Source organism: Dama dama, chromosome 19 (genome assembly GCF_033118175.1).
Source record: "Dama dama isolate Ldn47 chromosome 19, ASM3311817v1, whole genome shotgun sequence".
NCBI classification, from domain to species: domain Eukaryota; kingdom Metazoa; phylum Chordata; class Mammalia; order Artiodactyla; family Cervidae; genus Dama; species Dama dama.
Window position 1 is genome coordinate 4,382,701 of NC_083699.1, and position 60,948 is coordinate 4,443,648.

General features: G+C 37.8%; 1 protein-coding gene and 1 non-coding gene across 6 annotated transcripts; one reads left to right on the plus strand and one right to left on the minus strand.

The window, feature by feature from the left end:
• The first annotated feature begins 2,697 nt into the window (after positions 1–2,697).
• TSC22D2 (TSC22 domain family member 2) lies at positions 2,698–54,983 on the plus strand. 5 transcript variants are annotated; one of them, XR_009697089.1, is made up of 5 exons: positions 2,698–5,685; positions 16,890–16,961; positions 28,851–29,009; positions 46,598–46,649; positions 47,585–47,668. XR_009697089.1 is itself a non-coding variant. In XM_061168098.1 (4 exons), exons 1-4 carry the CDS (start codon positions 3,761–3,763, stop codon positions 47,843–47,845), a joined length of 2,310 nt encoding a protein of 769 aa, XP_061024081.1. In that variant the 5' UTR covers positions 2,699–3,760; the 3' UTR covers positions 47,846–54,983. The 5 variants fall into 5 exon arrangements, 3 of the variants coding, with proteins under 3 accessions (XP_061024083.1, XP_061024081.1, XP_061024082.1); XR_009697090.1 differs by lacking the exon at positions 16,890–16,961; XM_061168098.1 differs by lacking the exon at positions 28,851–29,009 and having other exon boundaries at positions 2,699–5,685; positions 47,585–54,983.
• A 794-nt stretch (positions 54,984–55,777) lies between these two features.
• Positions 55,778–55,882, minus strand: LOC133074268 (U6 spliceosomal RNA). The gene has a single exon (XR_009697121.1). It is a non-coding gene; the product is annotated as a U6 spliceosomal RNA (small nuclear RNA).
• Between the last annotated feature and the right edge of the window lie 5,066 nt (positions 55,883–60,948).

The following is a 60,948-nucleotide window of genomic DNA, read 5'->3' on the forward strand; positions in this document are numbered from 1 at the left end:
TGTCACCCTGCTTATTTAACTTATATGCAGTATGAAGTGAAGTAAAAAGTCGCTCAGTCGTGTCTGACTCTTTGCGACCCCATGGACTGTAGCCCACCAGGCTCCTCCATCCATGGAATTTTCTAGGCAAGAGTACTGGAGTGGGTTGCCATTTCCTTCTCCAGGGGATCTTCCTGACCTGGGGATCGAACCCAGGTCTCCTGCATTGTGGGCAGATGCTTTACCGTCTTGTACATCATGAGAAATGCTGGGCTGGATAAAGCACAAGCTGGAATCAAGACTGCTGGGGAGAAATATCAATAACCTCAGATATGCAGATGACACCACCCTTATGGCAGAAAGTGAAGAAGAACTAAAGAGCCTCTTGATGAAAGTCAAAGAGGAGCATGAAAAAGTTGGCTTAAAGCTCAACATTCAGAAAATTAAGATCATGGCATCCAGTCCCATCACTTCATGGCAAATAGATGGGGAAACAGTGGAAACAGTGGCTGACTTCATTTTTCTGGGCTCCAAAATCACTGCAGATGGTGATTGCAGCCATGAAATTAAAAGACACTTACTCCTTGTAAGGAAAGTTATGACCAACCTAGACAGCATATTAAAAAGCAGAGACATTACATTGCCAAGAAAGGTCTGTCTAGTCAAGGCTATGGTTTTTACAGTAGTCATGTATGGATGACGGGCGAGTTGGCCTTTAAAGAAAGCTGAGCGCTGAAGAATTGATGCTTTTGAACTGTGGTGTTGGAGAAGACTCTTGAGAGTCCCTTGGACTGTAAGGAGATCCAACCAGTCCATCCTAAAGGAGATCAGTACAGAGTGTTCATTGGAAGGACTGATGCTGAAACTGAAACTCTAATACTTTGGCCACCTGATGCAAAGAACTGACTCATTTGAAAAGACCCTGATGCTGGGAAAGATTGAAGGCGAGAGGAGAAGGGGACGACAGAGGATGAGATGGTGGGATGGCATCACCAACTCAATGGCCATGAGTCTGAGTAAGCTCCAGAAGTTGGTGATGGACGGGGAGGCCTGGCATGCTGCAGTCCATGGGGCTGCAAAGAGTTGGACACGACTGAGTGACTGAACTGAACTGATACACACACATATATATATGAAGTTGATAATATAACATAATAGGACAAGCAGGCATACAATATTTACTTTTCCAAAAGCTGCACATGCAATATCACCCATTGATCATTACTTTTAACAATCTAGTAAATCAATCCAAAATGAAGATAAGTTTTTATAAACTCACATTTGATGCAACCAGTTGATCTAACTTATTGATGGGAAACTCTAACAACTACTGAAATTACAGATTTAGTAATGAAACATTCCATTAGCTATTTTCGCCACAATAGCAGCAGCATGTTACCCTTGGTTCCTTTACTCTCTCCCACCCCCTTAAGAAGCAGGGATTTTATTACGTGGTCTTATTTCACATCCTGACCTCAGTCACTTGTATTCGCAATACATAATTTCTCCTAAAGTTTAATGATGTAGATGTATCCTTGTATATTATTTTCAACTAATGACCTAAAAAGTTCTCTGAAATTTTAAATTATCAAAAGATCCTTTGGGATAAAAATATTTCTATTCTTCAAAGATTAGAGAACTGAATACAATGATTACCTTGATTTATGTCAGTCATGATATGAGTGCTAAAGCTGTAATAGATATTAAACTTTGAATTCCATCAAGACACTTTAGATTTTACCTAAACGATGCGTCAAAGAGCCACCTTCCTCTTTTTTTTTTTTAACTATTTAAAAGAATGACATTACCATTTTCTTTTGCCAGAGAGTAACTAAATGTTGGTAAGTTCTCCAGTACTTGCATAGCTGCTTTCTGGACATGAAAGAGTGCTAACTTGCTCTGATTGTTCATGGCCCAATCCAAACCATCTAACACTCTGGCTCTAACTAAGAGTTTCAGAATAAACAAAAGAAAGAACTACAACTATTTAACGCAGTAGGTTCTACATTTATGGAGCCCATAAGCTGATTTCATGCTGAAAGTAAAAACAGTCTCAAGATGTTTAAACGAACTCTTCAATTCTGGAATCAAAACAAACTCAGGAAAATTAGGAATATGTTGGTAACCTCTAATCTTTTTTTAAACTGACCTCATCCTGGGCAAGTAACCATCTCCTGATGCCATTGTTGGAGACAAAATTTCTGGCTGACTCAATCTGGCTTGCTATTCTTGGTTAATCGTCCCCATTTCTCTCAACATTTCACTCTTCTGACTATAGTGGATATCATTCATTTTCAGGAAAGGCTTTTTATAAGTGATTCGGTTCCTCCAGACGTCTCCCTCTTTATCCTAGATAAATCCCCCAACCTCCATTCCTATCGCCTCCTTTCACTAAGATTTTGCTAAACATTAGACATAGCAAGCACATGACCTCCAGTCTTCCAATGTCTCGGAATAAAACGATAAAAAAAACCTTCAATTGACGCGGCTGTAAGTTTTCCTAGAGTTGGAATTTAAGAGTCTTTAGTTCTTCAACTCTTAAAGACCTACAGGGCAAAATTTAAATTAAAAAAAAATTTTAAATTGAAAAAAAAAACCGCTCCCCGTTTTTAACCTTTAGCCCCGCCCACTACCCCCCCCCCCGCCTCCACGCGAAACGCTGCAGGAAACCGGAGGGGGCGGGGCGGTGACGTCACGACGCCGGTGCGTCACGGAACGGCGGCGGCTGCGGCGCTGGCGGTGGCTGCGGCAGCGGCGGCATTTTAGTCGGCAGCGGCGGCGGCAGCGGGGCTGCTGCTCCTCCCAGCATCCCTGGCGCGGCCATTTCAGCCCCATCTTGGCCGAGGGGAGGGAGCTGCAGCCGCCGCTTCAGCAGTTTGAATTTCAGTTTCTCCAGGGCCTGCGAACCGGGCGCACCGAGGAAGAATCAAAGAAGCCACCGCAGCTACCTCACACAGCCGGCGCGCCGCCGCTAGCCGGCCTGCCGGCCGCCGCCCCTCACTCTGAGGAGCCGCGAGGGGAAGGCCGAGACCGCCGCCACCGCCCGCCCGCGGGGGTGGCTCCCCCTGTGTAGGGGAGGACCGAGCCGGCTTTCCCCTCCCCCGGAGCAGGTTTCCGCCTGAGGCAGTCGACATGTCCCTGGGGCTGAGCTCCGGCTAGAGCCGGGGAGGGAGGGCCGCCCGCCCGTGCCGAAGCTCGCCACCCGCCCGCGGCTCCTGGCTGAATCAGGAATCCCTGGCTCCGGACTCGCCACTCCTGCTCCTGCTGTCCTCGGCGTCCGAGAGCCCGGAGCTGACGCCGGCACTGGTTCCAAGAGTCGGAGCGGGGCAGCACCGCCCCTCACGCCGCCGCCGCCTCCCCTTCGCCCTCCCACTCCCACCCCCAGCCTAGGCCTGCTGACCGCGCCGAGCTGGATTGACCACGGCGGCCCGAAGACGCGAGGAGGAAGCAGCTGACCCGCCCCTGGGATCGTGCTCTCGCCGCCACTGGGGGGATTGAACTGAGGCGCCGCGACTGCGGGAGGCGAGAAGGAAGGAGGAGCCGCCGCACGAGTGAGACGGGGCCAGAGCCGAAGAGACCGACTCCGATAAGGAAACGGGAGGAGGATGTCTCACGGAGCGGCCGGCGCCCGGATCAGCCCGTGACTCTTAACAGCGACGGGCCTCAGACCCCTGCACGGACGCGGACTTTTGTCTTTGGGGGCCAGTGTTCTGCCCTTCCTGGTTTCCGGTAAGATCGCGGAGGAGCCGGCGTGCCTCTCTGCCCTCCAGCCTTCCTCACCATGTCCAAGATGCCGGCCAAGAAGAAGAGCTGCTTCCAGATCACCAGTGTCACCACGGCCCAGGTGGCTACTAGCATCACCGAGGACACCGAAAGCCTGGACGACCCGGATGAGTCACGCACAGAGGACGTTTCTTCCGAGATATTCGACGTTTCTCGGGCCACGGATTACGGCCCCGAGGAGGTCTGCGAGCGCAGCTCCTCCGAAGAGACGCTCAACAATGTTGGGGATGCGGAGACTCCCGGGACCGTCTCCCCCAACCTCCTCCTGGACGGACAGCTGGCGGCCGCGACAGCCGCTCCGGCCAACGGAGGAGGAGCCGTTTCGGCCCGGAGCGTGGCCGGGGTGCTGCCCAGCACCGTGTCGCCGGCCGCCACCTCAGTCCCCTCCTCAGGGGCCCCCGGCGCTCCCCCGGTCACGGGCCCGTCCGCCACGCCAGGAACTGCCGCCTCATCACAGCCCCCCACCACTTGTAGTTCGCGTTTTCGCGTGATCAAGCTGGACCACGGCAGCGGGGAGCCTTACAGACGCGGCCGATGGACGTGCATGGAATACTATGAGCGGGATTCCGATAGCAGCGTCCTGACCCGGTCCGGGGATTGCATTAGGCACAGCAATACTTTTGACCAGACTGCGGAGCGGGACAGTGGCCTGGGCGCCACCGGAGGGTCGGTGGTGGTGGTGGTGGCCTCCATGCCGGGCGCGCACGGGCCCGACTCGGGAACTGACAGCTCCTTGACTGCTGTGTCACAGCTACCCCCGTCGGAGAAAATGAGCCAACCCGCCCCGGCCCCGCCGCAGAGTTTTGGCGTTGGGCAGCCGCAGCCGCCGCCTCCGCCCGTAGGTGGGGCTGTGGCTCCAAGCTCGGCTTCGTTGCCGCTGTTCCCGGGAGCCGCGGCCGCGCCGCCGCAGAGGTTGGCAGCCCCGCCGCCCAGCCAGGCCCAGGGCGCCGGGCCCCCGGGGCCCAACGGACAGGGCCTGCCGCTGACGAATGTAACCCTGGCGCAGCCCGGCCTGGCCGTGGGCGCTGCCACCGCGCCCCCGCCCCAGCAGTTCGCGTATCCTCAGCCTCCAATGCCGCCGGGCCATCTGCTGCCCGTCCCGCCCGCCGGCCAGAGTGAGTACCTGCAGCCGCACGTGGCCGGCCTGCAGCCGCCCAGCCCTGCGCAGCCCTCTTCCGCGGGCGCAGCAGCGGGTCTCCCCGCGGGCACCGGCCAGAACGCCGCCTCCGCTGGCGCGCAGATGATGGGTGCGCCCTCCTTGCCCGGAGAAGCGGTGGCCCCTGGGCCGGGCCCCGCGCCCGGAGGACCGGCCGCGCCCGGTCAGCCGGCCGGAGTGCCCCCGGCTGCAGTGGGAGGCACGGCGCCGTCGGGCCTGGTTCCCGCTGGGGTCGGGCAGCCGCAGGCCGCGCCTCCGCCGCAGATGGGTGGCAGCGGCGCGCCGTCGGTCGTGCCCGGCGGCCCTCTCGCCGTGGTGCCCGGAGTTGCCAACGTGCCTGCAGCCGCGCCCGCTCCCAGCGTGCCTAGTGTGCCGACCACTTCTGTTACTATGCCAAATGTCCCCGCGCCCCTGGGCCAGGCGCCGCCGCTTTGCAGCCAGCCTCCGGTCAGCAGGAGCGGCAGCAGCATCCAGCACGTGGGGCTGCCCTTGGCGCCCGGCACAGCCAGTGCCCCGACGAGTCTACCGCAGTCTGACCTGAGCCAGTTTCAGACTCAGACCCAGCCTTTAGTCGGGCAAGTTGACGATACTAGAAGAAAATCAGAACCCCTACCTCAACCACCACTTTCTCTCATTGCTGAAAATAAGCCTGTTGTGAAGCCTCCTGTTGCAGATACCCTGGCAAACCCCCTTCAGTTAACACCTATGAACAGTCTCGCCACCTCTGTATTCAGCATAGCTATTCCTGTTGATGGTGATGAAGACAGGTATGGAAATCTTATTTGAAATATTTGATGGGAATGCTTGACCAAACGTTTTAGTTTGGGATGCAACTGTGGGAGAGTTTTTTGGGGTTTTTTTTTTTTTTCCACTTTGAGGACCTTAACATTTCTAAATATAAACGATAGTCTGTATTTAATAAAATTGATTTATCGGTTCTTGAAAAGACATTCGTTTTAGATTACTGATGTAAAAATGATAGAATTGATGTCACAGTTGTTTAAAAGCACCAAAGTGGGTAGGAATGCAACATTGTTGATTCGAAAGGGTGGATATTAGTTTAATCTTCTCGATTTGTAAGTGGTAGCTAGTAGGTTATACCCGTAGGATTGTCCCTTTATTAGATGTCGATCACACTTGAACACCTAATGGCATTGTGTTTTGTCAGTGTGAGTTTTGAGGCTGAGACGTAAAATCAGTTAAGACTTTCCCATTCTGGAAAACAAGGAGGCCCTGTAATAGAGAAAGAACCATGTAAGGTATCTCCAGTGTATCTGGAAAGGGCGGAGAGAGAAAGATGAAATGTCAGATGCGGCTTTGAAGATCCTGTCTTCAGCCCTTTAATAAAAGAGGACAGGTCAGGAGGCTTCCTAGTGACTTCTTTTAAGTTTTGTTTTTGTTTTTTTTTAAGGCAGAAAGTGTACTGGAAAGATATTCCTGTTTTCCATCAATCTTTTTACTGTAGAAATGGGAGGTGTGAGACTGTGACAGAAGGGAAAGCTGTAGTTCTTAAAAATTAGAGTGATTTTTTAGTAAAAATATGAATGTTAACAGCTGGTTCCTTCTGTTTAGGGGGGCTGCTTTTTAAACAGTTCAAGGGCAGATTGGTACATTGCCATACCAAGTCCAGTACAGTTGATGTTTGGTTATGGTTTAATAAGGATTTTAAGTGGTTTTGAGGAAATGTCACATGATAATTTGATGTAGTATGTATAATACAAATTTTAAAAAACTGGCTTATTACCAAAAATTACATTTAAAAATCACAGAGAAAGTTTCAGGTAGTTCACAGTTAGAAATTTATTTTCTGGGGTTTTTGTTTTGAGAAAGGTTTAATTTTATACATGGTAAACGATCAGAAGTACCTTTATAGGTTTCTGAAGTAATTGGTATCTAGAATACAATGAGACCTGTTAAAACTTTTTCTTCTTACTTTCTTCCGAGTTTCTTCACATTCTTTTTATTTTGAATTACCCTTGTATTTTTGTTACATACTTCTGTGGGTTTGAAATGTTCACTGAAATTCATCCTCTCTGCTTTTTGTAATTCAAAGTTCATCTTTTTTTTATAGATTTGCTTGTGGGGTGTCTTTCTTTTGAGAACCCTTAGAGAATACCACATGTCCATGAGTGAGCGCAAGCTATTTAGATTGATTTTATGTGGATGGGGCTACCAAGTAAAGACTGATTCCACAAGTCATGCAGAAAAACCCTTCTCTACATTTTCTGCCACATTTCACTTTTCACACATAGGTGCACACCTGAAACGCCACTTGAGTTTATTTGTTCACCTTTGGTAATAGTCAGCAGGCATCTTCCCTTTTCTAGCTGCCAGAAGCCAATTTTTTTGATGGGTTGGTAAATAACCGTTTGCTTACCTCTCTGTTCCTGTTGTACATCCCCCCACCTCATATCTCTTCAAGAAATAATGACTGGTTTCTCAGCCCCTCAGCATCCCAAAAAACACATGCACACCTGTGAATTGAATGTATTTTTCTCTCCTTCACACCTCTCAGTTTTTTTGCAGTTACATTCGCCAGAACTTTAATGTGATGATACGGTATGAAGCAGAGAGAGGTGTTGATAAATGGGAACTCTGGGTTGTATTCTTTAGGATATGACCTCAAAGATGCATTTATTTCTTCTCTTTATTAAAAGAGTTGGTAATTTCAAGAATCTTATTTCCAAGTATATGACTATCTGAATTACGGATACTACTGTATCAGTGTTCTTATCAATTTTAACAGTTAACCAGTGCTGGGGTTTTCCTGTGTGTATCCTCCTATTTTAAATGTGGACTTCCCTCCCCTACCCAGTCTTTTAAAATCTTCATTGCTTATCAAATGTGTATTTCTAATTTTTGCTAGTCTTTCATTGGTTTCTAATATAACATGCCAGTTTCCAAGATGTAATCTTACACATTTGACTGTTTTGTCACTGGACCAACATACCTGGTGAAGGAATAAATCCATTAAGTAGAAATAGTTTTGGGGCCTTTTTAAATTTGTCTTTTAATGGAAAGCCTTTGTAAAAGAGAGCACATTTTAAAGCTGTATGCTTGAAGTTAAATAACAGTTCTTCCAGTGGTATGTTAAATTACTGAGATGAATGCTGTTGAGATAGTACTAAAAAAATCACATTAAATACGTTTAATGTGATTTTAAGTTGCCTTTAATTGAAATCTTCTTACAGTTTTATTTGCGGTCATTCAGATGTAAACAAAATATTGGAGTGAGTGAGTATTAATAGGTTGACAAATTTCAGATCCTTAGAAAGTATTTTTTTAAAAGATGTTTGCCTTTTATAAAATCATTAAGACGTTAGTAAACAGTCTGTTTCTTTGAGAAAAGGAAGGAAAATGGAAGATAAAAAGATTCAGGTGGTTTAAGTTGATGTATTAAACACTCTTATCTTGTGATATTGGTTCTGTTACTTAATACAAGGATCTGTTTTGGCTCATTTTGAGACCATTTATTTTAAAGAATCAGACCTTATGTACTATCATATGTTTAAAGGGGCTGATGGTTTTGTATGCCAAGTAAGAAAAGTCTTGAAGTTCTCAGTTAACATTGCCTGTTGACCTTATATTGTTAATTAGCATAACATTTTATATCATTCTAGCTTAATGGTCAGTTGTTGAGATTATTTAAGTTGATTTTGTGTAAACTGGAGGATATAATAGTGGTTGAAAACATGATTCATAAAAAATGCATAGACATTTCTACAGTAAAAGTTACAAAAATTTTTTAAACTACCTATAGGCTTAACAGACTCCTATTTGGTAAAAGGGGGGAGGTGCAAAATATCACTGGCCCTTTTGGAAAAGGAACGCAGCACAGATCGCTTTCCATAGATAACTGCCCAATGTGAGCTCTGTAGGCCACATTCCAGGAACTCATGAATGGCTGCGATTGTGAACTGTCAACTGCAACCAGAAGACCGCTGAAAACCTGATTGTAAGGATCCTCTAGTGGCAGATATCTTTATGTCTTGTTAATAGTTTTATTTGTGGAGTTTGCTAATGACTGCTGATAAAAGAGTATAAATTGTGAGTGTTAAGTGGTGTGTCCTGGTATGTGCTATAAACACAGATTTTGTTTGTATAGTTGTATATATAGATACGTGTATGAGATATACATATACTTTTTTTAATGAAGTTTTTTTTTTACTTGACATTTAAGAGAGAGAATTACGTAAATGTGTATCGGGAGGCAAAACTGTCACTCTTACCTTTGTTTTAAAAACCTGTAAGTAACTTCCCAGAGCTCTGAAAAAACTTAACTGCATTTAGTCTTTAAAAGTGAAAGCTCCTTACTTGAATCTGTATTTCTTTGGGAGCTTATGGTTCCTTATCAATATTGAATTGTGGAGATAATTTTGCCTTGTGGCTTTATAGTCGATGTTTAAATCACATGCTAGATACCATCTTATGCCTAAGTACTCTTACTAAGGATTTTGTAATCAAAGTTTGATTGACATCATATGAGTGACATTGTTATTTAGTGTAAAAACTGATATTGATGCATTCATCAGAGTGCCTCACTGGTATGCTTTAGTCATAAAACCTGGCTCTAAGTCAAGGGAATTATCATAGATTTCCAGAAAGGCCAATGATCAAAAAGTGCCTGAAGTCCTTAAAACCAGGAATTGTATCAGCAGGAATATGACGTTTTTTATTCACGGTGACACAGTTGTTTAAAATTTTTTGTGAACTAAGTTGTATGGACTGAACATTGGTTAACTTTTTTAGAAAATATAAGGGCTTTTATGTGTGTGGATAAGATAACATTGCCAAGTAACTAATTTATTAACAATCTTTTTCTTGGAAGGGATGGAGGGTATCTTGAATTATAGTGAAAAGTTTTTTTTTCGGTACTGATAGTGGGGTATTTATTCTCCCTTATGAGAATAAATGTAAGACCAGTCTGTTCTTTGGGAATTTTGATAGCACTAATTTGAAAATAATAAAACATGATGCTAGATTTATGACCTGGTACTTGGTAATTCAGTTGGTAAAGAATTTGCCTGCAGTGCAGGAGACCCGGGTTCGATCCCTGGGTTGGGAAGATCCCCTGGAGAAGGAAATGGCAACCCATTCAAGTATCCTTGCCTGGAAAATCTCATGGACAGAGGAGCCTGGTGGGCTGTAGTCCACGGGGTCGCAGAGAGTCCGGCACGACTGAGCGACTAACACATTTAGTCTTTCTCAGCACCAGAAGAAGTTGGAGGGCGCTCTAGAGTCCTCTAGTAACAAAGAGCTGTCCCACCAATCAGATGGTAAAGAAAGCAAAATGAATCTCTTCCCTGAGGAATGGTTTGATAGGGGAGTATAAAAGAATCTTGACTTTTTTTTTCTAAAATGGTAGAAGCTGAGGGGTTTAGGGAGTAGGAAGTAATAGCAGATAACAAAGACAGAAGTAAATATAGTGAAATAATATAAAATATGGTCTCAAAAGGAATAGGAACCATACCGTGTTACTAGCATGGAACAGGGGTCTAATTTCTTCTTTTAATAAATATTTTAGACCAGTATGTATTTCCTTTTCCAGAAAGATGCTGTTTATTTCTTAATTGAATTACTCTTTAAATAGAAGAGAGGCTTTGCAAAAACAGGTATATCTGGTTAAATGTAGCCTGAAAAATAATGTTCTAAGGATCTTTTTGTTAGTGGGAAGAGCAGATTTTTAATAAGAAATCTTAATTGTTGACAGTGTTGAAGGGATATGTGTAACAAAATTTCTGAACTGGAATAAATCCCTTAAGTTTTTTTCTTTATACTATATCAGTAGTCTTGTGATTTGAAGCTGTTCTTTTAAATCCTGTAATACAAATTACTGCATCCACAAAGAATATGCATTCCTGAGTTATTTGTATAATTAATTAGGTCTTTACCAGAATAATTCTTGAACATACCAGATTATTCAGTATTTGTTATAGTCTTAATCTGGCTTTGCTTAGAGTAAAAATTGGGTCTCCTTCATAAAGATTTAGGAACAGCAATTTGTATCATTCTTATACATCATTACATGATTTTTCATAATATATTTTAATGTATACTCTTCAGATTTGACTGGTAACATTAAGGTATATTGATTATCTGCTCTACCTCTGAAAAGTATATGATTGGTTCTACTTTTAAATCAGGTGAATTAAATTTCATCTATGCTACTTTGGACTGCTTACCACTCAAATTTAAAGCCTCAAGTCAGATTAAAGTTTTTAGTTTTAGTTTTATGTCTTTGTACTCAAGCTACCTTTTGTTAAAAAAAAAAGAATGAACTCATATTCTTTAACTTTTACATTTACATATGGTGGTTATGTGAAAATTCTGTAGATCATTGAGTTAATAATGTTCATCATGGACATAGACGATTAGTAAACGTCCTGATGATTTATACTCATCAGAGTAGGCAAGACAAATAAGTGAAGTCTAAATGTTAAATTCCTTAAAGCCTCTTTTCCCATAAGCTTTTACTAAAATCTGATTAAAGAATATAGATATCTAGAAGAGAAACTATGATTAATTTGTCAATTATTGTAAATAATGCTAGTGTGTTTTAAATGTTATTTGTAAAAATTTAGGCTATCCATCTTCATTGTTAGACAAGTAAATTGTTTAATCTGTGTATGAAGGATACTCAAAGTTTAAGGCTGACTGGTTTCTAAAATAGAATTAGAATTCAGTTTTAATAACTGGTTTTATAAGTAAACCAAAACAAATCCACGGTATATGTTCTACCTAGCTTTTGGAAACAAAGGAGAGGGGGCTCTTGATCAAATAATCTATAGTGTGTTTAGTTGTGTACTATATGGCATATCACATGAGTGACTGGTACAGATGATGGAATCAAGAGTCTTCAGTTTTGATCCAAAAATATAATTGCATAGCATGGATATAATCAGAGAAAAGGAGACATTGGTTCAGGCCAGAAAAAGTCATGATATAATACGTGGTTCAGAAACTTGTGTTCTAATCGTGGCTTTTCCACCATTTAGCTGATTTATTTGGTCAAGTCATTTAATTTTCTTGGTTTTCCTCATTGGTAAAATTAAAATTTGAGCCTTTGGTCAGACTTGAAGATTCCCTAAGTATAAGTCTATACATGAGAGAGCTGCTGACTTAAACCTTTCTCTCGGTAAAACCCTTTTCCTGCCCTTAGACTAATGTGTGACAAAAAAAATGAAGTTTACAAATACTCTGTAAGCAGGTTGAATGCCCAGGAAAACATTTGAAGTGGCAATATGTCAATCATTCAACTTTCTCTGCGTTCTTTGAGTAGTACGTACTGGGATACAGAAATAAGACTTACCTTCTCCTTTAAGATCTCAGAATTTATGGAAACAATTACCAATTGTATACTTCATTGTAGGCTGTGATGGAACAGTTAAGTTATTAATGTGAACAATTTAGGACATCAAGTCAGATTTGTGTAGGGCGGGAATAGTTAGACTGATTTCTGTTTAAATTATTCTCTGCATAGGTAATATGTTTACATAGTTCAAAATTCAAAATATGCAAGTATAAATTGAAAGCCTTTCTGCCACCTCTGTCATTCTACCAAATTTCTGTCCTCAGAAGCAACCCATTATTACTTTTGCATTCTATGGAAGCTAACTCTTGAACTGAATCTTAAGAGTCATTCAGATTGGGTCACTGATGAAAGAAGCGGATGATTTTCCAAGTAGGAGGGCAGTTTTGTGTAACAATGTGGAAGAGTGAGACTGTCAGATGTGGAACATGATGTGATTAATTTGACAGTAACCACAGTGAAGGGCTTAAATGTCACAGAAAGAAATTGAGACTTTAACATTTAAGTTTGTGATTGCTGTTAAAGATGTTTCTTGAAGCTTTTATTGTTTAAGTAGTATGTATCTTGGGACCATTTCAATACCCTTTTATAGTGATTATTGTATTTTTAATTAAAATCTTGTGATAAAGTTGTGTATAAGGAAATCTGGGGAAGATGTGAATCTCAGAGGTAGAATTCTCCAATGGAATGGACTAAATAACTTGGTATATACCTGGTTCCAGGTTTATGTATTCTGCTTGCCTTAAGTATTTTGTTTGCCCCAATAGTACCTTAATAATGGTAAAGTATTTGGTATATGTTAATATACTCTACCAAAAGTTGATTTTTATATAACATATTTAGAAATCATAACCCTGTGTTAAACACAGACCAGGCTTAATTGTTTTAGAGCCTATGTATACATAATCTCATTTCATCTTTTCAGCAATTGTAGTGACTGTTTTTCTCCCCTTTTTAATGGATTAAGGAAACTGAGGCTCCGAGGATTTGAGTCACATAGCTATTAAGTGAAACAAGGCATAGGGTCAGATTCAGGCTTTCTGACTCCAAAACCAGCTCTTGGATATTTCCAGGGCTAGTTTTATTACTTTCCAGGCTATGAGATAGGATAAAGGAAAAGCATCTGTAGACACTGATCTGTTGTGGCGTAACCTTTTACCTAAAGGTTGTATTTTAAATCATTTGAAGTTTGTAGATGATAATGTTGGAGAGAGGGCGCTTGTTCCTTTGCTTACTGTGTTTCCCTGGTTTCTATTTAGAGATTTCTGAAGTTGATGTACATATGTTTTTTTCTTGCTATTATAGTTGGTAACCCTGCAGAGATAGTATCTTAGTTTAGCAGGTAGACATATGTCACATTTAACTTACTTTCTCAGGTATCATATTCCTGTACTTGGTAATTGTCATGACAGACTATTCAGTATATAAATTCAGAGAGAATGTTTATTGTCTGCTGGTTTTGAAATTTTTTTACAAATAGGAAAACAGTGTTTTCCTTTAGCAGGCTGAAATAAATTCAGAGTAAGCCACACCTCACTCTTTGAAGAAATGCTTATTTGGCTTTATATTTAAATTAGTATCTTATATTTATATATAAATACTTTATATTTAGTTTACACTGACATCAAGTATGTTATTAGAAAAGTGGTTTCAAATTTTATTTCTTGAGCAGAAGAGCATTTGTGACCAAATCTCCATAAAATTCAGTACTTCTAACAAATTTTTAATATCAGTCGCTGCTTGATGCCTTCAAATATCATAGACTATGAACTTGAAATGCTCCCCATTAACAGTGTTTTCCTTGGACTCTTGATTTCCTCAATTTTATGCCATTCCAAAACAAAAGTCTTTGATCTGGCCCTTCAGTATTTACAAATGGCCCTTTTGAAATTCGTGATCAACTAGGTTTCATAGACTTGACTGCTTTAATCTGTGCCTGCTAATCAGTATTTTGAGATTAATTGTTGCTATTTGCTAAAAATCTCTCAGTGTATGGATAACATCCCAGCTTAAGTATTCCAGAAACCAAAAATTTCATATTTTTAAGACTATCTTAAATGTTTATCCCTGGAATCTCAGCTATTTAAAAATTTTTATACTGCATAGATTGTATAACTCCATATGGCTTATTTATGTTGAATATATATGTAAAAAGCAATTGTTAACTGCCAGCTCTTGCAACCTAAATGTATTTGTTGACATGTTCTAAAGACTTCTACGTGCACTTATAGTATTGTATTTCACAGATTTTTTTCTTTCCTGCCCCCAGGATACACATATAACTGTGGATACATTCTTTTACACTTCTACCTTTGACTTATGAGAAACATTTCATTGTTAGTATCTATGCTAAAATGCTGGAATTTCATAACTAAAGTCTTGTGACTTTATTTAAAACCAATTTATTTGCATTTGGATTTAATTCAAATTAAATATGTATGTTTATATGTTTCCAAATTCAGGATCTAAAGATCTTTTAAAGTATATCACCCTTAAAAATATACTGTAAAAAAAAAAAAAAAAAAAAAATATATATATATATATATATATATACTGTAAATGTTCTTTAATGAATTTTTAATTCCAGACTTGCAAAGTAACTTCCAAGTTTACTCTTTGTTATTTTCTTGTATTCACTACCTTCCTCTTTATGTCACTTTGTTAATTTTAAACCCAAGGTCTCCAAACAGACCTGTGTGAATAGCAAACTTGTTCTCATATGATCTTGGATGAGACTGCTAAAGAAAGCCAAATTGAGTTTTCAGTTGGTTTAGTTGGCTTTCATTTAATTCGGCAGACAGATTTTCTAAGTACAGTGAGAAAAAAGAGCCATGGTAAATACATCTACAGAGGGTACAAGTTGTTAAACAAACAATAGCAACCTCTTAATTCTCTCTTGATATTAGTCGGTCTAGTCAGAGTCAGTGCCTTCCATTGCCTTGGACTTAGTCACGAGAAAAGTGCAGAAATAGAAAAAAGAACAGAAAGGAGTTGAAGTAGGGAAAGCGAAAAGAACACATACTGAAGACTCCTAATTAATCAAACAGTTGCATTGGTGACATGCTGGCATCTAGTGTCTATCTGCCTTTCTTAGTTTGGGATCATCTACCTTCCTGGTTAAAACTTAAAATGCCCCCCCCCCCTTTTTTAATTCAGTAGATAATATGCCTTAACTTGAGTTTTATAATCATGGAATTCTCTTGAGTGTTTTATTTGATGATCATTGATACTTGCTGATACTTGGTTGTTATTCCAGTGGAACTCGGAGATAGTTTTCTTACTGTACTAATAACACTGCAGACTCTCCTGAGGCACTAGTTAGGATCTCAGAATTTCCATGTTGTATCTGAAGTTCATTTTGATGATAAAGATAATAACTGTCACTTACTGAGCATTGACAGAATGCCAGGAACTTTATATATAGTCTCAGTTCTTGAACCACCCTGCAAGTCTAACTGGTAATATCGCCATTTAACTGATTAAGAGACAGACCTAGAAAGGTTAAAATTTAACTCTGTTGTATGCTTAGCATAGTGGTTTAAGAGTATAAATGTTGGGACCAGATTGCCACTTTAGCTTTGTGACATTCGGCAAGTTCTTCTCTCTGATCCAGTTTCTGTGTCCATGAGATGGGAATAATAATAGCACCTACCTCTTAAGACTGTTGTAGTATTGAGTTAATAAATGTAAAGCACTTAGAACAGAGTCTGGTATGTGATAAGCACGTAGCTTGCTTATTCTTAGCTTGCTGCTATTATTCTGTTACAGCATGCATCAGGAATTATAGACGTGAAATGGCAAGTGTACAGGTTGGGAGTTGGGGAGACTGTGGAAATATGCTGAGGTGGCAGAGAGACTGTTAGAAAGCAGGTTTGTTGAAAGGTAGTCACCTGAGAAACAACTTCTGAGATGCAAAGTGAAACAAGCGTGTTGGAAGCTTGCCCCATTAAGGTTCTATAATATAGCCCTAAGGAATATTTCTCCAGGGGATAGTAGAACTGGATGGTGATAAAGCGTATAAGCTCTTACCCTGTAAAGGGACACTGGACAAATGTGAGAAATTAGAAAGCCCCCCTCTAGTTGCAGCACCATTTTTTGCCTTAACCCAGGGAAACCACACATAAATGGACTCTGAAGGTGGGAGTTGTGCAGAGTCCAACCCAGAAAAGGACTCGGTCACCATCAAATCCTGTCAAGTCAGTCCTGTGAAGAATTTTTATATTATGAAGGTTTAACTGACTTTATGCGAACACTGTACCTGAGAACAGCTTGGTTAAACTGTTGACGTGTGTAGGGATTTATAAAGGCATCTGATACAAAACAGTTGCTGATTAAGCTGTGAGTTGATCACGCTCATATGCATACAAACATACACACACGCACGCACACACACAACTGGATGCTAGTTAGTATTTAATTTTATGTGTATTACCCCATTTTTTCCTGCATTGTTGTCGGGGTCTGCTTTTTTTGTCCAGCTTTTAAATTTCTTTTGAAATGTTTTTAATCAAGCTAATTTGGGTGTTTTTTTGTTTTTGTTTTTGTTTTAATTAAAGTGGTTGCACTGTGTTAGAAATCTAAAATATTCCTTCTTTTTTTGAAAAGTAGTGATTTTACTGTACTTTCTCAACTTCATTTCCATTTGATTCTTGGGTCTCACAGGAATCCTTCAACTGCTTTCTACCAAGCGTTCCATTTGAACACGGTTCAGGAATCAAAGAACCTCTGGGATAGGTATGAATACTTGCATATGAAATGCATACATGCAACAGTGTATGCATGAATTGCTTTGCACTATATACTGGTTTCTCATCATTAAAACTGATCTTTATTATGTGGGGGGGGGGGGGGGGGCGGAATCACATGGTATCTAGCATGAGACAAAGCAGCAAAATAAACCAAAAGGGCAATATGTATTTCAAATAGAATATAAACATACTTTCTTTGCATTTTAAAGTATGTTTTTGAAGGGCTTACTCTATTGGATTTTATTACATGAAATGTCCCCTTACCCCTGTGTGTTTAATATAAAAACATGTTCTATTTAAAAAAACTACAGTTAACTTTGTGCTGTTTTACATAATTTCTCTCTAAAAAGCCTTAGTGACTCAAAGCAGAATATTATTTCATGTTAAGAAATTGGGGAAGGGAAAAGACTAAGGTATCAAAGTAGCAATCGTTTAATTCTTGGCAAGAAATTTTAACCTTAAGCTTGTTTGGTCACTATATCTGCATTACAGTTTTATAAACTCCTAAAATAGTTTCTCTCACAGAAATGTATAAATTTTTTTTTGTAACTTTTTCAAGTATAGACTGAAGTCTTGGACTTCACATACGGCAAAAGATATTTTGGTTTATCTTTCTGCTTAATACACATTTTAGATAGTATATGCTCTGTTCACTTATTTTGCTGAATATTTATTAGCACTCCATCAATCTGTGTCTCATTAACAGAAGCTGAGTGCAAACAATGTTTTTAAAATTCACACAAAGCTTTGTTAGATTCTTTTAACTCTGCCTGGCAGCGCATTTGTGTCCTTTGGCATAATTTGGATAACACTTATGGACTCAACTCCATCTCTCATTAGAATAAAGTATTGCTGCGTGCATGTACATGTCAAGCTAAGACATGGTCTGTAACAGTCTTTTAATTCTTAGGCTTGATTTACTGTATCACTCAGGATATTTTCTAACTATCTTTTTGATAATGTGTTCCTTACTTAACTGAAAATGTCTCTAAGTGGTTGCTTGTAGAACAAGAAGTTTATAATGTGTAGTGCTGTATTTATAGATTCAGTTTTTAAATTGTACAGCTATAGCAATATCAAGACATAAATGTAAATTGTGGCATGAAACAGCATGAAGTTTTAATCATTCAGATGGCTTGCCAGTGTAGCCAGGGTGAGTACTTTGGGAATGTACTTTGTAAAAACTTTTCCCTTAGAGAAAGGAAAAATCATACTCTTCTTAGAAATGTTATAAAATGTTTTTTAGATATATGATAATTTATTTGAAATAGCTAACTTTCATGAGCTACCATGATAGCAATATGAATAATACATATTATTTTCATGAAAATGATGTAGAAAGGTTTAAACTTTACTTTTTATAATTTGGATCTAATTAAAATATTTGTTTTCATTATAAAGCAGCCATAGAAGTTGCTTCCTCATCATCCATTACCGCTAAATACTCCTTATCTGTTTTCTTTTTTAGATCCTAGAAATATTTAAGGTATCGGAAGTGAGGCAAGTTGCTATATCTATAGTTTCTCATGGATTGAAAATACTTCGTCTTCTTCTTGGAGCTCTTTTGTCCAGAGCCAGAGAAGTGCAGTGGGTACTTGGAGAGTTGTCTGTAGTTGTTAGTGCCAAAATGTAATCAGAACTTTCATTCTAGATCAGCCATTCTTCACTGGAAATTGACATGTTGTTACCAAGATGATGAACTCAACCCTGTGGAAACTGACTGGTTTCCCTTTAGCTTTTCATCTAGCTTAATTTTCAGTTGAGAAGAGGAGTAGTGGCTGGCGTTGTTAGTCTAAGCACCCACAGCTTTAGTTGGATGCTTACGGTTTAGTTACTAAACCTTTTAGTAGTTTAATACCTGGTAAAGTGTTGTGGGACTGTTTATTCTTCTTCATTGCAGACAGAGGTTGAAGATTAATCTGTGTTAAGCTTTGAAAAATGTCTCACCAAATTGCCTTGTTCATTTTTGACTATTACAAATTTAGGCTTTTTAAAATATTACTAATTTGGCAAGTCAGTATTTTTTAAGGATGATATTATTAAATAGAACCCATTAAAGGATTTAAGGGGCTATACACTCCTTACATCATTTACTCACTAAGAGGTATACATTTGTCTTTCAGTATAGATATAATGGTTTTTCAGGCTCCCGTTTATGAAATCTTGGAAATCATTTTCAGTAGGGGCAGCTTTTAAGCCCTGTGCCAATTTTTATTAAACCTGCCCTAGATATCTGAAGATTCTTGGGTTCACCTTACTCAAAAGACTGGGATCTTTTTTTTCTAGAATTCTTTTAGCAGACTATCTTTTAATCAAAATATAGGTAACTAATATATCTTTCTCACATTGACTTAGAGCTGTCTAATGGCCTTTTTGTTTTCTCTACTATTTAGATTAGAATTAGCAAGCTGAGAGACTTTGTGTCAGTCTGCCTCTGCCTATATTTAGATAGTTCCTCTTTCTGTTGATATCCAATGCTTTATTCAGTTATTATACTGAAGTCGAAGCTCCTGTCAAGCCTTCCTTTCCTTTTCCTGTAGGTGCCATCATTTTCTGTCTTCCCCCATTTGTTATTTGCAAAGTCCTCAGGGAATCAGTCAGCTGAAACCATCACCAAATAAAGAACAATAGATTCTAATAGCTAAAATAATACAACTTTTTCTTAGGAAACCCAAATTAATTGCATTGACTATTTTATTAAAATGAATAATGTAGCTTCCAGGTTTCACCTTTTAAGCTCTGTGCCAATGTTTAGTGATAACCTAGCCCGTTGGCATTTCAGAACAGTAACTTGAAAATTTGATTTCCTATTTTTCTTCTTTAAAAAACCAACTTTCCAAACTTAATCATTGGCATTGCTTTGTTGCATCACAGAATTAGTTTAGAAAGTTACCCTGATAATCACTAGGGGATAGGCGCTCACTGGGAGTCCTTTGTGTGCATAAGCTAAGGGTAAGAATTTATAGCAAACAACTTTTACCCTGTTGTAAATATCAAATCAGGAAGATAAAGGAGTACTAAAGGGAAGAGACTTTACCTCAGGTAGACTAAAGAAAAAAATCAGGTAGCTTGTAAGGATTTATCCTTATTGATAAATACTTAGAAATGTTTCTGCCTTAACGAAGAAAATACTTAAAATGTAGTTAACAGAGTAACAGTGGCTAGGTACACCGTCCTCTTGAGTCGTTTTGTCCTTCCTTATGACAGCAGTAATATTTAAAAGAGAAATGAATAAGGGAAGTAGTGTACATGAATTATTAGCTTAAAATGAATAAGTCTTTGGGTCTTTTACTTGGCTACTTGATGATTTCAATTAAGTCTTTATAGTGATTATTTACTTTCCTCTATTTATATCTGGTTTCTAAATTGTTGCATTAAAATGTTCTAATTAAATAATGTCAAGTATTTTGTGTTAGGAGTATCCCAAGTGGCTCAGTGGTAAAGAATCTGCCTGCCAAAGCAGGAGATGCAGGTTTGATCGCTGGGTTGGAAGATTGCCTGGAGAAGGAAATGGCAACCACTCCAGTATTCTTGCCTGGGAAATCCCATGGATAGAAGAGCCTGGTGAGCTACAGCTTATGGGTTGGCAAAAGAGCCTAATACAGCTTAGCAATGAAACAACAACAAATTTTGTGTTAGAAAAGGTGTCCAACACTTCCTATGGTTATGAGATTCAGGAGTAAATCAGAACTAAACTATGAGACGATTTGTTGTCTCCTCCTCCAGGAAACTTGGATACATCATTAACACCCACTTATTAACCCAAATGGGAAAAAATCAAGTTTCAAGAACTAACCACGGTGGGCTGCTTGTTAGATTGTAACTGGTTACTGTGTTCTCTGATAATCACACTTGTAAGTGCTTTGAGGATATGAGCCCAAGCTGTTGTGTAACCATACCAAATACATCTCTTAATAATTTGTACCTTAAGTCTTACGTAATTTATTATCTGATTGTATTTTGACCAATTCCAATTAAGAGTATCTAGTAGAGGATAATCAGAGATGCTGAAAATTAAAGGAAGTTTTAATGGCCTGTCATCTTTCCCAGGTGGCACTAGTGGTAAAGAACCCACCTGCCAGTGCAGGAGACGTAGGCGACCCAGGTTCAGTCCTTGGGTGGAGAAGATCCGTGGAGGAGGGCATGGCAGCCCACTCCAGTGTTCTCGCCTGGAGAACCCCATGGACAGAGGAGTGTGGCAGGCTCTAGTCCATGGGGTCACAAAGAGTTGGACACGACTAAAGTGACTTAGCACGTCACCTTTTTTAGGACTGGATCTCAGAGTTAGAGGAAAACCTAAGAATATGCTTATAAAATGTTCAAATGACATTAAAGCAGGAAGTCATAGCTATTATTGGATGATAGCATTTGTGAATTTAACTGTCTAAAGTATGTGCAGAAATTCACAAAGTGAAAGAACACGTATGTAAATTCAGGAAGGTTGAAACTTAAGCTGAATAGGTAGAGTAAAAAGTACCTAGATACACTAGTTGACTGTATTTTATAGTTACTGGTTAGCAAATGACAGGCCTGCCACAAAAGCTAATGTAATGTGAGGCAGCATTTATATAACTAGGATAAATAGGAAAAGATGGTGACAGACTTACTGTACTTTATTTCTGTAGGCTGCTTGCTCTAAATACAAAGTTAACTAGAAAGTCTAATTTATATTCCACCTGGACAGCCAGGTGGGTATTTCAGTAGGAAGACTTGAGCTTATTTTCTGAAAGAAAATGGGTCCTCTGGGAAATAGCCCTGCCATCACTAGAAATAGTAAAGTGGTCTTCCTGGCTATTAGGAATGTTTGAGGTTTAGAGCCAGTTACTTTTAAAATCCCTACTGTGCAGAATATTACTGCGCCACTTAGTTCTAAAGGAAGAAGGAAAAGAGATAAGAGAAGTTTTGAAATTGATCCACCTCATTCTATTTTGTCTTTGCTGCCCATTAGTTTCAGAAAACCTCAAAGAGCTGTGTATTTGTTTAAGGAATGGAGGCTTAACAGACCTTTGGAAGGTTAATACAGTTCCTTCCCTATCAGGACAGATTTCCCATGTCAGAGGCAATTAAGTGTGGCCACAAATTTGGAAGCCAGTGATTGGGTAGGATTCAGTTGTGCGGACATGCTCAGCCGCTTCCTTCAGTCATGGCTGACTCTCTGCGACCCTATGGACTATACAGGCAAGAATACTGGGGCGGGTTGCCATTTCCTTCTCCAGGGGATCTTCCTGACCTAGGGATCGAACCCTGGGTAGATCCTGCATTGAAGGGAAATTCTTTACCACTGAGTTACCCGGGAAGCCCCAGAATTTGGTCATGCAGAGTTAAAGGACTGAGAAGCCACGCTCTGGTTAGAGGAAATGCTGTGAACCACTGGAAGTATATGGTACGGATGGCTACATTTGATTGGTGCGTAAAACATTTGAAGATAACAGAGAAAAGATGGTAGATTCGTTAGAGACCAGATATATTAGGAAGGTAACGAAGGTCTGAATTAGGCAATAGAGATGAGGAAAGGGGCTTCCTAGGTGGCGCTAGCAGTAAAGAGCCTGCCTGCCAGTGCCAGAGATACTAGAGACATAGATTCGATCTCTGGGTTGGGAAGATCCCCTGGGGAAGGTAATGCCAATCCACTCCAGTATTCTTGCCTGGAGAATCCCATGGACAGAGGAGCCTGGTGGGCTACAGTCCATGAGGTCACAAAAAGACTGAAGCGATTTGATGTGCTCACACTTAAAAAAGGAAAGAATGGTTATCAGAAGGTAAGACTTAAAGAATTCTGCTACTGATTAGGTATGACAGGGAAACAGTCAAATTTGACTTTGTCAGACCTAACTGAAGGAATAGTGGTACCATTACTAGTATTACTGAAATAATTGGTTTGGGAAGAAGAAAATAGTAATGAGATTTTGCTTTGAGCCAAAGAGCCAGTGGAAGGTCAAGGTGGAAATGCTCAGGTTACAGCTCTGCCTGCAAACCTGCAGCCTGGTGGAGAAGTTAAGGCTAGAGAGGATTGAAGAACCTTTTATTTATTTGTTTCTTTATTTATATTATTATTTTACTCTAGAATTCAGGCTTTAGGAAAGGCTCTAGTTTTCTAGGAGCAGAGTAGTGGAAAGGGGGCAGGTCAGGACCTTGGGCAACACTATCTACATTTAGAGAACGAGAGAAACTTTGAAGAAGATAAGTGGTCTTAGAGACTAGAAGATTCTAAGAATATTAATTCTCACTCAAAAAGAAGGGAAGATGTTTGAATCTCTATTTGAAAAAATTTCAGGTTTACAGAAAAATTATAAGACAAATACTGTTGACCCTTGAACAATGCCGGGATAAGGGGGTAACCAACCTTCTATGCGTGAAAATTCCCATGTAACTTATAGTCAGCTCTCCATAGCCACAGAGTTCCTCCATATCTGTGGTTTTGTATACGTGGGTTCAACCAACCATAGACTGTATATTGCAGTAGTATGACTATTGGAAAAATCCACATATGAAGTGGACCTGCACAGTTCAAATCCATATTGTTCAGGAGTCAGCTGTACAAAAGCGTTTCAGTAATCTTAACAAATTTGACATTTGTTAGCATTTAGTCACACTTGCTTTATCATCCTAACATACTGTTTAGGAACTATTTAAGAGTAACTTGCAGATATCTTGTTCATTAATTCCAAAACACTTTAGCATATATTTCCTATTATGTAAAAATAGTATAGCTACCAAATTCAGATTTGTTACACTTAACTAATATGTAGCATACAGTTCATGTACACATTCTGTTGGTTGTCCCAGTAATGTCCTTCATGACCATTTTTTACCTGATCAAAGAGCCTAAAAAGATGACAGATTACATTTAATTATGAAACATTTGTCTTTTTTCCTCCTGTCTTATGTAAATAAATACTGTATAAGTCTTCTTTAAGATTGTTTAAATAGTCACTAAAAAAGGAAGTGCCAGTGTTCTGCTTGAATAACAGGGGAAAATGCATCTGCCTTTTTACAGACGCATGTCTTTTTACAGTCTATGTTACAGGGGTTGGGAAAGAGAGTGATGAAAGGGTGTGCTGACTAGGATCCAGCTAAAACAACTACTGGGAAGGAGAAGTGTTTAAGAAGAGTCCTATTTCCTAAAGTTTAGTGGGGACTGGCCAAGGAAGGAGAACATGCGGATATCAATGAGGGTGTATCCCTTACGAGAGAAACTGAGGTATATTCATACACCAGCTTTTTCTGTACTCTGGTTTTTATACATATGCATTAAGCTGGGATTTTAATTATCTTAAGTAGAAAAAAATAGTATAATTTGAAGACATTCTTACTCACCACTTAGGTTTACAAAATACGTGATTGCTGTCCTTTATAGTCTGATTTATCCTCCCAGTTTTATTGTGATAGTTGCCTAAGGTGGCTTGTTTCCTGCCAGATGTTTAACCATAGATCTGTATCTCATTGTCTGAAGTGGTATTTCAGTGGATCCTAAGCATTTGTTCTCCTGTCAGCTTTTCTGTGACTAACGGAAATGGGACACTTGACATGCTGATACTGTTTTCAGCACGTGACTGGACTTCAGAATTGGTGACGAGAAATTATTAACTGTTCATTGATTATGATATGTTTCTTTGTGCATGTGCTTACTGCCTTCCTCTTTAGTTAGTAAATTTTCTCCATAGAAGTCACCACAACCTACCTACACTGAAAGGTCATGATAGTTATTTTTAGGATGAAACTTGAAAAGTAGTTTTAAAACATGGAAATAGTTGGTAAGGTCTCTTTATTGTTGTTGATATTAATTGTTTAACTTTTCACGAATAGATTTTAAGTAAATCAAACCCTTGAACAGAACAATGTGTGTATGATATGCTAAACCCATCTCTTGTTTTTTTTCCTACAGAATCTAGAACTCTGTAGCAAAGCTTTTTAAGAAAAGACTCATACTGAATTTGTTCAGATGACAAGGAAATTCAAATATAACCTGAAATTGTTGAATCAGATCAAACATACAATAACTGTTTGGAGGTTTTTTCCATTCTAGTTCCTAACAGTTTAAAAATATGAATTCATACCTCTTCTATGTACTGAAACCTGCAGATAGTTTTGGCAGCCTATTGAGGAGAAAGAAATATTAAGTAGAATTACTTTAATATTTTTATTTTCAGCAAGATTTGGGTTGGTAGGTAGTTAGACAAGAGAAATGACTGATTCCATTCCAGCTGACATTCTTTGTGTGTGTGCATGTACTTGTACGAATATTCTAAATCATGCAAATCAGGAAATGTGTTAGATTTTTGTGATTGCCATAGATCATTTATATGCATTTGCTTACCAGAAGTTAGCTTCTATGTTTAGGTTTCACTTGACCACTTCTAAAATATTTTCCACATTTGACAAGTAAATTTTAGATAGATGGCAATAATTTAGAATATGTATTCATTGATAAATATCCTCAGGTGGCATTTTTATGCTTTTTGTTTCCTGGTTATTGTCAAAGTGTAAAGACTTTGGTTATAAGTAGGAAAAGATTTGGAGGGTGCTCATGGTATTTTTTTCAGTTTTTAATTTAATTGTGATATTTGGCATGGAAATAGTGGTGGTGTAACCTATATCCTGGAAGCCAGAAACATCTTTCTACATGTCTACTTGGTGGTAATATCGAGGTAAAGAAGTATTCTCCTTCTAGCCCTGTGCACTATTAGAAGGAGAACAAGAAGGGAAAAAAGAGTTGTTGTGTCTGACTAATCCCACTCCTGTTCACAGTGTCTATTAACCATTAATTTTCAGAAAATTTCTGTATTTACAGCAGCTGTTTCTTAGATATTACTAACTTAGTCCAGAAAATGTTGCTAAATACATGTCTGGAATGGTCATGACATAGTTTGTTTCACGAAATTAGATGTTTACTCTTAAATATAACGTGACGATATTTGAAACTTTGAGAACAGTTCTGTTTGCTTTATGTTCTGTTCTTAACAAAGCTCAAAGTCAAATATGCAGCTTTCTGTTAACAAAGCCTGCAGAATGTTCTTGCGTGTTTTTGAGTAATACATTGCTGGCTTCCACTTACTTTGTTTTTCCATTTTTATCTTCTCCCACCCCCAATTTCAATTTTTTGTTTTTTTGGTATCCCGTATAAACTTTTTTTGAACGAGAAGTGTAAATCATTGTGAGTAAATGTGATCGGCTGATCTGTCTATAACTACCCTGTTAAAGCTCTTTTTCCAAAGCTATATTATTTTTATATGTTAATTTCTTGAAACACTGTCTTTCCAGTATTCTTATTCTACTAGGTACATTTGGACTGATTTTTTTTCATAAGTTTATCTTTGATATTTCTAGCCTGATTTCTCTTTTACATATGGAAAGTCCATATGTAATAATCAGGGGCATGAGGGGTTGCTCCATATCCCCCCTTTCTCCATTAAAAAATAAGCATTTCTGACCTTTTATAGAAAAGCAAGCATTGATTGTTATAATGTGTAGGAAATCTCAGAACAGGGTAGTGAACTTTTTAAAGAATTGTTGTTTACGCTTTAAAATGAAATTTTGTACCAAAAGAAGCTAAGCACATGCTATCAAATAGCAAGTTCCTTTAGGAACTCATATATAGGTTTGTCTGATTTCACTTATAAGTTTTCAAATGATGACTTGGAAATTGCAAATGGTCCACCTCTTTGCCCCTATGCTCACCCTTTTATTCTGTTAATCTAAGTTTGCCTTAAAATTAGCTAAATGATGGTAAACTTTAGCCTGGTTCTTGCTGGGCTAAAAGAACATTTAATAGCTCATTCTCAGTTTAGTAGAAATTTTTTCCTCAGAAATTAAAGAATGAAGTGATAACTATAGGAAATATTCAAGATTTGTTTTTGATAGCAATCTTGCCAGAGATTCAAGATTATGAATAACTTCTAAATAAATATTCATTTTTAGGAGAATCTAAGTTAAATTTTAAAGGATATCTAATTAATTATAGCTGTTTTCATCTACAAGCACTTCATTTACTCAGTTTTATTTCACATTTTTAATAAGAATTTCCTACATGTTAGAATTTAGTGATTGAAACTCTTCAGTTGTGAGCCTTGTTCTTGGTAGCAACTAATTTTGAGAATGCATGCTTGGGGAAAAATTGCCACAGAAGTTTTGTATATTTTTAATGTGTACAACTTTTACATCCTAAATCTCCCATACATTTGTATGGTGCGTGCAACCTTAAAGTACCATTTTCATAAGTGTCACAGTACAAATAATTAAATCTGCTTTAATGGCTGATTTAATTCTATCTTTCAGAGATTTTTTTTCCAGGCGATACAGTGCTTTTTGTTAGTAGGTCCTTTACTAAAAGACCAAGTAGTCTGCCGTTTAAATGACCAGTCCATCAAAGTCTTGCAGACAGGCAGCTCAGCAGCGTTGCTGATTACATGGTTCACGATGCGTTAATTTGCTAAATATGGCTGTGTATTGTATCTTCTCATGGGACCTGTCCCTCAAAAGAGTAAATCATTAAAGTAACTTCTTTTGTTTTTTAAATTATGGTAGTATTTTGGTTGATAGGAGATGAGAGTTGCTTAAAAACATTCTAAAAGCACAGTAGTGTTGATGAAATGACCACAACCTTCAACTATTATTTATCCTAATAAATATGGATTTTTGCCTTCACCAGGTGATTACATTGTAAGGCTGTCCTTTGAAAATAAAATCTTTGATTTTGTTGAAGTCAAATGTGTTGTCAGGTTACATTTGGAAAGATTATATTTGTAAATTAAAAAAATTCAAGTAGACCTTCAGACTACATAGAAGCCTTTTAAATGACCGTGTGTATTAATAGAAAATTTAGCATTAAAAGTTAAAATCTATAACAACATAACTCCAGCCCCCTATATTTGGGTCAAATATCTCTGGAGATGGCTGCAGAGTTTCCTTTATGATGCTGTCTTTGAGTTTTTTATAACTTTGCACATTTAATCTTCCTCAATAAGGGCTTTCCTCTTTCCCCCTCCGCTTTTCCCCATTATGCCATTTTATTTAGGGGTTTAATGTAGGCAGAAATGTGCCCATAAATGTTTGGGTTGCCTTTTTATGGATTACTGCCGACTAAAAATATAAATAAGCATTCTTATCCAAAAAGAAAATTCAAGCAGAAAATGATAACATTACCTTCCAATGATTAAAACAGGTGCCCAATTGAAAGCTTTTTTGATAAAAATTTAATAACTTTAAGACTATATTCTCAATGAAGTAATTTTTACAATTATTTAATCTTCCCATCCCCATATTTTCCTCCATGCGCATAGCGACTTAGCAGCAGCATCAGCAAACACAGATGAGGAGCAGGATTACTTTTGAGTAGGATACGTTGTTACATCTGTTACATAAAACACGTACTGAAATTTTATTCTTTCCGTCGTGTTGTCTAATTTTTAAACTGGGGATGATAAAGATAGACTTGGATTTAGGTATTAAGTTGAATGCTGTCTTGAGCATTTAATGATTGATACAGATTATTACTGATCCAGCCACCTGTGCTGTGTAAGTCTAGAAACTGATACGGTTGTGGACCAAGCAATATAACTCAAGTGCCATTCTGCAGAACTACAAAGCTCTCTATACCAGGTTATGGTGTTAAATCATAATTTCTGGATCATGATCTTAAACCTTTGATGGGTTCCATTTCTACTTGACTCTTTACTGACAAGTATTCCTGATGGCCTGAAAGTCCATGTTATTTAAAGCTTGAAGTATCCAGATCAAATATGAAATTATTTTACATTTAAAAAAAGTTAAGTACAAAATATCAGTTGTGTAATCATGGTAGAACATAAACCTTTGCTATAAAAGATTTTTAAAGGCTATTTGATTAAAACACTTATTTACTTAAACTCTTTGCTAGAATTTTTTTTAGAATTCAGCATCGGAGGAGGAATGTGACATAATAATGATCGAAAGCCGAAAGTTTAAAAGTTGTGATGCCCTCACATGGTTGAAGGGTTATTCTAGCTTCTAAGGACTGAATGTTGTCCACAAGAGTGTCTCATCAGGTCATAAATTGGTAAGACTTAATGGATTAGATTTTATGTATTATACCTGATGTTATTGTATTGAGATGAATATTTATGAACAAACTGAGCACATTGTATAACGTAAGAGTATAGTATTAAATATATACATTAAAACTTGGAATTTTTAATACTTGGAGTATGTAATCCTTTCAGGCTATATCTTTGCAGTGGTGTTTAATAAACAGTTTAAAAAATAGAGTGACATCCTATATCATAGTATGATTATTTAAATATTGCTATCGCATCTGCTGTAGATGCTTACAATATAATTAGGGACCCCATATACCTTCTAGTTAATATCCCAAGAAATATTTGAAAAATACTAATCTTTTATAGAAGTTTTACATCCATTTTTTAAATAAAATATAATTTAAATTAATTACTTAAAGGCATTTTTACTGCTGCCTCTAAAAATAAAAGCTGAAGAAATTCTGTCAGTTCTTAATTGAGAATACCTGAGATGATAATATCAAATGAAAATAATATACCGGAAGTCATTATGCATTATTTGTATACCCTGAGAAAACATTTCCTTTCAGAACTGTGTTCTGCTTAGGTAGCAGGGATTTGTAAGCTTGTGTTATAATATGTCTTCTAATTTCGCTTTGTTTTACACAGCTGTATTTTGTTGGGGAACTCTTAAAATAATATGGTTTAGATTAGGATAATACAGTTTAGATTTAGGACATCTTAATCCTCAATCTGATCATCATATTTTGCATATGAAGAAAAAGAATCTATGTTAAGATATATTTCCAAGGTTATACAGAAAATATTAGAATTGATTATTTTTCATTAAAATACCATACACACATACTGCAAGTCTGTCAGATATTTGAAAAAGCATCATCTGAATAGACTATGGTGTCTATTTCTAACCTTAATCAGAAGTATGTTATTCTTTTGTACACATTCATACTAATTCTTTTTAATTATATTCTAAATTGCTCCAGATAATAGTATTCCATGACTTCATTTTGATCATATTTTGTATATAAACTTAAAAGTTTCTTAAACCAGTAATAGCAATCAGTGGTAGTCTGGAAGGAACTACAACAAACTAATAGCAGTTGTCCCTTATTCTATATATGTTTTTCATTTTTATTTTTTAATAAGTTTTAATTTCTTTAGTAAGATATCTATATTTAGTAGTCAGTGGGTAGGCTTCAGAGGGTCGTGAAGCCTGTGGAATTTTGGATAGAACATTATGTATGTTTTCAGTGAAAGATTCAGAGCATTTGCCAGGTTTTCAAAAACAGTTGGAATGTTTGTGTCTAAGGAGCAGGCCTTGTTAGACACCCAAATATGTGACTTATGAAAGAAATTTTTAATGAGTACACTAATCTGTAACTCTTACTGATATATATTCAAGGCTAGTTTAAGTGATCATTAGACTGATGGAACAAATCAGAGCCTAATTGCTTTTAGTTTAGAATAAATCCTTTCAGTCTCTGTGATCAAGTGCTGATTGAATTTCTCCACAGAGTAGTTGTTTTTTTTGCTACTTAGGGGTTACTATATATCAGGGACTGCTAAGTAAAAATACACAACATGATAACATGCCAAGTATTTTTGACCTGTTATTTAATTTTCACAGCAGATGTATCGATATTATCAACAGCCTCAGTTTATAGAGAAGGAAAGTGAAAGCTTAGATTAAGGAACTTTCTCAGGTCACATAGCCATTAAGTGGTGAAACTAGGTTCAGATCTAGCTTCTCAGTGGAACCTGGGCTCTCAGTTGTATACAGGTCTAGAGAGTAACCCTGGAAAACTTGAAGGATAAGATAAGGGAGAATTTCATATTGTATGAAGATGTGAATAACATAATTTTGATTTCCTTTGAATTTTAGTAGCAGGGGGTCATCCTCATTATAAAACAATCTTTTAAAGCACTTGCCAAAAAATGATAGGTTGCTTACTATCTAAAATTATTTATTGCATTGTAAAATAACCTCCATTTAAATTTAATGCTTATAATTATAAACAAGTATATACATATTAGAAAGTTTTAGTCCTTACTGGAATAGTATTATGTTAAGTGTAACCATTAAGAAGTTCACCCTTTAGTATTTAGGAGCTATAAATAGGAAACACCATCAGCAGTTTAAAAAGCTACTTCAGGCTACAAATTTTTGGATAGGGAGATGAGTCAAATGTAAAACCCCTTACTAAACTACATCACATTTGCCCTTAGTTGTGAATAATTCCATGAAGAAACCTATTTTATATTTACTTTTAAAATATTTATGTAACATTTAGTTTTGGGGGGTCGGAAAAACAGGATTTTTTTTGTTGAGCAACTACTTGTTGCAAGTCCTTTTCATTGGTTTCATTTTATCTTCAGATGAACTCCAAACCTTATAACCTTTAGCCTGTTTTTAAGTGTTTGTAACAGAGTTCCTGTGTCTAAATATGGCTTAGTAAATCTACGATAATATTACTGCTTAAAACAAAAACAAATGAAGCTGTAGCTTACTAATACAAATTGTGTAGTTAACGTATTAAGTATTTACCATGTGCCAGACACAAATGCATTATCTCACTGAACCCTAGCATCTGGTCCGATTTATTATCCTTTGGAGAGGCTAAATAATTGGTGTGAAGTCATATCGTAAAAGAAATCAAATGGGGATTCAAACCTGGGTATGACTTCAGAGCAAAAACCTTTTATTTTGTACCACTTCTGAGTCTAGAGTTATAAACCTGAGTTAGAAGGGAATGTAGTGGTCATTTAGTCAAACCACTTGTCTTAGACTTGAATTATGTCTACCACATACCTTCCAAGTTGTCATCTAGCCTTTGAACACCTCCAGTGATGTTTATCTTAGCTTCCTGGTCTTCTTTCTTTTTCCATTTCATGTTGAAACCTTTTATAAACCCTTTTTGTATAGCAGAGACTCTAAAATGTGAAGCAGAAAAATACCTTGCCATCGTTTAAAGATTTAGTAGAGAGGTTAGGTTCATGTAAAAATGTAAGCTGTACTACAAATTCTGTGGAAACATTGAACTGAGAATATTCTGTAGTTAGTTACATTAGTTTTCATAGCAGCTGTAATCAAGAATATGGGTTCCAGTTCATGGCCATAAGTCATGGTTTTTAGTTCTGAAGCTCTTTGAATGGATAAGGCGACATTGCTTAACATCTTAGAGATCGCAAGATGTTTCCTCTCTTCCTAGTTGTTGATTCTAGAGGTGATACAAGGGTTTCATGGGACTCCTTTATATGTGCATTGATCCCCAGTATAAAAAGAGTGAAGTATATCTGAATTTCTTCAGAATCCTGGATCTACTTCACTTAGAACTTTTACTTGTTCATGATATACATTTAAAGACGTTGACAGTTTGAGTTGTCCACTTTCTCTGACCTGACCAAACCAGCAAGCCTTTGAACTCCTCTTTCCACTTTCAGGATAGCTTTTGGTTTCATTTTCTTCTTCCCTGTGACTAAATTTTAAAGTCCAACTTTATTTTCCACAAAGTCTGCCATGACTTTATCATCCCCATAGAACTGCTAAGTTTCACTGGCATAATTTTGTCAGAAGTAACTGAAAATCCATAGCGCTCTGACTTTTCTTTTCTTCAGACTTAAGTTTCTCTACTTCGGTTACCTATGTTATATAGAAACTGTTACACTTTCTTCCTTTTCAGATGAAAGGAATATCAGAAGAAAGTTTATTGGCTTTTTGTTTAAGCTGACTTTGTCAGGGAGGAAAAAAATTCTAATGAAGTGTTCTCTTTTTTATTATGTTCCTGTGATATCTTTAGTTTCTAAGAGTTTAAGTATCTGATTGATTTCTTAACTCTTTTTCCCAGCACAGTAAGCTCAACTTGCTATAAGTTCATGTTGAACTTACAAAATATAATGAGATAATATATTAAATACTATATGTTTTATTCCATCGTTTTATTCAGTTAAATGTTCAGTATCAATTATATGCAGAGTGTTGTAATAAGTAGACCCTCAAGATGAATACAGTTCCTACCTTTAAGGTTTAATTCAAGGAAGAAGAACATTCAGTGAAGACAACAAAAACAATTATTTATGGAAGAGTCAGAGGGATAGGGCCTATTGGCAAGAAAAGAAGAGGGCAAAGATTATGTTGGTAAAGCATCCCATTTCATTTTATTATCTCTAGAATTTAAATTGATTTAACAAATTTCAGGTCATAAAAATCTAGAAACCAGCATAAAAATTTTACATGAATTGATGTGTACAAACTATTACAAAGCTCTGTCATTAGTCATGTCTGTTTTATGGGATTGTTACTGCCTGTAATAATTCAGGACATGGGTCTAGGTTGAAATGAGAAAAAGCATGGAGTCCCTGGCTGGTCCAGTGGTTGACATGGCACTTTCACTGCCAAGGGCCCAGGTTAAAAAGAAGAAATGAGAATAAGTAATTAGCTGTTAAAACTTTTTGCCATTGATGTTCATTTTTGAGCACATTTCTCCATGAGTGAGAAAACCTTGTAACCCTTTAAATTTTATAATACTGCTAGTTTATACTTTTCTTTATTGTTCCAGAATCCCTTTTTGAGTTAAGTAATTCTAAAGCAGTGATTCTCAACTAAGGGAAATGTAGTTTAGAAGCAAAACAACACTTGATCTCACTCTTTTGAGTTTTTAGTAATATTTATGGTTGAAATGTCATGTAACACTAAAGAAGGGCATGAGATATTTTTGGTTAAACCGGTTTTTGGAAATTTTTATGTTGGATTAAGCTGATTAAGTTATATCTCAGTGGCCTTTGGAAAAGTTTCCTACAGTAAGTTAAGATTATTTATATCTAAACAATGAAACTTTAAGATCCTATCAAAGATCAAAGAATTTTACTAATGTTCAAGTCACAGGATTACTGTGCTTCATAAACATTGATGTAAGTTTAAATCTCAAGTCAAACAATTTTTTTTTAAGTCAAACAATTTTTATTAGCATATATTTTGTGACTGCATTGAATCTTTAACAAAGAGTACAAAGTAATCAAAGAAGTACAAAGAAATCAAGTAGATTTAAAGCATAACTAGCATTATTTCTTTCTCTGGGAAAGCCCATAAAGGCTGTTTGTTAATACTAATCATAATTTTTATTTGTACCTTACTGCTTCATTTTTAATCCAAGATACACTGGGATAGTAAACCTTAAACACTGTCAAAGTCCAAATTGATCCAAACAATAGAAGGAACAAAAAAATTTTAAGTACTACTATTGTAAAAAGTCTCATATAATCCTTACAGCAATCCTTTATGGTAGGTACAAACCAGGACCCATTTTACAGATGAGCAAACTGGTTTCAGTATGTTAACTTGGTAAGAGCACCTCATTAGTAAGTAGTGGAGTTGGGATTTTAAAACGAGTTTATCTAATTCTAAAGCCTGTGTTCTTAAACCCCTTTATTACTCTTGGAGAATTCAGCCTTTTGCTTAGGCCGCTGCTACTAAGTCAACTGTCTTACCCCAAGAGTGAAGCAGAGAGCAAAAGACAGTTAAGCCAAATGGTAGTGAAGTGATAACGTTGACAGTTTTAAATCTTCAGGGCATGCCTTCACAGTACTCTTCTTAGATTTGTTGAAGATGAGCAACTTAATTCTTTGCTCAAACCCAGGCCAACCTATATTTTAAAAACATCCCAAATACAAAACATTAATTGATACATTAAAAGTAAACCATATTTTTTTGCCTGATACAGTGCTCTCTTCATTTCATTGAAGGGTAGTGACCATGCCGGGCGCTGTCCCTTTAGTCTGATTCATAATGAAGCAACTGTCTCTTTAAAAACCTCATGATACTTTTTCTTTTATTCTTCTGGGTTTATCCCTATTTTGAAACAGTTCCTTGAAAACCTCCATTCTTATTTGTTACTACTCTTGGACTTTGGGGACAGATTAGGAAGGTAAATGTGGTAAATAAAGGTTAATTATTAACCTGGGAACAAAAGCTGGGTTTTAGTCAGATAACCCTAATGGTTAACCTGATACAGTGTTACTTTGTCAAATATATTGTCCGTAGAATTACGCTTTTTCTATAAAAGCTTGTTTAAATGACATCTCTACAGGCATAAATGAAGAGATGAGCTGTAAGACAAGCAACAATTACCATCTCTTCACTGGTATTTGGCATTTGATATTCAAGGGGATAGTCTCATTTTGACTTGTTTGGTTAGGCCTCATTGCGGAAATGGGATTGAGAGGATTTGTTCACGAATAGCTGCTTAGTTTAAAAAAATTTAATATGTGGAATGCTTGAGAAAGAAGAGACAATTATGAGGCTGTCCAGTGAAAGAAATAACCAGCTTTCTCAAGAAAGGGCAGTTTCTTCCCAGCCCGTCTTCTGTAACTTTTCACCTGCTGGTCTTCCCCAGTGTCCTGGCCCTGTTTGTCTTCACTCTTTAACTAGGCTCATCTCTCACAGTCTGAGCTACCTGCCACATCCTGACAACTCTCAAACCTAGACTCCTCGCCAGAGATTACTCTATAGAGTTCTACGTACCTATTTCTGGTAACCTTATTTCTCAACTTTTGTTTCTCCACCGTGATCTATATCCTAGATTCAGCATTCCTAAATGTAGCTTAAAATGTCTCATTTCCATCTGCAAGTTTCTTTACCACTCACTCCGCACCCCTCAAAAAATCTTAACAATCTTTCTTACAACACATTAACCATCTCCCCACTCCTGAGTTGCTCCATACTGAAGACTGCAGTCCTTCTTGGTGTCTGTTATAGGTGACTCTCATTTTGATCATCCCTCTGATTTCTCAAAGCTTCTCTTGCTTGGGTTATAAAACCTTCACTTTCCCTCGCTTCACCCCTGTGACCACGCATTCTGCAGGGTCCACCTGTCTGTCCCCTGTACTCTTTTACTTGCGTGGGTGACTTTTTAAGACTTGTCCTGAATGTTACTATCCTTTCTTCTCACTGAATCTGCTCCCCTTTTCCCTCCCCACCCAAACAGACACCACCACATTGGAGTAGTTAGGGTGTTTCATAAGTCTCTAAAACTAAATGCTGAAGGAAAAAAGCCTAATAAGAGTAACTTGCCTCTGGGCATAGTAAACCTGAGGTGAGGCTAAGTTGCAATGTGTATTTGCTAATTCCACATCTAGTGGTCTTCTCTGTGATGAACACTGTCTAACTTCTTTCACCCAGTATTTGTTGAGTATTGTGTGTGTGCAGAGGAGACAGATTAGATTTTTATTTTATTTTTTTACACAAGTGTCATCTAGAAAGGTAAATGTTACTGAGATTTGGCTATTAGGAAATCAGAGGCAGAAGTTTGTTCAGGATTTATGACCTGTTACCACCAAAGGTATTTGAATTTAGGTATATGGATTATTTCGTTAGTATTAGTGAGGACATATAGCAAGTTTAGTTTCAAATTGAAAATGAGAAATAAGAGTAAGGAATGTTTCCTCAATTGTTTGTTTTGTGTTTGGTTAAAATAATAGCGTCCCCCAAGTTTATTAAATACCAAGGAATGTTGGAGAAAGTCAGTTTTGCTGTGAAGTGTAGGAAATGATTGGGAGGTGATCCAGGACAGCTACTTTGTGTTTCAACTTTAAGAAAAAAAAGGCCCAGGAATCAGCATAGCAGGTCATGTATTCAGGACTCAAATTCGAAGTATACAGTTTTTGAGTCTTAAGTTCTGTAGCGTTGTACATTAACTGTCTGCCAGCCGCATGGTAGATGGTTAGCGCTTCTGTGATAGGAGACTGGTGAAGCTGTTAGAACACAGCCTGTATCCTGAGTGCTGCGAGCGTAGTGTGAAGCGTGACTTACCATATTACTGCTGGGAGAGCCACAGAGGGCTTTTCAGAAGAGAAAATGTTTGAGCTGAAAGCTCTGAAAGAATGGTAGAGTATTTAGCGTGAGGAGCAGTATCAACAAAGAGAATAAAAGGAAACCACGGAGCATCTTAAGGAGTTTAGGCTTTTCAGTTCAAAAGTTGCAGGCATTTGGAGTTGCGGGGAGATGAGGTGGGATAATGTAAAGGTTAGCATCAGAGATACATTCTTCCCCCACTCCCCCCACCACACACACTGTGGCCCATTTGTATGTGATTGCTGAAGAATTCAAAGTTACTTTAAAAATTGTAGATGAATTTAGCTACATAAAAAGGCTGTTTTTATAATAGGCCCACTGCTAGGTAAAAATTTATTGAGTGCTTCTTGGCCTCTGAAATGAAATGCAAATCTTAAGAGCTTTACATTTTTGTTTTTATTGCCCTTGGATTTCTTTTTTATCGTGTTCTTTCTCCAATTTTGTTCATTTTCATATATTTACACCATGAAAATTTCCTTAGTTTGTGACAGTGTCATTATTTCCTCATAGTCAAAGGGAAGGAATGCCATATTGTTAACCATTTAAAGGAGAATTGATCTTAACTACAAAATGGCTGTTAAACGTAGTCCTTTCCCTGGAAGTCTTTTTCTTAATCTTTATCCTTTTCCTGACACAGCTGGAAAAATTTGATCTTTTATGTGTTTGTAATGTCTTCATTCATATTAAGAATTTTTATTGAATTTTTCTCTTCTACTGAAGTTTTGTATTTTGTAGGGAAGATAGTTCTTAAAACCAGTATCAGAAACCATAGAACTTTTTACTAGGTTGACCTATATGGTACTTTAATCACCAAATTCTGATATTTTTAGATATTGATTAACTATCAGCTTCTATCCCAGCAGACTAAAGGGAATGGCTTTAGAATATCTAAAATGAATATATGGAACTATATCCACTATGTTATTTTTCAGTATAACTATGTTAATAGGTTTTTGTTAGTTATTCTGAACATGAGTTGGGAAAAATACCTTACTAATCTCTCTCCTTCTTTTTTTACTCTCAGATATCAGTGTACATCTCAGTCTAGATAATTGTCAGTCATATACGGTTTTCCCAGTCTCCAGGAAGTAAAGTTAGCCAGGACTATAGTGTCAAATTTTTAATTTAGGCTTAAACACCTCAGTTATGTGTCCTTCACTCCCCTGTAATTACGCCATCACCAAATTACCAGTTGCTGCTTTGTAAACAGTAAAATGAAATCTCTTTCAAGAGAGTCTCCTTTAAATGTAAGCACTCCAACATTGGGGAAAATGCTACCCTCCTCCTACCCCTTTCTCACACCCTTTCTTTTTTCAGTCTGACTCAGAGGAAGGAAATAACTTTTTCATTGTGTCAAACCTTGCCTAATGCTAGTCTAATAAGAAACTACAGTTAGTGCATAAGTTCATTTATCTTATGTAGGTATGATTTTTCATGTTCTTATTACATTTAAGTATTTAACTTGAAGTAATAGAATGTTAAACTTTCTTAGTTTATTGGAATGTTTGGACTGTAATGGTAAAATTGCTATGCTGATTTCCTTTCTCCTAACTAAATTTTTCTATCTTCCATCTTGACTGTTTTAACAGAAAAATATTTTTAGTTTGGCTAGTTTTTGTTTCCTTAGAGTAGCTCAAGAAAAATATGTCTATAATTATATCAGAGTTTTACTATCAAATAATAATTCCCCCAAAATATCATAACTTTGAGGTGTGAAGAAATCTGGAAAAAATTTAAAAAGATCTTACCAATACTTTATTTGGAATTCATTTTTTAATGCAACACTGTGTAAGCTTATGTAGCCTGTTGTATCTTAGCTACTTATCTGAGAGACTTCTACTATTTAGTTACCAGCATCACTTTGAACAGATATAACTGTACTGGGAGTTATGTTTTTAAGTGATTTTAATTCACCCTAAGCCAAGGAAGTAAATTTTACAAATCACAAGTATCATGTATATTAATAGTTTCCTGTGTTAAACATAGTACCTAATCTTTCAGAAAGAAAAAGTTCCAAAAGCAAGTGGGGTTATTGGTCCTCTTCCCTCCTTTCCTCCTTTCTTGTTTCCTGTCTGCCATTTGGTCATGTCTTAAGTTCACACCGTAATAACTCCTTTATGAGTCATTTTCATTTTGGAAAATGTTTTTCAGTATTCTTCAAAGTGCGTGAAAGTAGTCTTCGATCCCTATTCCCCTTGCTCCTGCCTTCGCAGACAGATCGCTTTCTTTGTGTATCCGTGTGTTTCCGGTCTCTGCATATATAAGCAAACACATAATCTCCCTCTTCACATAAATGATAGTCTGTACACATCATATAGTTTCCATCTCAGTACACAGAACAGCATCTTTGTGGGGTTTTTTCCCCTTACTAAATGGCTAGTATTAAATGAATGGCTATACCATGATTTATTTAACCCCTTCTCTACTGCTAGTCAGAAACCTTGCTGTTTCGAACAACGTTGTAATGAGTAGTTTTGTCACTACATTTTTCCTATGTATGTAAAAATATCTGTTGGATAAATACCTACTTGTAGTATTGCTGACTTGAAGAGTGAGAGTGTGTATGTATGCGCACAATTTATTAGATGTAACTGAACTGCTCTCTGTAAGGATTATACCATTATACCATTTTTCGCCAGCACAGTAAGAGAAGGCCCATTTTCCCACAGCCTCACTAATTTTGCATTGAATTTTAATATGTTTACCAGTGTGTTTAGGGAAATAATATCACATATTATAGTTTTAGTCTATCTTTTTACTATGAGATATAGAGTTATTTTTTAATGTCTTGTGAATGTTCATGTGTATTCTACCCATTTTTCTATTGGGGCTTCTTGTCTTACAGATTTATAGAAGTACTTCATATATTTTGAGGCATATAGTTAGAAAGGCCTCTCCCACTCCAAAACAGTAAAAAATTCCTTCCTAAATGGACTTTTTTAAGGTCACTGACACAGTTGACTCTGGACAAAGGGAATCTGAGGTAGGAGAGGGACTTTATACGGATGGTTTGCCTTTTTGTGTGCGCTCACTGAGTTCATTCGACTTCCCTGGTGGCTCAGATGGTAAAGCATCTGCCTACAATGCGGGAGACCCGGGTTCGATCCCTGAGTTGGGAAGGTCCCCTGGAAAGGAAATGGCAGCCCATTCCAGTACTCTTGCCTGGAGACTCCCATGGATGGAGGAGCCTGGTGGGCTGTAGCCCATGGTGTCGCAGAGAGTCAGACATGGCTGAGCGACTTCACTTTCACTTTCCTTTCACTGAATTTATTCTTTATCATGTACTTGTAGCTCCTTTAAATCTTTTATCTGGAATACTTACAGATAAGTTGCCCCCAAAAAAAGAAGTGCAGGGAGGCCTCATGTACCCTTTCATGCAGTTCTCCCCCAGTGGTAAAATTTTGCGTGACTGAAGTCCATGTAACACCTGAAGTCCAGAAATTGACATTGGTATAATCCACAGTGTGTATCCTTTTTTCCTCTTTTTAAATAATCTTTTCTGGAAGAAAATTTCAGGATTTTGACCTGAAGTTAATTAGATGAGTATAAAATATGCTAAGGGCATTAATGAGCAAGGTTTTTTATAGATGCTAAAAACAAATGTCAATCTTTGTATATTTAGCTGGGTTTTTAATATTTCCTTGGTAAAAAGCTTTTTTCACAGTAAGATTGAGTACTTGATAAGGTTTAGTTTTGTGAATAGCCATTTTACCTGCTTGCTTAGCATTGATAATAGCTTTTATGGTCCGCAGAAATCACTTATTTTGTGTTACTGAGAATAAAAATCTCCATGGGGCCTTTTGTCTGTGTTTTTTAAACCATGAAATTAAACATTATTTTTACATTGGTAGAACTTAAGGTTAATAATTAGGATACATACAGTTCTGAGTTCTTAGCTTAATTTTATGTTAATTTTGTCTAACAGTTTTATTCTTAACCACAGAGGTTTGCATTTAGCCAGAGACTATCTATATGAATTTTTATCTACATAGGCTTTTTTGGAAGGAGGATTGTTATTTGCTCTTAATTGTGATAAAATTAAATATTTTAAAAATTCTTTTTACAGAAAGGATGATAGTTTTGTTGTTGTTGTTGTTTTTTTAAACTTGATAAGCTTGCTGAGCTGTAGATTCATTGGATTTCTTCTTTTGCAGTCAGCTACTTAACAATTACTTTCTAAAAATAAAACACATTTCTTTGAGAGGAGGCTAAGTGTAATTCAGGTTAGAATTAAAGCATTTCTAGCACTAATGATATAGAGATTATTGTGAGGGGCAGGCAACGGGATGAAGATTGTAAATGATGTATTGGAAACAGTATGTGATTCCTGAGGACTGGCCTCCAAGAAAGACTATAGCTTCTACTTTTAAGTTTAAAAAGAATTGATTTTACCTGGTTTGGGTAAGGGTGCTTGAACCATAGTGTATGAGATTGCCAATTCAGTCAAATAAGTTCTTATCACACAACATTTTATTTTGTGATTTGTGGAATTCCTGTTTTAATTGTATTGTGATTTAACAGAGAAGATTAGGAGGGTCTTTGAGTAAAGCAGAGTAATTTTTTAAATAATATTCTGCTTATGGATCTATATAGTCTTAAGGTACCTTCAACTTTCTAACAAAAGAACATTTTAGACCTTAGTAGAGAATCAAACTATGCTGGTTGTCTAAAGATCACTGAACAAGTGCCTTTTCCTAGAAGCTACCTACCTCGTTTTCAGACCTGAACCTCTTTTAGGAATATGCTAGATAAGATAAATGGCATGTTATGAGCATAGTTGGATCCATGCTTATGGTTTCACAGCTGAGTTGAAGCGCTTTTCACAATGCACACAAGTCTGCATTTCTTTTAGGTTGTTATAGAGCGCTTCTTTCTTCCTTTCACAGTCTTATGTTGTGACAGGAGAAGCATGTGTTTTGACATTAATTAGGTTTTAATCCTGTCCCTAGGGTTGTGTCTGAGTAAGTTACTAGGCTTCAGTTTCCTCAACTGTAAAATGAGAGTATTACTCAGGCTTGGAGTAAGAACTCACTAAAGTGTGTGTGCTGCCATGAAGTGAGAAGTCATTTGTTTTCCTTTCCTCTCCCTTGTTGCTTTGTTAACGAGCATTTGTGGGACTTCCCTGGCAGTCAGGTGGTTTAGACTATGCTCTTCCACTACAGGGGTCACAGGTTCAGTTCCTAGTGGGGGAACTAAGATGTGCATGCTGCACAGTGTGGCCAAAGAATAATTAATTTTTTAAATGGCATTTCTGTTGAGAAGAAAGAGAACAGTAGTCAAAGTGTAATAGCAAAGAAATTTGCACTATTTTTATCTTAAACAGTAGTCATGATGTCTCTCTCCACATTAATAAAGAAAAATTTTGATTTCTCATAAGGAATTTTTCTTAAATATGAGATCCAGTTAAGCCTAACTTTGCTTTCACTGGTTTTAATTTTTAGAGAGGAAAGACGGGATGAGTTGCCGTCACTGAGCTGAGAGCATGGATGAGAGTTAGCCTATTAAGGAGGATGCAGGTGTGAGACACTGGTGAAGCCGGAGCAGAGTCTCCTCTCTGGCCCCTTGCCTTCTCAGTGAGGTTGCAGGTGATCTAATGTGATAAGAGGAAGCAGGCCTGGGGAGCAAATCTGTGGTGGGAAACCAAAGACGAACAGCGTGGAAATCCATCCTACACTGATTCTTAAGTTTTACTTTTCTTATGATTGTGATTGTAATTTACTTTGTTTAGAGCACTATCAAGCTCCTTTTGGTTCTTTTGGGAGCCACAATTCCAAGAAATGACATTCATTATATAAAAAAGTAATAGTCATTCTTGTGTTTTTTCTCACAGTTCTATATTTCTGTCCATTCCCTCAGTACCCACAATTTTTTATTCATCTAATAAATGCTAATCCACTTATGATTTTATTCTAAAAGAGTGACCCATAGTAAACAGAAAGTTTCTTTATGAAAATTATCCCCTTTTGTAGCACTGTATATTTTATCAGAATAGTTACAGAGTGTTAGGAAGCCTTCTCTTACGGAACTTAAGTTCGGAAACTGGTTATTAATGGCCCAGTTATAGTGTGGTGAATGCAATAAGAAAGAAAACAAGGTCTAATACTGTAACATTAGATCAAGGAAGCAAATAAAAGAAAAGTGTTCATTCTGCTAGCTAATCATTCTCATTTTAAAAGAGCATAAACCCCAGACTTTGAACACAGTAGGAAACAGCTTATTACCCTCATTGATCCCATGTTCTGGGATCTTCAAATAGAATACCCCCCTCTTTGTTTTCATCTAAAACTCCCATATTGGTGCTTGCTTGCTTAGTCGCTATGTCCAGCTCTTTTGAGCCACTAGGCTCCTCTGTCCACAGGATTTCCCAGGCAAGAATACTGGAGTGCGTTCCCATTTCCATGTCCAGGGGGTTGAACCCAAGCCTTCTGTATTGCAGGCAGAGTCTTTACCACTGAGCCACTTGGGAAGCCCATTTTGTATCTTTATTTTTAAAGCAGTGGTTCTCAAACTTTAGTTTCTTTCATATCAGCTGGAGGAGTTATTAAAATAGATTTTTTTGAATCCTACCTCAAAAGTAGGTGTGAATGGACCCGAATATTTGTGTTTCTAACAAGTTCCCAGCTTATGCTGATGCTCCTGGTCCAGGGACCACAACACTGAGAACTACTGATTTATTTAAATTCAAAAAAATATAATGGCTTCCTAATATGAACCAGTAATCGTTTCTAATATATTCAGTAACTGTTGTCATACTGACTCTGCACACACTGTGTTCCTATGTGCCAAGCACTGTTCTCCTCACAGGTGAAGATGATAATGAACCTCACTCAGAGAGCTCCAGAGAGCTCAGTCTGATAGAGCTAACAGTGGTAGTATTATTTAAAGTCACTTAATGCTCACAGGAGTTTTGTGAATTGGGGTTTATAATCCTTGCTCCTTGCTCAGTCACCTCCGACTCTGCAACCCTATGGACAGTAGCTCGCCAGGCTCCTCTGTCCATGGGATTTCCCAGGCAAGAATCCTGAAGATACCATCCTTATTTTAGGTTTTAAAAAAAAAAAAGTTGAGATCTAGGAAGGTTAAATAAATAATTTCCTAGAATTCACAGTGAGTATATAGAGGGGCCAGAATTTCATGGTTATGCACTGTAAAAAGTTTGTGATTATTTTAGTGAAACCGCAGAAGGGATGGAATATCTGTTCACCTTAGAAAACTAGAAGGCATTCCAGAAGAGATGGCAGTGAGCATCTTAAGAAACAAGTCACAGAAAGCCAGGTGAATTGGAATTATGAGCCTTTGCCACTGCAAAGCCTTGGGGCCCTGAGAGGATACACACAGACAATACATTCCTCAGACTGCAGACAGCTGTGTCAGACACAGTATGCCAGACAGAATATCAGAGAGGGTACGGCGGAAGGCACAGGTCAAGCTTGTGCAGGGTATTGTGTACCAGGCTAAGAAATTTTTAAAATAGATTTTTAAAAAACTATTTCCCTTCTAGCTTTCATCTCTGTAAGCGTGGTTCTCAGAAGTATGGTTTGTCAGGCAGCAGAATCAGCATCGCCTAGAACTTGTTAGAAATGCTGCATAGTTTCTGGGCCCCATCCCAGACCTACTGAACCTGAAACTGAGGCGGAACCCAGCAATCTGTTTTTTAACAAGACATACAGGTGACTGGTGCAATGGTAAAGTTTGAGAACCTCTGCAATAGGTTATAGTATTCTTGGTAACAGCCTTCAAAGTGGCCAAAGGTGAATAGTGATAGTAATTGTATCTGTGACTGACCTGATTCTGTTAAAGTACAATATTTAACAAAATTGAAATAATAATACCTTCTAAAGGGCACATACCTTCAGTATGATCCTATTTAATTTACACTTTGCAAGCCTGTTCCTCTGTAGCAATAAAAGATACGTAAGTCAGGATTGGAGGTTATTTTATCAACAAAGAGTAGGATGCTAATTATTGTTCCTTAGCTGAGGGAATGGTTTGGAAACTGACTAGGTTTTATTGTAATTATCAGAAAAGAAGAAGAAGTCTTTTAAGAGTTTGAGATTTATTTAGTTTTTTTGTTTGCTCATTAGTATGTAAAACTGATATTAAAGTTAGCATTTATAATATTCTATTTAAAACTGAAAAACTGATATGTTAAAAGAATTGATTGTATTTAAGTCATGAAATGATTTCAGTTGTCCCTTGATACAGAATAAAAAAGTATAATCCAGGATTCTCAGGCAAATTCTAATCTAAATGTCTATTACCATCTTTTTTGCCAAATTATGGCCACTATCCATATGGTGTCTGAACTGAACTTTACACTAAAGTTTATATAGTTCTGTATACCTGAATCCATACTTAGTCTCTACAAGCCTTTAAAGCCTAATATATATAAGTATTAATGATCTATATATCCTTTCCAGTTATTAGGTATACAGAAGCTCCTTTTCATCTTAGCAATAGCAGGAAGTGAAGTAGTATGCTGTATTTAATATTGTTAATGCTCAGATAAACAAGCTTAGTGTTTTCCATGCATTGACTCAGAGTTTAGAGGATTAAAAAATTCAAAGGCCACTGAGGCATAGATACCAGCCCCTTCATTTTACAGATGAGGAAACTGAGGCCTGAGGAAGCTAAATAGATGATTTACTGATGTAGGTAGTGAGTAACAAAACCAGGATTGTAACCATATCTACTTAGATTACAATATAAAAGGTACCACTAGATCAGACAGGATATTTCTGAGCCTCAGTCTAATATAACATTGAAGGTCCCCATCATCTAAAGTAAAATAGTCTTCAGATATATTAGGACTTAAATTTATCACTAAATACTAAATGAAGAGTGTGCAGTAAAGTTTTATATAAAAATAATTTAAAGACCTTTTTCTGTATTGATACAGTAGATTAATATATCAGATTTATATTTACAAGAAAATCTAATAACTGTTCTTTAAAATTTACAAAAACACCAACAAAAGGATATAGGTCCTTGCTATATACATAGGAAAATATAAACTGCCAAAGAGGATAATTATTCAGCCTTCTGTGTCATTATCATATAAATGCTAAAATGATACTTGAACTTGAGATGTACTTACCAGCTAGACTGTTTCCGATTATTTCTAGGAAAAATTGGTCTAAACCACATACCTTAGTTGATGATTTTTGCCAGGTAGCAAGCTACAGTCAAAGCATGTGGGTCTGCCAGACGGTTGAGTTCCTTGTTAACCAACCCTCCAAGTACTGTTTGCCCAAAAGCCCTCTGAATCATTTTTACAAGCCAGTTTTTAAAGTTTAAAAACCAGATATTGAAAATATAAAAATCTATAGAAGAGAGGTAATCATCTGAATTTACTGCAATAAGAAACCACTGAAATTTTTTCATGAAAGTTAATTAGAATATATAGTTAGTAAATGAAGAGATGTGGAGCAGATACTGCTCATTTGAAATATATCTCAAGGTCACTGAATTGAGAACTCCTGAATAGAACTGGGAGTTAATTTTTAAAGTAGCGTATATATTTCATAGGCAAGTTGGAAATATTGAAACTACAAAGGATTTTTAGAAGTCATCTATTTACTGAGATCTTCATTTTCAAAGTGAGAGCTCTGAGTATGAAATTCTGAAAATAGGCTAATAGTCTATTTTAAATTACTATTTTGGTTTTAAGTAAAACACAAATGTTTTTATTTACTTTAAGAGTTGGAAGGGAGCTTACATTTTTTTTAGAATAATTTAATGAAATATTCTGATTTTTTCCAGTGCATCTGGGGGAGGTGGTGTAGCCATTGACAACAAAATAGAACAAGCAATGGTAAGTAAAAATTTATAGTCTTCTCATTTCATACATTCTTGGGTTTTATCAGTCCTAAAAAACAAGTATCTAATTTCTTTAAACCAAGATAACCAAAGTATATTTTTCAATAATAAGATTTAGTTGAAAATGCTAAAACATTGAGAATTTTTAGTCTAGAAATACCACTGGAGTAAATACTTTTCCTACTTGAACATCTTACATTTCATGTTATGCTATTGATAAGGACCATTTTGGGGGGTATATATAATCAACATGCATTTGATCCCCTAAATATCTCAGCATCAAGAATACTTTAGAGACCTGGACTTCTTGGTGGTCCAGTGGGCAGAGAGTGTTACTCAGCTTTAAATAAACAGACCTGTTCCTGTTGACTCTGGTTCTGATTTCTGCTGTTACTATCAGTTTTTCTGTTTTTCTTAAAGATTTACTCCACATTCTTAAAAATATTTTGATTCAAGTTATTAAAATCATAAATAGGTTGTAAGTAAAGGCCATTAGTCGGCTTTTTTTTTTAATCCTAAGATTTTGAAGTTGGAAATTTCAGGTCACTTGATTTCTTAAAGCATTACTATAACTAGTTTAATATTAGTTTCATTTCCTTTGTTCTCTTCATCTGACATCTAAGTATATGATTTTAAACTTCTTTTTAATTCCAAGCTTTATTAATTGACAATTTAAGGAGCTGGTTTTTTTTTTTTTTTTTTTTTTTTAAATCACTCTCAACTTTGAAAAGAAAATTCTGGACTCCTGCCCCAGTTAGGAACTAGATTTTTTCCACCCCATCTTCCTCAGGGTCGGTCAGGAACAGTAGAAACATAAAAAGCAAGAGCAGGAAATTAGCATAAAATCGTTTTTTGTGTTTATAAGGAGAACCAGATAGCAGCTCCTTCCCCTTTGACTCTTCTTGACATTCCTCATTTTGTTTTTCACAGGATCTGGTGAAAAGCCATTTGATGTATGCAGTAAGAGAAGAAGTGGAAGTTCTAAAGGAACAAATAAAAGAATTAGTTGAGAGAAACTCTTTACTTGAACGAGAAAATGCACTGTTAAAATCTCTTTCAAACAATGATCAGTTATCCCAGCTCCCAGCCCAGCAGGCCAACCCCGGTAGCACTTCTCAGCCGCAAGCAGTGATAGCACAGCCTCCGCAGCCAACGCCACCTCCGCAGCAGCCGAATGTCTCCTCAGCGTAAAGCTTTCTCGCCTCGTTAAGGAAAAACTGAAAGCAATCTACCCTTGTGTGCCACTGGTGTTCTTTCCACTTTATACGAAAGCAAGTAGCCATGCTTCGGTGTGTGTCCGGCCCTTTCAGTATTAGACAATCATTCTGCAGGAGCTTTCCTCTCTGAGATGTCACGCGGCGCTTGGTGTCCAGTTCTGTCCCCAGTACCCAGGAGAGGGACAGGCGGTGTGCATTAGGGCGGGCAGTTTGCCTCTTACCTGGTGCGCACGAGCGGGGTCTCTAAGAGCTTTGGGGGCTCTCCATGTTTCCTATTACCGTGGATTTACCCTGAGCCTTCCTCTCACTTTATACATAACAGTTCATCTAAAGAGCCACTTTTCTTTCAATATCAGTAACATTTGCCTACATAAGTTTTCATTTATTTGTGTTTTATTTATTACAGGGCTGCTATTTTCATAATGTACATGAACAATGTCACAGAACTTTTTTAATTTTTTTGAATAATTATAAGTATCAGTAAAGGAATTGAAAGACAGGATTGCATTTAATAGATAAAACGTTTAGGCAATAATTGAACAAAAGACTCCTGGCATATTTCTAACACTAATGGCAATTTACCTTCGGTATTTATTTTCAGTAGTAAAGACCCAGCTTGAATGTAAATTTTGTATAGTGTAAGTATGAAGACATAGTGCAACTGTACAGGTAGTCACCAGTTATTGTGATATAATAAATAATTGGGCTATTTTGATGAAGAAAACTTTGTTCATTTGTTTCTACTTTCTAATAGAGAAATTGCCACGATTCCTCTGCTTTTTGACATTTCGTATGACTTTTTTCGGGTGGGAATAAAAAGCTGTGAAATTGTTCAACCTACTTTGTAACCAAAGAAGCAAAGCTGTGTAATGGAGTTTTGTTTTTTTTTTTTTTAATAATGCACATTCTTTATGTATTTTTATTTAGTGTTTTCTCGGTCACAATTTTCTTTGCTGTCTAGCATGATCTGCATGACCTATAATCTTTGAACCACTTTCGTACCTCATGTTTTTATCCAGCACTCTTATTGTAATATGTACTAGTCTGTGAACAATGTCAAATAAAAAAGAACGAACAGGTAGTGTGGTGGAGCTGAGCTAGTGTATTATACACTAGTTGTAAAAATAAAAATGAAGTGAGCCATCTTTTGTTCATTTAAAATGGTGTTTTGAATTTCGTATGCAGAAAACGTTTTGTTACATTGCAGATTTTAATGTATTTAATAAATGCAACATGCAGATTAAGTGCAGTGTATACTGAGTATTTAAATTAAAATGTACATTTCATAAATACAGTTTCAAGAGAAAGCATCATTTTGTGTATACTAACACATTAAGTGTATGTCAGAAATTGATGTATAAATATATATTTTAACACATTTTCTGAAATTAAACTGCAGTTTTGTTGAAATATTTGGCTCTATATGTGTTCAAAATTTAATTTGATTAGATTTGTATTTTCACAGTTCCAAATATTCCTTCAATGAAAACCTGTTACTAATGACTTAAGGATGGTTCTTAAATCTTCAAGGTAAAATAATTTAAAGAATGCAAGAACAGTGAGCAATATTTGTACTCGATATTCATATGTCAGTGACATTTAAGTAGGAAATCCTTGTCTACCAAAACTTTTACTTGAATTCAGAAAGGTGCCTGTAGAAATTAACATGCTCTATATCTATAGCCAACTAGCTAATCAGGAGTTATTGAGAATCGATAATTAGCTCTCTGCATTAAAATAAGATAAATGTTCTTTATTTAAAATAAAAACTTAAGCCACAAACTAAATTCATAAAATCAGAGTGTACATGGAACTTCCAATTATTTTATATTCTAGTTATGCTGCAGGATATATTCACTAAAAACAGAATTTTAATGTTAATAGAAATAACTAAAGGAACTTAAGTGCTTAGGCTTGAAGAAGCAACCTGAAGATAACGGAGTAAGTTGCTAAGTGGAGCTGTCCCAGATGAGCTAGAAGGTGAAACTTCTGTGTTGGAATGTTTACCAGAAGGCTCGCCGGGTGTGCCTCTGAAGTGCAAACAGTATATTTAATACAGGGGGGAGAGAAACTAGTGTTAGAAAAGGTTGGGATTTTTGTGAAAATATCAATTTTGGTGTTGGGAGTAGAAAAACACTATAATTGCTAAGTAATAGTCACGAAATGATTAATATGTTTAAAATGGTAATTAAAAGCAATTATTACTATTACAATTTTTTAAAAATCAGTAGAATACATGAATAGTTCACAGAAGAAATAAATGGCAGTTTCTAAGGGTTCAACCTCTAGTAATCTAAGAAATACAAATTAATATTTAACGAAATCATTTGTGTTTAAATAGCAGGGCCTAATGTAGAAGGGCGAGCCTCCTGTGAGCGTCTAAAACGTAAGTTGGCAAAACGGTGCCGAGCCTTAAATGTTAACAGACTTCTCAGCTTAATGACATGAGAAGCTAACTAATGGTGCCATGCTCAGAAAATGCAGAACTATAGTAGTGCCTGAGGTTCCCCCCAACTCCCCGGCCTCCCCTTCGGACCTGTGAAAGGAAGCCTGTTCATCCACGCCTGCTCTCATGAGTCCCCCACTCCAGAGTCAGGGACAGCTTAGGCTGCAAAAGCTATATGCGTGTCTGCATCAGATAGACTGTACTTTAAAACAGCATCAAGCATTCCCCCAGTTGATTCAATCTTTAAATTTCAGCTTTACCTCTGATATTTAGGGTCTCCAGCTACACATAGCTGGAATATTAATTTACTAAGATGCCAGTTTAGGAGCACAGTCTTTGAATGCCATCTGTAATTTTCTCAGTGAAATGTTCGTAGGCCAGGGTACCACAGAAGTTTTCTGTTTATTTACTTTAGCCAACTGCAAAATCATAGGACATTTTGTTTCTGATATGGCAATGTGTACAAACTTTATTGCCCCCTCCAAAAAAATTAGCTACAATGTGATTTTATAGCTTGCTGTACCACCCCCCACAAAAAGGGGTTGTGAGGTGGTTATTTTAACTAATTTTTTTGTCCAAAAAAAGCTGGATATTGCCAATTCTATTTCCAATGTTCTGAACTAAGCATACTATAAAGACAGGAATGCCTTATCATCAAGCCCTCAATGATGGATAATTAAAACATTGTCATGGGTCAGAGATGAGGGTATTTCTCCAAGTTCCAAACACTAGTCACTTCTGGACCTTTAAAAAAAAAAATTGGAAGGGGGACAAGGGGTGCAATGTACTTAAGATTATAGTAACCAAAATATCAGTTCATGAAAATTCTTCCTTGTAGAACCAGAATTAAAATATCACTGGATTTTTTGGAAGCACATTTTTAAGATGAAGTCCTTCTTTTCGGGAAGTTATAAGCTCAGTGGCAGGCACTTTGTGATGTGACTCAGTTCTCTTTAATAATCTTTTGAAAAGGACAAAGCCCACCCCTCAACATTCAGAGTTTTGTTAAGGATATAGATAAACCAAGAGATACAGTGGCAATAATAAAGATCTGTTATGCACCATCAAGGATGGCTTTGTTAGGGAAGATTTCCTCAAAAGAGGTGACACCTGAGTCTTGAAGGTCACAAAACTAAAACAGTGCTCAAAGGAGAGTATAAGCGAGGCTTGGGTAGCTACAGAACTGTTGCTTCCTAGGAGGCAGGCAGTCTGACTGCCTCACTCACCCGGGTAGTCTGGCATCGTTAGGAAAGCAGGAATGATTTAGTGAATTTAAGCAATGGGATTGTAATCAGAATTTCATTTCAGGAAAATTAATCATTCCAGCAGTACATAAGAGGTCACTGGGGGCCAAAACTAGAAGCTGACAGATAATTTAGGAAGGACAAGAGTATTACGTAAAAGAAATGATGGATAGGCAAAATTACATAGGCAGTCTCCTGAGATTCATGAAGGAGGTTGGTCCTGAGTCTGTATCATCTTTGCCTCCATGATGAACATTCCATTCCCAGCCTCAGGTGCCTCTTGCTCCAAGGAAAGATGAGAGAGAACTCTAAGTCTTAGAAAGTTTGAGTAAGACTTTTGCTTCCATATACCTCTGTGAAATGAAAGTCTTTGTTTCCTGTTTAAGGAATTTCAAGAATTTAAGTAAAGGGTAGGGGGACTAGATGAGCCTTGGCTGTCTTTTAACGCCTGTGTGTAAATCCAGTCCTAAAGGTAAGCCAAATTTAGCCCTTTTATAGTGACTAGGGATTAGAGTGGCCCAGAAGGATGAATTCAAGGTCTGTCCCTCAGAGCTGTCTCTTCCTCCCCAGAAAGGATAATAGGGGTTCTACCTCCATTGCAGACATTTGACAACCCAAATCAGAAGGGGTTCTGCTAGGCTGTAGCCTTTCATTCTTTGACAGAGTTCGGTTCAGGTTCCTTTCTGCCCTATGAGCCCCTGGCTAAGCAAAACTGGGCATTTTCTTCCACCTCCTCCTGGCTAGTAATCCATGTTTCTATATTCTAGCAATACTAATAGTTTATTATTTAGAGATGTATATTTGCATCCTATTTTTTCCCTTTTTGACTTTCCAGAATGCATTCTGGTTTCCTTTATTTCTCTAGCAGGTCACAGAATTTTTATGGTAAGATCAGCTCTTTATAAGCGTGTATTCCTTTCATCAGTAGAGAGATTCTTGTAAAAGTGCTTCTTAATGATTTCCTTAGTAGTCTACAATTGGACTGACATGTTGTGTTCACAAGTAAAAATGCTAAGGGGGGCACTATACAAAGAAAGTTAAAGGTCTTAGATGTCCTTTTTGTTTTTAACAGAATCATCAAAAATAAAAGACAGCCTTTCAGGATTGATAATGGTAAAGTAAGAAGCTGCTATTTTGCACCGACACAATCTACTTGACTCATAGAACTTGTTCAACATTCTTGGATGGTGTGAGTTAGCTTTATTTTTCCTTCTCCTCATCAGGGAAACTGATAGATTAAATAGTTTGGGAAATTTTCCCAAGGTCTAATGTCTTAAGTTGAGCTATTAAACAGAGCATTGAAGTTTATGAACTAAGGCATTACCCATGAGAGCCAAAGTTACTCCTCTGAAAGAAGGAAAAGGTGTGCTAACTTGGATCATAAAAATAACTGAATTTTAAAATATAGCAAATGTAACACTTTTGCTTTCCCATAAAAAGTTGAATTTACCTTTTTAATTCGTTCTTTTGCATGCCTTGTATATAGATTTGTGTATAACAACCATGAAGTATGCTTGCCCACTGCAATTCAGAATGTTTTCCAGACCTCAGTCCTTGCTGTCGTTCAGCAGGCAAGCAGTGTACCTAGAGACAGATCATACCTGATGCAGTCCAGGAACAGCCCGGGGACATTTTTCTCACACTTGGTTGTGAACTGTCAGGTCAGTGTTTAATTCTAGTGTTCCTACCTTAAGAAAACAATAAAAATTCACAAAATACATGTAACTGAATCAGGTGGCAGATGGACAGAAAAAAATAAATATGCATAACTTTGTTATGCCCCTAAATTTTTTTTTTTTTTTGAGAAATGTTTTGTTTTTTTTTTTATTTTATAGGAACACTATTGAAATGCAATTCAGTTCTAGTTCAAGTCAGGCACTGCCTGCAGCCTGAAGGGAACGTGTGGGGGTAGAAAGATGAGGCATGATTTAAACACTTCAGGAGTTCATGGTCCAATGTAAAAGTAAAAGCTAGAGCGTCACATTATTCAAAGTGTATCTCATGATTTGTGGACCTCATTTCATTTGTTGAATGAAACCTTCTTATAAGTGAACAGTAGTATTGCCATGCATGTGAAGCCCTTTGACATTACCAGGAAACAACTTTAAATCACCAAAAAGCTTTAACATCAAATACTTCTAGAAAGAGGGGACCTGGCGAAAAGACCTTCCATCTCTATATTTAACCTGCAAGGTATCCCCTAAGAAAGGAACTAGTCTGGAAGAGAAGTTTACACATTTCTTAATACTCTTTAAGTTTGTAGATTACAGAATTGATTTAAATAAAAACAATTCTTGTGTCATGAATTATATCATCTATTGTCTCATAAACAACACATTCATTATCTTAGCTGACAAAATCAGCTACCATTCAGTGAACCAAGTCAATAATAATTCAGGTACCTAACACCAAAATTAAATCTGATAAAGCTGAGAATCCAGAAAGAAACACACACATACTGAGTAAATGATAAAAGTGACATTTCAAATCAGTAAGGGAAGAATGGGTTATTCAGCAAACAGTACTGAAACAACATAACCATTTGGGAAAAAATAATTTTAGATCCCTAATTCACAAAAGTTGATTCCAGCAGGACTCACGCTTTTTGGTCACATACACATATTTAGAAATACCCCTATGAAAATGTACGTAAGCAAGTTTTACAGGTAGGTTGTGAAGAGATGGCCAACTTTACCCAAATAAGGGGAATGCACATTGAAACACGAGAGACTGTCTCAGATCCAATTGGCAAAATATTTAAAATATAAATCAAGAGTGTGAGGAAACAGGATTCCTACCTTACCAGTGAGCGTATAAATTAGCACAGCCACTTCTAAAGACTACTAAGTGGTATCCATTACAATTTTAAATTCACATATGCCCTATGACCCAATATTTCTAATTAAATTTTAATGAAACACACTTTACACACTTTTATTCATAATGTAGCTTCTACAGTGATGTCGGTTGTTCCTTTGGTTGTAACTATAAAACTGGAAAAACCAAAATATGCATCTAGGGAATGGAGCATGGTACATGTTATAGATCATTAGGCATCAGTGAAAAAGAATTGAGAGTCCTTCATGCCCTGACATGGAAAGATCTCTTAAGATGCAATGTTAAGTTCTTTAAAAGTTGAGGGGAAAATAGAAGGATAATACATGAAATACACGTGGTACCACTGTTGTTAAAACACATACCACACCCATTCACACAAATACTGTATAGTGTACATCTTAAGTACCTAATTGTGTATTATAAAAATGTATAGAGAAGGTCTGGAAGGGTACTAACCAAACTGTTCACAGTAGTTTGGTGGAGTGCATTAGCTTTACCTGTAATGTTTGATGTTTTTGAGTATGCTTTCATGTATTGTTTGTGTAATGGACCAATTAATAAATTAGAAATAAAATAAAATAGAAGATGTTTTCTTCTTGTCTGTTGCTAAAGTCTCTCCTGGTGCTTTGGATCTTATCATCCTCAACCTTGCTCCCCACAATTGCTTTCCCCTCAGTTCTCTCCTATTTCTTTTCCTTGGCTCTCTGCTCTTGCTTCATGGCATCAGTCTTTACCCAGGCTCAAATTGGTAAACAAACGATAAGTAACCACTCTTCCCCAACTAGGAATGTGCCTCCTCCACTTGCCCTTACTGTCCTTCTGCCTTTCTGCTTCTTTCTCTCCCATTCACTGCATGCCACACACAATCTGGTTGGGGTCCCACTGGGACCCCAAACCATTTTTGTCAAGATCACCAGTGGTCACTTTGCTACTAATTCCTTTCAGTGCATTTCATTCTTATCTTATTGAACTGTTTTACCTAATTTCAGCTTCTTATCATTTATTTAAGCCTAGTAGATAACTATTTACTATCTCTTCATTTTCCTCCTTTTCATTTTTGTAGGGATTTCTCTTGTAATATGTGTGTGTGTGTGTGTGTGTGTGTGTGTGTATACAAAGTTGAATTTTTTTAACCCAGTCTGTCTTTTGGGTATGGGGGAAGGCAGCCCGCTTGGCTTGCAGGATCTTAGTTCCCAACCAGGGGTTGAATCTGGGCTCTCTGCAGTGAAAATGAGGAGTCCTAACCACTGAACCCCCAGGGAATTCCCCAGTATCTCTCTCTCTCTCTCTCTCTCTCTCTCTATATATATATATATATATATATATATATTTTTTTTTTTTTTTAGTAGAACAAGAAGTTTATTACTCCCACTCAGTAAAAAATATGGAACGCTTCACGAATTTGCGTGTCATCCTTGTGCAGGGGCCGTGCTAATCTCTGTATTGTTCCAATTTTTAGTATATGTGCTGCTGAAGCGAGCACCCCAGTCTACATTGTAATAGATTAATTAGCTGTTTCCGTCTATTATCTAGATTCCCCACACACACAGACTTTTTCCCTTTTCTTGCCTTTTGTTTTCTTATTCATTTTTATCTCTTCTAAGGCTTGGGAAGTTACACATTCCATGTCCATTCTTCCAGGGGTTTATCTTACAGGTTTTATCACTTTGTTGTGGAAATTTTCAATTATGTACAAAAGTAAACTGCATAATGAATTTCTGTGTACCTATCATTCAGCTTAAACCATTATCTAATCTTAAATTATACTTGCGCCCCCATTTCCCCCATGGACCTCTGGATTATACTGAAAGAAATTCAAGATACCATAACACAATATATTTTTAAAATAAAACATCTTTAAAATATAAGGTTTCTTTTAAAAAATAACTATACTATTATTCCACTACAAAAGTAACAATAATTCCTTAATATCATTAAAAAAATAGTCAATGTCTATGTTCCCCTGTTTATCTTAAATTTTTTTCATAGTGCATTTGTTTGAATTAGAATCAAAATAATGTCCATATGTTGCAACTGGTTGGCATGCTTCTTAAGTCTCTTTTAATCTACAGATTCCTCACTCCCCTCTTTCCCTCTTGAAATTAAAAATCAGAGTTGCTTGTCCAACAACTTTCCCAAGTTTTCCTGATTACATTCTTGTAGAGTCACTGATCCCTGCATTTCCTGTAAATTAGTTAGATCTAGGAGCTTAATCAGATCTGGGTTCATATCTTGTCAAGATGAATTCATAAGTAGTGGTGTATACTTCCATCACATAAGGTCTGGCTGTCCCTATTCTGTGATTTGGCAGCACTGATAAGCATTACCTAGACCCATTAACCTATTGGCTCTCATTCCTTCTCACTCATTAGCAAAACACTTTCTCTAGAGAGAAAATTACCCTTTTTAATTATTCAGTGACCTTGAAAAGGTGAAAGTGAAGTTGCTCAGCCGTGTCCAATTATTTGGGACCTCGTGGATGGTAGCCTACCAGGCTCCTCCGTCCATGGGATTTTCCAGGCAAGAGTACTGGAGTGGGTTGCCATTTTCTTCTCCAGGAGATCTTCGAGACCCAGGGATTGAACCCAGGTCTCCCGCATTGCAGGCAGATGCTTTACCCTCTGAGCCACCAGGGAAGTCATAGCAACCTTGAGGTACAGTTCATATAAGGAGGTCAGGGACTTAATTCTTTCCTTTTATTTCTTAGTTTTCAGAATAATAAGTTGAATATCTAGAAAGAAATAAAAAGTAAATGAGTGATTGGGGAAGACTTCCTTGACATTTTATTCTGAGAAGAAGCTGATCTGGGATGATATATTTCAGGGGCTGGTAGGGAGACACCAGGAAATCACAACTCCCAAAAAGCTGAGGTTGGGAAATGGCAACCTGAAAACTTGTCTTTACTGCTGAGTCTGGGAGTAATTTGTGAGTCAAGAGTACCTTGAGGGAACAGAGACAGGAAGCCCGGATCTGGGCAGCGTGGGGGCCGGGTCAGAGCGGCATACACCGCTAGAGAAAGCAGGTCAGGGCGCCCTGAGGACCCAGGGAGTGGAGAAGAGTTACACAAACGAGTCCCGGATTATTGTGCGCTTAGTCTATGCCAAACGGAGACTGGTAATACTCTCCTGACAAGCTGACAGCAAACCAGGAAGTTTACTAAGAAACACAGCCTGGGATGGGTAACATTCAGCTTATGCATCATTACTTCTGGCAAGGCAATAAAATCAACGACATGTGTTCTGTTTATTGCCTTTCTTGACCATGTCTTGACTCTTCACAAGGATCAATTTATTATTCTTCTGGTCTTGCCCTGGACACAAGAAGAGACTTCAGTATTGAGGCATGAGCTTAAGTACCTCCTAGTAACCACTCCTCTCATCCTCCTGTCTTTGGCCAGCCACCCTCTCGCCCTTTCCTCTCCCCTCTCCCCACCCCACTCTGCCCCGTTGACTGTCCTTGGTAAGTGCTCTTTGGGAAAGATTGAGAAGGAACCTCTTCCCAGAAATACCAGCATCTTTTTAAAGGGGACTCTTGAAGGCTACCCCATCCTGCTCTCCAGAGAGAATGAGCAAGTAAAAATGGCACCAGCTGGAGAAACACGGCCAACCCCTGGCTTCCAGTGACCTTGAGTTCCAAACCTGTGAGTTTTGGCTTTTTCCCTGCCTTCAGCTTCCTGGACCCGTCCAGCTCAGCGTTAGGTAATCGCTGTGATGATGGCTGACTCATCTGGGGATGCAGTTTTCCTGGAGGTTTGCTTTGCTCAGATAATCACACCTTGGGGGCTTGGGGGGTGGGGGGGACGGTGTGGTGGACAACAAAAACTGGTTAACAGAGGCTTCTACCCCTGGATAGTCAAGAATGTTGCTGGCACAGGGTGGGGAATCTCAGGGGGAGAAAGAGAATAGACATCCGTGTTCTGGAACCCACTTGTGGGATATAAAGTTGTTATTTAGTCAATAAGTCATGTCCAACTCTTTTGCAACCCCATGGACTGTATAGCCCGCCAGGCTCCTCTGCCCAGCAAGAATACGGAGTGGATTGTCATTTCCTTCTCCAGGGGATCCTCCCAACCCAGGGATGGAACCAGAGTCTTCTACATTGGCAGGCAGATTATTTTTACCGCAGAGTCACCTGGGAAGCCCCGGACATAAGGTGAAGAATCCAGAAACCAAGGGGCAGGAAGGTTACAATACTTAAAGCCAGAAGCTGAGTGGTGTGGAACTGGAGAGGACCTCCCTGCTGGCACAGCGGATGAGAGGCCGCCTGCCAACGCAGAGGACGCAGGTTCAGCCCCTGGGCCAGGAAGCTCTCGCCTGCTAGAGGGGCGGCTACTGAGTCCATGCTGCAGAGCCTCCCAGCTTCTGCTCCTGAGCCCGATGCTGCCGCTCCTGAAGCCCGTGCGCTGGGGGCCCGTGCTCGGCAGGAAGAGGACCCACCGCGACGAGAGGCCCACACAGCGAGGGGGTACAGCCCTCTCTCCGCAGCGAGAGGAAGTCCGCACCCAGCCAAGAGGGTCCAGTGCAACCAAATATAAAAACAGCAAAAAATGGACAACTTTTTAAAACAACGAAAGAGAATCCCTCCTTTGCCATTCACAGCCGAGGACCTTCCAGCCAGATTGCCCTCAAAGGTAAGATGTGTGGGAGCAGGGGCTTCGCCTTAGTCGTGCTTTTGGTACCTCATTCTGTTACTAAAGGGATAAATGAACAAGGGCTTGCACACAGGTTAGACGTTCTTTATTGTGAGTGTTCTGGTCTGTAAACATAGCCTGAGGTAACAAGTCCTAGGCTTGTTGTGAGGATGAAACAAGGTGAAATACATGCATTGCTTAACTGCGACCTGGCCCATAGTGAGAGCTTCTCGACCAAAAGCCCTAGGAAAAGACTGGGGGATTTTTAGGACCTGAGAATAGCACCCATGACAACAGAGGTCACCTGGATGAGTTAAACCGCCTTCTACAAAGTCTTTCCCCCTTTATCTCATTAAATCCTCAACTATCCTAGTAAGTCTTGGGAAAGCAAATATTTTGCTCATTTGACAGATAGGAAAATAGGCATAGAGAATCCAGAGAGAGATCTTGTAATCTGTGTAAGATCTCAGATCTGGTTAGTGATAGAACTAGATTCCAGGCTACGGAAAAAAACACATCCCATGTGTTTGCTCCCATTGTACTTAAGTGAGTTAGAGGCCATAGGAATAAAAAGCTCCTTTTCTGGAACAAATGACATTGAAGCTGTACACAAATTATTCCTATTCATTGATTCATATATTTGATTTCATGCAGGCAGGTCTATGATTCAAACGATGGCCATGTGGCAGCCTGGATGGGAGCGGAGTTTGGGGGGGTGGATACATGTGTGGATAAATGTATTTATCCATAAATAAATGGTAAATGTATGGCTGAGTCCCTTTGCTGTCCACCTGAACCTATCGCAACATTGTTAACTGTACTCCAATACAAAATCTAAATCTCCTTGCTCATCCTAACCCTACCCTGCAGAGTTAATCTCTGCTAACAGTTTTCTCTGCACATAATTAAGAAAAAAATGCATGCATATACACATTTTGTGGGGTTTTTTAAAACATAAATGGGATCATACTAAACATACTCTTCTTCACCTTGCTTTCTACAAATCTACAGTAATCATGGACATCCTTCCATAACAGTACAATCTAGACAATAAAATGCAACGTAAACTATTTTAAATAAACAATTTGATGAGTTTTGACAAGTGTACATAGTCATATAACCACAACCACAGTCAAGATGAAGAGTAACTCTATCACCTTAAAAATTCCCTCCTGAAAAAAAAAAAAAATTCCCTCCTGCCCCTTTGAAGTTGAGTCCTACCCACCTCCTGCCCTAGGCTGTTTTTTTGTCGTTGTTGTTGTTAGGGTTTGCAGGAGGATTTTGTTTTCGGTCTTTTTGTTTGAAATTTTAGATTTCCTTTATCTCAAACTTCATATAAATGCAATTATGCAGAATTAATCTTTTGAACCTGGCTTGGTTTGCTCGTTGAAGTATTTTTGGAAATTCATATTTGTCGCTCTATCAGTAGTTCATTTCTCTGGATCCCTGATTAGCATTCCATCTTAGCGTTGCACCACACTGCATCCCTTCCATGTCAGTGAATAACTGCGCTGCTTCCTGTTTAGAACTGTTGTGAATAACGCTGTAGGAACATTTGTGTACAGATCTTGGTATGGATACTTTTGTTTCCTTTTCTCTTGGATAAATACCCAGGAATGACTCATATGGTAAATATATAGTTCAGTTGATTTTTAAAATGGCCAAAATGTTTCCCAAAGTGTTTACATGCCTTACTTTCTCACTGAGAGTTCCAGTTGCTCCACATTCTTGCCAGGACTTGGTATTGTCACTCTAATTTTAGACTGCAAAGACGTATGTAGTGGTATGTCATTGTGACTTTTTTTTTTTTCCTTTTTTGGCCACATGGCAGCGTGTGCGATCTTAGTTCCCCAACCAGGTATCAAACCCATGTCCCCTGCAGTGGAAGCATGAAGTCTTGGCCACTGAACCACCAGGGA

Bases quoted from the DNA above. Each gene is read 5' to 3' on its own strand.
- TSC22D2 (XM_061168098.1), top strand. From the start codon at position 3,761: ATGTCCAAGATGCCGGCCAAGAAGAAGAGCTGCTTCCAGATCACCAGT. The intron at 16,962-46,597 runs GTATGAATACTT...GATTTTTTCCAG, and splicing joins TCAAAGAACCTCTGGGATAG to TGCATCTGGGGGAGGTGGTG. The intron at 46,650-47,584 runs GTAAGTAAAAAT...TGTTTTTCACAG, and splicing joins ACAAAATAGAACAAGCAATG to GATCTGGTGAAAAGCCATTT.